Consider the following 72,089-nt stretch of genomic DNA (forward strand, 5'->3'; position numbering starts at 1 on the left):
ACAGTGAGGTCTACAGAGGAATTTATTCTTTCTCTAACATTTTTGAAAAGTGAGGCTACTTCTAGGGATTGACAATCTTCCAGAAGTGGTTTGTTCCCTGCCTCACTCCTTCAAGGATTTCCCTTTGCATTGTAGATATTCTTGGAAAGCGTGGCACCTTTAGCCTATCAGTTATGCCTAATCAATTGTAGCCATCTCTGAGCCAGAATAGGTCATGAGAAAGTGGCCGGAAAAGGGAAAAGGGCCAGAAGAGAGGAAAAGGTTCTTATGGAAGAGATGGAAAGCCAAAGAAAATTTTGTGCACGGTCAGTTTTAGCTACTTAAAATCACCCTATCCCTTCACCCAGCATCTTTGTCACATGTATCAACCCATAGATTAGAAGAATGGGGAATCACTCTTTTGCTTTCTAGAAGGAAAGTGCTATTATTTAAGGTCTCTTCAGTCTGATCAGGGACAGCCCAGTTTGTCCAAACTTCAGGATATCAGAGAGGTGATGCCTATGGTTGCCACATTAGGAAACTGTGTTAGAGAGCAAGGTTTTGCCTTGTTGGAGAGACTCCATCAGTGTTAAAGATGCTCAGTCTTTGCCAGCCTGAATGTCTTGGAAGCTCCAGTCTGGCTCTATGGAGATAATGAGGGTTTCTGTGTTAGAGGTGATGAGCCCATTGGGTCCAGCTGCAGCAGTGCACCATGCTGGAAAGAAGTTATTCAATACATTTCCCCATTCCCATAGGAACCTGGAACTGGAGTCTGAACTATGATGTTTTGGAAAATCTGAAGTGACTGAGGAATCTCAAGCAGCACACGGAAATCAGGGAAAACGTAGCTTTATTATCTATCGCTGGCAGGCTCAGTGGGATCCTTTCCCAAAGGCTGAGCACCCAACTGGGTTAGGGGTGAGTGTTTATGGTTACGGTGATAGGGGATGGTAACGGGATGTTTTCGCGGTCTCTCAAGGCCGAATGGCCCCTTCATGTGGAAGTATAATCTATGAGGAGAAAAAAAAATAAAAAAATAAAAAAATTTAAAAAATCTATGCGGAGGCATAAAATCTCAGGAGAGTAGTAAATCATCCCGGGAGACTGTTTCTTTTTCTTTTCCTATCCAAACAGGACGGGCATCTGGTCTTTTTCTTCCACCTCAGCAGGAGCAATGGAGAGCAGTGGACGGGAAGGGGAGAAGGGGCTCAGGCCTAGGAGTCTCTATCCGCCTCAGTGAAGTCTGGGTTCTCTATGAATTTAACATTAGTTCAATTAGAGGAAACCTCTGAGTTTAGCATCCTGCTCCCTACAGGCCAAGAAAGAGTCATAAATACCATAGAGTTAGACGATAAGTTAGATATTTATTCCTACTCTCTCATTTTGTAGATGAGGAACTGAGTCCCAAAGGCAGAATGACTCACCTCAGGTCATACAGGTTAGTCTGTGGCAGAGTGAGGACCAGCTATTTTCCCAAGTCCGGAGGCCATTTTATGACTCCCTTGAATTCCATGACAACTGACCCTTTGCCTCTCACTGTCCTAACCTTTGTTCCTGAGTTCTTAAGAACATGTCCAAAACCAAGAGAAAGTTTGGCATTGGGAGATTTACACCAACTTTGAGAGAACTGAAAAGAAGTAGCATTTAACTGTGCTTCACTTTGTCATGACGTTAAGAGTACTCATCAGGCACACCCCACTATCTGCACCCCCCACATCACTAAGTACAGGGCACCCAAGGTGGAAAAAAGAGGCAAGGAAAGCAATCCTGCAGGGAAAGGGGACTTAGTGGTGGCAGAAAAACAGACAGGGGTTCTTTTCAAGAGGCTTCTCCTCTTCTGGAATTTCCATACATTATTGAACACTGAGATCATCCATCAGTGCTCATCGAGCCATTATTGCCTCTGGTCTTGAGCTGTTTTTATCACCAAGGCTCTAGAAGTTGAGACAGTGTGAACTTCAATGTTAACTCTACTTCAGAAAATGAAACCAACTGGGCTCTACTGATTCCACTGTCTGGACTGCCTGCTTCTGTCTCTGCCTCTGTGGAAGGATCTCTCTGCCCTGTGATTTCTCCAGTGAAAAACAATTCCTGGAAATTCATGGAAGTGAATTACGACAACCAGCAACTTTGGCCTCCTCAGAGTCTTCCAGATTTCTCTCACTCTCCTGGGTGTTTTCTTTCTACATACTGTAATTCCATAATAATTCTCAAAAACTATATTTTCTTTGTTGCTGTTGTTTGGAAGGAACATTAAAAAACAAACAACGAACAAAAATACCTAGATTACAAATGACCCGATCTGGACTCCCAGAAGACAGAGATTCAGGTGATCTCATTCTCTAATCCTCCCATTTAATTTTTCATTCTTTAATCCCCCCGTTTGTACTTTGTGTTTTTACAGATTACAGGATTTGAGGGCATTTACCAATAGCATTTTCCTCTGCATGTGTTTCAGTCTCTTTGCTGAGCTATGGCTTATCTACAGCACGACAAATGATGATTCATGGCTTCTTGGCCCTACTCACAGGAGGAAAGAGAGTTCAGACATATTGCTAATTATTATTGCAGTGCCAGTGAAAAGTCATCTTGGGTTATGAAAAAGTGTTGTCTTTCTTTGGTTGCAGAAGCTAGAACCTTATTCATATTATTCTATAAGTAAATTTTCTATTATATGTTTGGTTTCCTTGGAAGATCAAACTCCCTCATTATTATATTTCCTGAACTTGAGATTCTTTGGGCCTCTTACTTAGAAATTGTCCCTACATAATTTCAGAAGCAATGGTAATGAAATCCATTTTTTTTTTAATTGGTGATTTTAAGCTATCCTTCACCTTGGTAATCTAAGAGCAATTACAACATCCTGGTTCTCCCACCAGCACACTTTGAGCAGCTGGTATAGACTGTTCTAAAAAGTGAGATGGAGAAAGCTTCTCATGATGGAAGGGGGTGAGGATGGGAGCATAATAATAAGGGAATAAGCACAATAAGGGAACTGTGTTCTAAAATCACTTGAACTGTCTGGACCTCAGTTGCCTATGAAACAGGTAAGAATGAATGGTCTTCATGGAGAATGAAGGGCAAAATAAGGAATTTCTCAAGTTTATTGAGCTACAAATTCCACTTTTACAATATAATTATGTATAACAAAGTCCAGAGGATATAAAGACAAATTTGTGCAAATAGGCACAGATAAGTTAAGAAGAGCTATTGTTCACATGTGGCTTGAATGCAGTTATTAATATCTATGCTTGTTAGAGTTAATAACCAATACAAGATGATTTGGAGAATTAATTATTAATAAGAGGAGCAAAAAAATAAGCGGCCCCATTATTGATAGAGGCTGGCACCATTAGGATGCTAAAGGCCTGGGAATCAGACTGACTGCCCAGGGCAAGTTCACAGATGGTTGTTGGTAGTATTACTTGGTGTTTGTTTGTTTGTTTGTTGAAAAAAAGAAAAGTAGGAAAGAAGGAAAGGAAAAAGGGAGGGAGGAAGGGAGCATATTTAGTTTGAATTGCCATATCCTCTTTTTCAGGGATAAAGATTGTATTTTGCCCTCCAGCTACACTTCTGTCCATTGTAACTCAGTAACATTTACCTCTGAAAACAAAAAGAACCCTTGGATATAATCTCCTTCTTTGTAATTTTCTTCTATGAGATGCCAGTATAGTAATAGTTCTGTTAATGAGTAAGTAGAGAGGAGCTAGGTGTGAAGGGTCACGTTTTTCCGTGCCAGCAATTCCATGGCACTTGCCAAAATTCCGAAAGTATCACCTCCAGCTGCAGTGCCCGATTCTGGTGATGATGTAGGGACTCCTTTTCCTGGCTCTCTAATCTATCTCTGAAAAGACAATAAGATAAGAGAAACGGGGCAGGAAATGGCCATGATGGCAAAGCTGGGTTTGGTGCTTTTCCTGGCTTTGGTGGCCAATACCACTGGATTCCTATGGTATCAAGCTTTGTGAAAGAAACTCACAATATAAAGCAGAGCCATCTCAATCATTTCTAAACTGACATTTCCAAAAGTGTTAAGAAGCTGTTTCCTCTGTTATATGTGTTCAGATGTTTCCTGAAAACATCTGCGCTGTGATCTTTAATTTTCTTTATCAGTTTTACTTACCAATGAATACTTTTAAAGAAGTAAATGAGAGGTGTAAATACTTTTATACAGAATTTTGTATTCCAAATAGTGTCTATCATATAAGAAGAGGGAATTATCCATTCAACACCAGATCCCCTCCAGTTAGAGAACTGGAGCATTCTTTTAAACATCTTTATGATTTAAGGTTTTAATAACAACTCATGAGTAGGCAAAAGTTTGCTATTTATTTAATTTTGAAAGAACACAGAAAGAAAAAGGCAGGGAATGTAGGCAGTGTGGAAAAACTCCTTCACATAGCTGGCCACTTGTGGCTTTAACAACTGCAGGGGAAACTGGCTGGGGCTAAGGTTACGCATTTCTGTTCAGTAAGGGTATCCATGGTGGTAACTCTCATGATGACGGTAGTCATCCTGGTAACCATCCTGGTATCCTTGGTGGTAGCTATGGTAACCGTAGCCTGCGTACTCATCTTCTGGGCAGCGCATTCCCAGTGACTGCTGAATGGCCATTTCCTGTCTCCGGAGTTGCATGGAATCAATTAAATCATACACAATCACCATGGACCACATTGGGGAAGGATACCAGGATTTGACATTTCCATCTTTTCCAACAAGAAGCATGGAGAAGTACTCCGGGCTCACTTGAAAATAGTTCCGGATGTCTTTCACCAAATGGGCTGGTATGTCTTCTCGCTCCACAACAGAACTCCCTAGAACAGCGTTAGAAAAGTTGTTAGTGGATTGAACAGTCAGCCCTCAAGCAAAGATCAAAATGAGAAGAAATCACTATGAGAATAGAGAAAGGACCCATGAGTCCTTTGGTTCAAAATCCAATTAAAGAAGGTTGCTGAACTTTTTCCACCAGAAATTAAATGTCTCTAATGTTCTACAACATTATTAGTGTCAAACTTTGGGACATGTGATGTCTTTTTTATAGGAATGTTACAAAATATAAAACCAGTCCTTTAATTAATTCTGGCAAGATCAACTTCTTTCAAGTTTATCACAAACAAAGATTATATTGTTGATATTTCTAAGTTTACTTCCAATTAGCTTAGTTACTTCTTTGCAAATTTGGCTTTCCTTTTGATGCTTTTTTTAGAACGAAAATCTTATCACAAAAAAAATTTCTCAAAGGGGAAAATACCAATTACCTAAGATGTGGATACATGTATTTAAACTATTATGGTCAGTGAAAAGGGGGAGGGGGAGGAGAAGGGTGCTGAAGCTTTCCGTGCCAAGGGGTTTATGCCACTATCTCTGGTGAAGATCTTGATCTTGCAAGGAAGAACTGATTTGCTTTCTGAAAACTTGAGTCACTAGTCATCTACTTTCAGCTTCCCTGAGCCTTTCTGTACTGAGCCCATGTATTAAAAGGGGATTAGTAAAATACGATCCATGAGCTTCATAAAATTATTGTGGGAATTAAATGAGGTGGCATAGATAAAAATGCTTTGTAAGTCATAAAGTCCTATATAGACAAACAGCATTATTCTAGCTAAGAAAATGGATACTTTTACTGCCACTTATGATTTTCTATTAAAAACAATATTAATGATTGCACCCTATTTCCCATTTGTGTGCACATGCACTTGTGCGCAAACACGAGGTGGATGAATTGAGTGAACTGCGTTCACCTTAAAGGTTCCTCACTGCTTGCATACCGTTTAATATAATTTAATTTAATTTAACCGTAGTTAGTAATGTTTTAAAAGAACAACACTTTACCATTAATTGGGAACAGTTCTAAAACTCCCCCAACTTCCTCTCCAACCCCTAAAAGTTTCAGAATGGTTATGTGACGCAGACCTGGAAGGAAAAAGAAAACCATAAAGTTGGTAAATCATCTTTTACCTTCAAAGGCCAATAGCTGACAATTAGGAATCTCTACATTAAAAAGAACATAACTTGATTAGGCAAAGTACTCCATTTTTTTCTATAAAAAGAGTCATTAAATACTTTTAAAACCTTGAAAAAGACCTAATTTCAGATTTAGGATTAATAACAGAGTCAGATATGTTTTTTGTTTTGTTTTGCTCTGTTTGTAGATGGAAATAGAAGAATTTGCTCTTAAACTGTGGTTCTATTAAATACAAACAAAAATGAAGCCATCGGAACATTTAAATATCTGGGATGATCTGAGCTGATTCGAGTGCTGAAAAAAAGTCATGCCTGAGGTTATAACAGTTTAGGTGGATGATATTTACTGGGCTAATTCAACTGTCTCTTGGAGAAAAAAGCAGAACCTATCCAGTGTGATTGTTAAAGGAATATTTCCAGCTTTCTTGCACAGAAGTTTGTCAGTGTAAAGGGCAGGTTCTTACCACTTACTTAGAGGATTCAAAGGAGAAGCACTTAAGTAAGCACAGCGTGCTACCCACCCACAGCTAAAGTTTCAGGAAAGGAGAGAAGGTCATGCCTTGGTAGCTTGTTGGAATTCTTTTGAGGATGAAGTGCACACCAAGGGATTCAGGAGAAAAAAAAAACTGGAGGACAAGGGGGCTGTCAGTTTATCATATCAAGATTTTGTGGTATTAGACAAAATGCCAATCTATTCAGGGTCATAACTTGGGACTAATAATACGAATATCGATGGAGTTTATTGTTCAGAGGAGAAAACTGACAGTTGCCATGGCTTGAGGCTGTTTTAAGGAGGGGCTAAAATCCTAGCAAAAGGCTATCCAAAAAAAAAAAGTTTGTGGTCTTTGCTCTTCTCCCAGGGAAGTGAAGCATTCTGTTCTCCATGTCGTTGAGTCATGTTTTCAAAAGGGAAGATCATGAATTTAATTATTCCTGGAAAATAGGACTTGTTTACATTTCCTGTATATTCCAAAAGGGTTTGCTTGCACTAATGTGATTTAGGTTCTGTGTGCAGAGATTAAATGAAACATCACCCAATAACTGTTCCAAAACTGTCTTTAGACAGCTGAAGTAAGCCATGATTTTATTTACATTCTTATTGTGAAGGGCTATTAACTGCTCTAAACTTCTGCCTTACCTAGCAACATTGGTGGCTACAAACAGTTTAAAATATACTTAAAATACAAAAAAAAACACAAAACCCAACCTTATATATTGATATAAAGTCATTATTTATTAACTTTGATAGTAGGACTATACATAAAATACTCCTGAATTTTCTTTTTTTTTTAAATTTTCTAGTTGTTTTTACTGTTATGAGCTTGTTGTCTGCCTCTTTTGAGTTATTATTTCATACCTTAAAACTAAAATGTATTTAAATTTACAGATACTGAGTCATAGTAAAGACCCAGGCTCTGCTAATGCTTTACAAAACTTATACCCCCATTTTTTAAAATAAATTAAGCACAGTTTTATAACTAATAAATGATTCTTCTTCCTAGCAGAAGTATCAAAATAATGCTGATTCATCTGTAATCCAGTTAGGAATGGAATTTTTGAAGTCTGTGGCTTCTAGATACCCCTCCCCCGCCGTGACTGTCACAATTCTTCCTCTGTAGAAGTACATTTTAAATGAGATTTCAGTTGTAAATTCCAGTTTTGAAACTGCCCTTAGCTCCTTGCTTCACCACTGATCGTAGTAGTAAGTTCTATGTACTATGCATTTTCCTTTGTATGCATCCCTATTCAAAATGATACTTTAGATCACTAGGATAATAATTTTGGTAAAGAAAGCAAATGTTAGTTTTTAAAACACTGAGTAGTTCACTACAAAAAAATAAATAAATAATAAACTATGTTTCTTTTTGACCTACTTGTCCTAAAATAAGATTCTGTTTGACAGATCTTGCTGTATTTTCTGTCCAATTATAGATCAAAATCCTTTTTAAGGGAATAGCAATGTAGTACAGTATGCTTCCATTAATATATTAATTCTCAAAGCCATTCCTGTTTTACAAAAGACATTTAACCTATGGAGAAGGACCCAGTGTTTGTAGCTAAGTATTACCCAAGTAAATGATGATACCTGAGTTTTATGATGTTGAGACAAGTTTAAAAAAAAACAAAAACAAAAACAAATAAACCGGAAGGCACATAATACAGATCACTGAAAGTAAAACAGTAGGTTTTTTCAAACACTTCAGTAAAGAACCCCAGAGGGGAGAATATTGAGGAAAAACAAAACAAAACAAAACCCCCCCAAAACCCTGCATTTGATGAAGGCTCCAGTCTGAAAGCAACTTTATGCTCAATACAACTGAGTAAGTGTCTGGGAATCTCCAGTCTGGACTGAGAAATATTTGGATGATCTAAGCTTCTATGTTCCATTTTAGAATTGACCGGGAAGAGGGTGGTATGGGAAAACAGTGATGACGAGGCTTCCCACTCACCAAAATTGCAGGCCTGGCCACTAAGGGCTGAGAGCTGTTGTGAATAGGCCCAGTCTTCATCATTAGGGGCAGAGATCACCAGCAACCGCCTCCTCCATCGGAACCTGGAAAAAACAGGAGCCCGTGATTACTGCTTCGAACAATAGAGGCTAATGTAAGAAAGCAGTCACTTTGGCTGTTGGGTTTGCCTATGCCCAGAATAAAAAACACTGGCCCTTAGAAATATCTCATAGTTCCGCAAAGCCATTAAACTTCATTTCCACATTTTTTGCAGTTTTTCTGTTATAACTTCATGGTCTGCCTACTGTGGTATTTGCATGAAGCATCAGGCATGAGTCTGGCCACCACACCCAGTAGGGTCACTTGGGGAGACATGAGGTCCTCAGATGCCATGAAGACTGGCCAAAATGGTATGTTATATTGTAACCACAGAAAGAGGGAATCAGAAGAACTGAAGAAAACTCAAGTTCTAATAGAGTTCACTAGGGCTTGGAGGGGGTCAAGAATCAAATGTAGAGACAGAAATAGAGTAGAACAAGAGAACTAAATTTAAAGTAGATGACAGTGACAGGGTGACAGTGACAGCAAGAAGGAAAATGGGGAAGTGGTTCAAAGAGTCAGGGAGGATTCCTGGAAAAACAAAGCCCTAGGTATCTTTTTCGGTAGCCAGTGGTTCATCCATTGGCAAACGCAAGTTCTAAAAGGTAGCCTACCAGCTAGAGAACCAACATTATAGAGCCCTCCTGCAAAGTGGGATGGGCTACCCCTTGAGCCTAGGATTTCAGCATATAGTACAGTAAACCTGTTTCTGCTCTGACACTGTAGGGTAGTGGAAAACTTTTGTCTTATAACCTGAGTTCATGTTTTGTCACTGCTAACTTTTTGGGTTCCTTGAGCGTGTCACTGAGTTCATCCAAGTCTCAGTTTTTCCTTATCTCTGAACCAAAAATAGCATCTACTTCAAAGAGCTCATAACACCTAAGAATTAAATTAAAACCCATCAGGGTAAGTTGTCCACACGAGGGCACGGATATAGATAGTGGCTTGATTTGTGGGCTTCTAGATGGAGGATGTTGTCTATGAAGAGACCTCAGACATTTATCTACCAAATGCCATATGATAAGTGATTTAATCCTTTGTGTATAATTTCATAGCTCACATTCATCTACACGGAAATCATTAGAGGTCAGTGAAGGCACAGCCTATTGTCTTCATTTGATGGATGACAAAATGGGGCTTAGAGAAGAGAAGTAATTTGCCAAACTAGTAAATCAAACAGTTGGTACTAATGGTTTCTCTAGTTTATCACCCTCAGAGATCCTGGTGCTTGGCTGATGCAGTCAGGGTCCCTCAGGAGATAGGAAGGAGAGGGTATGCACCAAGGGCTAACAGTATGGAGTTGTCTCCAATTCCCCTTTCGCTGGAGGGGAGGGGTTTTGCGTTCTGCCTTCTGTGCAGACAACCGGGGGATGTTAGTACCCTCGCTGAGCTGGAAGCCAGTTGATTATATTCACGACTTCTCTCCCTGTGCCCATTCTAGCCTCACAGTGAACATGAGAGTTTTCAACCCCAAAGAAAATGGCCTCTTGGGGGAATAGTGGTTTGGGTGAATGAGAGAAAATGATAGTCTGATGAAATACAACCTCTCAATGGACGCCTGTAGCAAGGCTTGCCAAAAACTGCTTGCTGTGACATTACATTTGCTTCCTCTGCTTGTTTCTCTTCAAAGGGAAAGAAAAACTGAAATGTCCACTGAGAATAGGGAGATGAATGTATTTAGCATGGAGGAGGGGAGAGGAATGTCTGAGACTGTCCAAGACCTCCTGGGAAAGAGAACAGTGACTGCTGTCGGATCACAAACATGGGTCTCCTGTACCCTCTCTGCTTCCTTAGGAGGCATGCCAGCCCAGCACTGCCCCGCCCCCACCCGGCCCCCAGCCAGCATCCAAACCAGGCCAGCCTTCCTGGCCTCACACAGAGCCGTAGGGTATCCTCGAAGGAGCTATTTTGGGTGAGGTATATTTTGGCTTGTTTACCGGTGTGCACCACTGGATGCTGTCCTGATTAGACAGGGACAGGATCTGAGACTCCCTGTCGCAGACACAACCAGGCAAAGGTCATTTCCCCTAAGGAATGATTCTTTCTCCCACGGACCTTCACGTTAAGATACGAGGCTCCAGCTTAAAACACTGAAGGAAATAATTTCCACAGGGTGTAACAAGAGATGTCAATGTGGCCCAGATCCTTATTTCAGACAAATTGTTCTCCTGTCACTTTAACGTATCAGTAAATAAAAATTCTATGAGCTGTGTGTGCGTTTGCTTCTCTTAACTGGCACTCCCAAATTAGTGTGCATTTGCCCACTCTTTGGGGCTTCTGTCTCAGAGAAACGTAATTATAGCCTGAACCAGATGAGTGTCACTGAAGACCAGACCGGCTTCAGAGTCTGGTCAGCTGAAACCAGGCTGTGTAGACTCACCAACAACTCAGCAAATGTGAAGGAAAATTCCGATTGGATATTCATTTATTTATAGAACTTCTATTTAAAAAAAAAATTTTTTTTTTCCGTTCTCTCTGCCTGGTTTCAATCCTGAGGTGTTTACTAAATCTCCTCTGTCCTCTCTCTTCATGACAAAGTTTTCTAACTAGGAGCTGAATAACTGGTCCTAACACTACCGATAGCCAGCATTCGTTGATTACTCACTTTGCACTAACCTGTGGTCCATCATTACCTTTATTTTTTGTTTGTCTTATTTTTTTTAAAGATTTTATTTATTCATTTGACAGAGAGATAGAGAGATCCAGAGAGCAGAAATGGGGGGAATGGCAGAGAGAGACGTAGAAGCAGGCTCCCTGCCGAGCAGGGCATCAGATGCAGGGCTCCATCCCAGGACCCCAGGATTGTGACCTGAGCTAAAGCAGGCGCTTAATGGACTGAACCACCCAGATGCCCCATCCCCCATCATTACCTCTAGTATTGAATTTACCTTTCACAGCAATCTTAAGAATAGGTACACTTATTATTCACATTTTGCAAATGAAAAACTAAAACCTGGAGGAGTTAAGTCATCAACCCAAGGTCACACAGCTAATACATGGAGATACCAGGAATCTAACTCAGGAATCTACTCATGCCTCTAGGTAATAATACACGATTCCGCTTTGACTTTTAAGATCAATGATAATTATCAGCACAGTGATTGAATGAGTTGCAATCACAAATCATGCACGGTTATAGGACATCCAAATTATAATTACATCCATTCTGAGTATCTGCAGCAGATGCCTTTTCCTGACATAGTACTGAATACATATAAGGCTCTGATATTCGAAGGAAAATACATTTACATGTCATAGTGTCCTGCCCAATACAAAAGGTTTTAGATGAAAAATGTGCATACAAGTCTTAAAAATCAAAGATAGGCCAGATTTGGATGCATGATCAACCAGAATGAATGCTGCAAGATTTGTGTGTGATCGAAATTGAGATAATGTCAAGCTTTCCTGTCAAGGTTTGAAACCCGTGACACAGTAATTATAAAAAGACAGCCTGCCTGGAGATGGTAGGAAAAATCTCTCAGAATGTCTGTAGCTGCAGGTCTCCCGGCTGGCCCAAATCCTTGGCTGTAAATAACAATAACGAACTGGGTGGTAACTGCCTGCTGTTTAGGGCAGGCAACCTGAGTTTACAGGGTTGGTTCAGCAGGTAAGCATCTTTTAGTTCTGGAAAATTTAGAACTAAGAAGAGAAGGTTTTCAAAGAATCATAGTGATAATCTATATTTCTAAGAAGGATCCTGGTCTTTATATACATAATTTATGTTATTGTGAAATTTAAGAGAATTTAGTTTAATAAAATGACAACCCTAAGACTATGATTAAAATGTGTAATTGAGTGATTGGCTTAGATGTGTGGTTTTAAGTCACATTCAGTTACTGGAATATCTGAGAAAACGTTGGAGTCACTGTATTTACAAGATTACTGGATCATTTAAGTACTCAGCAAGGTTTTGTTTGTTTATGTCAAACAATTCAAAAATACATATTAAATGTAAAAATGGCTGTTTGAAATAATAAAATTGTTTAATTATGGCCTTTGTAAGCAAGATCAAACATTATTCAAAGCCCCTTAAAACTGATAGCTAAAGTTTGCTAGGTTATAAATAGAATAATAGGATTTAAAAGCCTAACTTAAAAGTTTAAGAGAGAACTGTGGTCTTAAATTTATTACTTGGATATATTTGACACTAATTGTGAAAATCAAAAGTGAACTTCTAAGAATCTTGTCTGCCAAAAGAAAGGTGGAAGGAAGGAAGGAAGGAAAGAAGCAAGGAAGGAAGGGAGGGAGGGAGGGAGGGAACAGAGAGGGGGAAGGAAGGAAGAAAGGTGGGAGGGGTGGGAGGAAAGGAAGGGGAGTGCAGGGGAAGGAAGGAAAAGGAAGAAAAACACCTCAAGGGCAACAGAAAGCTTTTCTCATCAATCCTGTAAGTCAGTGCCATAGAGAGGGATGACCTTGGACCAGAAGCTGATATTTCAGTGCCCCCAAGACTAGACAAAGGGCCAACTGCCCAGTGGAGTGTTAGAGTCCTTAGAGACTGTGTTAGAGTCAAGAGACTGGCCTGAAGACTAATTTGAACCTTAAGTCCTTATAAAAGCACACCCCTTCTCTCTTCAGTCCAGATGCTTGCACTGCCCTGAAAATTTGAATGAAGGAAGAACCTCAAGTTCCTTTCAGCTCTGAAATCCTGTGGTTTTAGGGATGTCTCCCTTTGCTTCAAACTCTGGGCTTCTGGCTCCAAGACTAAAAATAATTCACATTATATTTTCAAAAGGAGTATCAGATAAGAATGTGAACTTTAGGAGCCAGATTCTACTAGGGCCATTCAGTCCTAGAGCTGGCACTAGCTCAACGTTGACAGAAAGTTAGTTACTTAATCTCCATTAGCCTCAGTTGTCCCATCTGCACGACAGCAATAGTTACAGTCTTCAGATCCTACGGTTGTTTATAAAGATTAAAGTTGGAAAGGAAGATGAAGTGCTTGGCACAGAGGTGAGCATGCAAAAAGTGGTCACCTGGGGCACCTGGATGGCTCAGTTAGGTGTCTGACTGTTGATTTTGGCTCAGGTCATAATCTCAGGGTCATGAGATGGAGCCCCCTATTGGACTTTCTGCTGGGTGTGGAGCTGCTTAAGATTTTCTCTCTCCCTTTCCCTCTGCCCCTCCCCCAGCTACAGTACATGCACTCTCTCAAAGAAAAAAAAAAAAAAAAGTGATCCCAGCAATCCTGGGATGTAGTCTGTAGGCAGGTCTACTTGCTAATAGTCTCCTTTATGGGTGAGATTTTTAAGGAAGGTTAATTGAGAAGCATAGAGAAATCAACATAGCTAATAAATTGCAGACCCCAAACTTGGATGAACAAGAAGTCCTATGCTCTTTACACATCATGAGGTTCTCTTTTAAGAGACCCAAGCCTCCTGAATCTAGAGGAATTCAGATGATCTATCCACTTACTAGTCATAGCATTCTTGATTTTCCAACTCACGAATGGAGAATACGCAGTTTCCAAGTTAATGAGTCTCCAAGTAAGTTCTTGCTCCATTTCTGGAGTGTCTTGGTCACACAGTACAACTAGGTGTGGGAGGTGAGGAGAGGAGATGTTACACTGAGATTTCTGTGCCTTTATTTGTTGTGGGAGGAATTTCTGCAGTTTTCACCTTCTAGAACCCCAAAAGCCCTGTAGAATTTTTATCCAACATGAGGGAAGTGATGGAGAAGGAAGAAAGTAGAGCAATTTTCTAAAACAATCTTCTCCATGTCTTTATTGAAATTTTCATACAATGGTTTTCAATAAACCCTACTCCTCAGGGAATCAGGGAGCTGGGTCAAGAGGATTTTTCCTTTTGAGGTCCTAGAGGGGGTTTTTATTGTTTTCTAAAGAGTTAGAAAGAAGCAGAAAATCAAGGACAGTGTTCCAAATCCTGTTTGGAACCAGAGTGACCTAATAAATAAACATGCAAAATAAAAACGCTGTGTACGAAGCCCTCTAAATTCACTGGTGGAATAAATGAAACCTCCCAGGTCAGAATTCTCTATTCTGTGCCCCAAGAGGAGCAGAGAGAGAGAAAAGACCTATCCAAAGCCACCAAATCAACAATCAAGCTCAGAGCTGACCCCAGTCAACATTATGACCAGAGCCCTTAGAAAAGACTAAGCCCCGTGGCCAGGGGCTATGAAGCAGACAGACATTTCACCAGGGAGGGTCTGCACACAGGTCTACTTCATGTTTCCTTGACCTTTTTATTAGCTCACCCAGAACACCTTCCCACCTGCCTCCTCAGGGTCTCCAAAGGTGGGGTACCTGGATAGGAAGTTCTCCAATGACTGCTTCTTGTCTTCCTTGCAAGCAATGCCCTCCTTCTTCTGCTTTTCCATGTCTTTGATACGGGACTGGAACGTATCGATCAAATCGAACACGGACTTCATTGATATGGGCACTTCATAGTATTGCTGTTTCAGAAAGAATAGAAAGCATATAGTGTATAAGGGTGATTCTCCCCTCTGTTTGAAGGATAGAGAGCCTGGGAGGACTCAAGAGAGCACTGGAGAAATCAGAGCCTAGAGGGTACATTGATTCATAAACTAAACTGTCTTCTTCAAAAGTACCTCTGCTGATGCTTTGAGGTTCAGAATCCATGAAACAACTGTCCCTTACCTTTTACGAGAATTTCTTAATTGCATACATTTGTTGGAAAGGGTCCATGCCTTCCTCATTACATGTATCTTAGGTTTGCTTCCCTATCTCTGGGACTAAACTGATTCCTATTCACTGCACAACTGGAGGGAAGGTAAGAAATACTGTAACCAACACGGGAATGGAATAACCTTTTAGAGCATCTGACATGAACTATAATGGTAATTTTGCACTATGAGGAGGACTGTTCTTTGACCATCAGGAATCTACATACACTCTTTGTGATTCCCAGAGACTGTTTTATTGAGCAAGTGTCACTTAAAATTAGGTCATGTTCGTATATGTATTCCTAGAAAAAAGTTGGAATCCAACTTCAAGATAATGCCATTCAGTTTCTTGGATCCTAGCTGTCTGGACTTACAACAGCAACCTAAGATGGATTTGAGGGCTGGCTGAGCATAGGCAACATAAACTAGAGAGAAGTCTGGACCTGGCTTGGATCTATGCCTCCAGTGGGAATTGAGTAAACTACAATGCGAAAGCCGGCAGAAACCTTTGGACCCATCTAGCCCAGCCTTAGAGGTGGGGCAACACAAGTGAGGAATGGATTAATAAATGGACCGCTCTCCAGATCCAGAAGAATACTGCAAGACAGATCAGCTATTCTGGTAGTCCTGGTGACCTTTTCCCTGATGATTTTCACGTAAGCATGGTACGCTACTGGTGTACAAGAATAGTTCAGAGATGCGATCTGGAGCTCACCCGTATGGGTAGGGAGTGCAATGCTAACTGGGTGAACTTGGGCAAGTTACTCAACCACTCTGGGCCTCTCTTTTTCTTCTGGGAAATAAAAGTAATACTTGTTATTTATCTCAGAAATTATAATAATTATAATTATTATTAGTGTTACTACATGGCACAGTTTTTCATGGCTCAGAACTTCTGTCCCTAAGCATAGGAAGAAAGTAGGTATAAAACCCTGCTGTCTTGTCCATGTTGAATCAGAAGGTAAACTTCCAGGCCCTTCCAGAGTAGGTCATGTTCAATCTGGCTTTCCTGAAGGAAGAAGCCAAATACTCTTCACCTTTTATCCCTTGCGCCTGGCAAATCATAGCTATTCAACCAGTGTTCATGAATGCTTGACACTGAATTTGGTCTGAGTCAAACCGCTGGGCCACAGGAGACCATCCAACCAAGCTCTTTCCATAGACTGCATTTCTAGGCACAAATTCTATAAGGTAATGTGGAATATCTGAACCATTCCCAAACCTTCCCACCTATAAAATTATTTGTGCTTATTCATATGTCTAATAGATTCACTGGCAAAAAAATTCCGAGTTGTATTCAAAGGAATATAACTGTATCACCTAAAACAGAAACCCATACCTTGACTCTCAGGTCCACATCTGTGAGCACCATGAAGAAGTCATTATAGGTCATTCCGTACTCTTTCCTCAGCTCACCAATGAGATGCTGGTCTACCAAGTCCTCATCATCCACCACTCGCATGGGTTTTTCATTATCTTAAGGCAAATGAAATGTGAATAAATATAGGTGTGACATGACAGAAATAAGTGGGAAGCGAATGGGTGATGGCTCCGGGTCTCCATCCTGAGTTCATTAGAACAGCTTTCATTAGTTGCACACATTCAACTAACATTCTGTTTGAACAAAAGTTTCCCAAGTGTATAAGTAAATATAGAAATAAATGACTAAACTTAATTTTGAAAGTCAGTCTTCTAAGATGATCAAGCCCCACCTCCGCCTACCTTGGTCATAGTGAATCAGAAGACACAAAGTGAGAGTGAAGGCAGCTGAGTCATCCCTGGAAGATGACTGCCAATTCTATCCTGGGAATGAGTCATCACCCCACCTCACCAAGGAGTTTTAAAATTTATTTTAGTTTTATTTATTTAGTTGAGTCTAAAATCTGTGTCTTTTCTTCACTTTTATTAGAGAATCACTTTGGGACTCAGTGAACTATGTTGTTGCTATAGAGAAAAATAACCCTATGTTCAAGCCTGGCCACAGGTTCATTTTAACTCCAGAAATGTAGGGCTTTTCATAATACAAATGTTGTAAGTGAATACCATTTTTAGCCAAGTGTTACTAGATGTATGATAGTTTTTAACCATTATGTATTTTTTTAACATTAAATCCTAAAAATAAATTATTATAATTTGAAATGGTTCTCGAAGATGTCACTAGGTTGATGAGAAGTATGAACATGGCAACTCCTATGTCTCTGGAAATGATTTTCACATTTCTGAGATGAAAATGCTACTTCCTTCCCTTACACGTCCCAGTGTTTCCCTCAACCCTATAAAAAATTTTCCTCTCCAAAATAATCCCCTGTCCTTAAAAAATGTGAAAAAATTAAAGTTAGCAAATATGTGATAATAGATCTATTAGTGAAAAGACTCTACCAGTTACTATCCACATTACTACCCAATGAGTAATATCATAGTAGAAACAAACACAGCTTTGCAGATACAGAGCTTATAGAGCTTGAGTACCATAGACCATTACTCTTTTATGGATAAAAAGGAGATGATTACAAGTTAACTGTTACTTTGATTTATTTGATGAGGATCACTAAGAGTATACCAACAAGGAACTTGATTTCCCCCAAAGAAGATCAAAACACAAAGAGAAAGAATCAATTTTCCTCCCCGAGATTGGGACAGTTCTTCATGGAGGGGGTTCAAGGGCATGGGAGCTGATAGCTTATATGAGGACAAAGCACTGTCTGCAAAATAAAAAATGACATGCTTCATGCATATAAACTGTTTTTAAATGCACATTTTTGCTGCCATTAATTAATTACAAAGTGATGAAAAAGAATTGCCAGATTCATGTTGGTTTTTGTTTAATATGTCTCATTGGGCAAAAAAAAAAAACAAGTTGCTGAAGAAAATGCATAGTGGATGTTATTCTTGGTTAAAAGGAAATAAAACAAAAGAAAACACATCTGCACAGGAATAGACACCAGAGAATGTCCAGAAGGACAACTGGCTGGTAACAACGGCTGCCTCTAGGAAATGGAAAAGGTGAGGTGGAAACGTTCACTGTTTATTCCACACATGGCTATAGTGGTTAAAATTTAACAAGGAACATAGTTTATACTTAATAATAATAATAATAATAAGGTAAATCATTAAAAACTGATTTCAAAAATGTTTTTAACAACTGATAATTCTAAAACCTGACAAACCAAGTTTTATCTAGAAACTAGGGATCACCATTTTTAATTCCCAATATATAGTCATTTTTGCTTTTGTTCATTCAACAAAATATTTGTTGTCAGTACCCTGAGCTAAATCTATGCTGGGCCCTGGATTCAGAGATAAGTGACTTGGTTGGAGTTCAAGTTCCTAACTAAAATTAAAATTAGACCATTATATCTACCTAACAGAGGAAGTTACAAAAACCACTGAATGGATAATGAGATGGAAGGAAGTTGGAGCTTGTAGCAGATTTCAAAGACGGCCCCTATTCACCACCCCTCTCCATATTAGACTCTTGGCTCAGTAACTGAAGATCCTCATTAAGGTGAATGAGTTAAACTGTCCTGCCTCGTGATTCTCAGGTCATCTATACAACTTGCTTTGGCCGATGCTAGCTGATGTCAGCACGCATGACCCAGAGAATAGAACTGGGCCTGTACATTTGGGATTGCTCTTGCCTCTACCATGGCCATGAGAACAACACCCACACTAGCCTTCTGAAGGATAAGGTACACAACTTACCCTGGCCTCAGCCCAGACAGGGCCACTCCAGATCAGCCAACACCAGTTGGCCCGTAAAGTGATCAAGTCCAACTAAAATCAGCAGGACTGCAAGTACATGGACCAGTCTCACTGAGGCCCACCAAGCCATGAGCAGAACCTTACAGATGTGTGACTCAATGTTTAATAATTACACGCCACTGAAGTATGCGGGTCTTCATTACAAAACCTTATTGTGGCAATAGAGAAGTGGTGCAAATGTTATCTGGCACAATCCAGTCACATTATTAAGAAAAAATAATATCGGAAACATATGAAACAGGAACTCAAGCAGACCCTGTGGTTTGCGGTCCAGATCCCACCTTCAGAAGCAAGGCCACTGTGGAGCTGAGCAGATGATTCCCTCTCTGGAAATCACTCTCCTTAGAAAAGAGCTGCCTTTGCCCCAAGTCACACTCTTAACTAGGGGGCAGCCCACATTCAGATCTAGAAGATGTCCCCCTTGCCTCGAAGGGGACCACTCTAAGGAGTCGACCGTAGTACAATTGAAATTCCCTCTCTGTTCTCTTGTATCCCTCGCCTCTCATAAGCATCATTCCTGAAAATACTCCCCATTCTTCCTGTGCATGCAAATCTCAGAGTCTCAAAGTCTTTTTCCCAGAGGATAAACCTATCACAGAGCCCACGAGGGGATCAACTTGCTCAAATACACATCACTAGTTAATAACAGAGTGAAGGTTAAGCCTTAGGTAATATGACCTCGCTCTTCTCCAGCATTCTCTCTAGTTGACCAAAATATGTCTCACTCAAGGATAGATTGGACCTATGACCAAAATTTAAGCCAAACTTCGCTCTAACTGGGATATAGCAAGAAACCAATTTACACGGTCTGGTTTTTCCTTTCAACTGAAATATTTTCTGAAACCGTTTTGACTCGACATCAAACATAAAACACTTTACATTTCCAGACTACAGAATATCTAAGATCCCAAATGAATGTTTGTGTCAAGGAAGAGCATCTGCCCCCCCAAAACCAATGAAAGCACCGATCAACGGTGGCTGCAAGGATGGGTGCAACTCTCCGCCAGAGCTCCCCTCTGGCCCAATTCTGAGCAAGGTACGGGCGAGGCCAACTCCCAGCTCCAGCTGCCTCCCCTGCTCCAGGTCTCTGTTATGCTCTGCATTCATTCTCAGTCAGGGCTGAGATGGAACTGGGTGAGCATGAGGCTCTCTTCAGGCTGGAAATGCAGCATAAATCTGCCATCTTCTTGTTATATTTATCCAAGTTTTGCCAAAGCCCTCCAGTCCTCATTCACAGGGCTTAGAAGCAAGCATTCTTTAGGACACATCCTATAAACAGTCCACATGGTCTTGATCCCATTAAATGGATTCCCAGACCCAGATCCATTTGGTGGGATTTGTCTATCCCAAACAGATTGTTCCTGATGCAAGGTGACTGAGGAGGGACAGAAGGGAGCGTGAACTCTGTTACATGCTGGTGGGGACCTGTCCTGCAAGGGGGGCATTAGCCTGGCTTTCCATCCTTGAAGGACCTCAATTCCAAAAGTCAGTGGCCAATTTCAGGTAGTGGAAGATTCCTTCACGTCTTTGTTCTTCCATGTCTGACTACAGACAGTAATGACCCCACAGAAAAATTCAGCTCCAGCCACAACTTATTAATCACCAAATGTGTACCAGGCATTATGTTCGAAGCTCCCATCCATGATGGCTTCTCCTCTGTTGGTATTCATGGTATATCTCCTCCTCCCACCTGTCCTACCTGAGTTTAGGCATTCCACCAATGTCCCTGGATAGCATCAGCCTCTCTGCTGCTTCAGGAGTTTATCTCCTCCAGCAGTTTTTCAAAGCATGATCCACTGTCTACTTTCATCACAATCACCTGGGGCACCTGTTAACATTACAATCCTTGGATCCAGACCAATTGGATCCGAGTGGCTGGTGGTGAGGCCCAGGAATATGCATTTCTTTTAAAGATTTATTTATTAATTTATTTGAGAGAGAGCATGAGCAGGAGGGGCAGTGGGAAAGGGAAAGAGAATCTCAAGCAGACTCTACGCTGAGCCTAGAGCCTGACCCAGGGCTCGATCTCACGAAACTGAGATCACGATCCCAGGAGACAAGGAGAGTCAGACACCCAGGCATCCCAGGAATCTGCATTTTAACACATTTTCTGGGTGATTATTATGCAGTCTAAGGACAGAGAACAAGGACAGGATAAAATCCAAATCCTAGACTTAGCAACCAAGGCCATTTCTGTCTGGACTCAGCCGATCGTAGCTAGCTGATCTCTTAACTCTTCCAAATATTATGCTCCAGCCTCTATTTTCGGTTTCTAGAAATATGCCTTCTCTTTCTGGAATGCTATTCCTATCCTCGTGCACATGGGAACTAATTACCTGTCGACTTGTCTCTACCTCATCTGTGCACTCACAACACTTTTTTACACGTTTCTACAATCATGCCTATCACCTTGCATCACAACCAGTGTTTATGCATCTGTCTTCCCACTAGATATGAGCAATTCATCAATAGGGACTGACTTTGACCACCTTCTAAATCCTGTAGCCCGGCACACGTAAACTCTAGGTACAGATTTGATAATCATGAAATCTCTCCCCAAAGAAGGATGTCACATTAAAAAAAAAAAAAAAAAAGTAGTGAAGGGTAGAGTATAGAAGGTGAGCAATTCTGAGTCTATATAGAGAACCCACCATCAAACCCTTGCACTTCCTTTATCTTGTGAGCCTGTAACACAGCCAGTCTAAGTGTAATATGAGAAAACTCACCACATAGATTTATTTTCTAAATTTGGGTTTTTGTGTATGAGGTCTCATAATGGCATTAATCATATTTTTTATTTTCTATATATTATGATCTTTTGACATCTTAAAAACCCTTTCTGACTGGGGAGAGACTGACTCTCCCAAGGCTAGCCAATTCTTAGAGACAGCAAAAAAATAAATAAATAAACAAAAATAAAAAATTTCTTCTGCCATTGGAAGAGCTTAACCCTCCATCACATTCTTCAAGCACTTGTTATGTATGGTTGACTTATCAAGTGCTTTTCGCCCCTTGATCATCAGGGCTTGAGGACACTGATACACTTGAGAGGCAGGAGGGCAGTGAAATGGGATGACTGAACAAGGTGGGGGCAGGCTCGCCAGCTTCCAAGGCACACAGTGATTGATAATCAGAGACTGAATAAACAGAGGGACACCCAGCCAGGATCTGGAAATCTGATCACTCATGCAGCCTAGCCTCCCAGCACAAGGTGGCAGAGTCTAGAGAAGGCAACTTCCAGACATTGTCACCATGATGAAAGGAAGAGTTGGGGCAAAGGGTCAAATTTTCAGGTGCTCCCCAGGGAAAGTGACATTTCTGCATTGTTACGGAGTCAGTGAGGCTTGTCCATAAGAAACAATTCCCTTCAACAGGATCAGAGACAGAAAGAGAATATTTGGCTGAGATGGAGTCTGTTGTTCTCACCTATAAAAGGTATTTTAGAAATTCACCCATGACTTCCTTACTCGTATGACTATGGAATCACTTTCTGTCCTGTTGTCACATTCCAGCCACATCCCTGTCAACTTTCCACCCCCTTTTTCATCAAATACGCTCAAACTCTTCTTCTTTCAAAGGAAGTTTTCAAAGAACTTCCTTTGTCCATAAAAATATCCTATATGTTCTAGCCCTTAAAAGCTGGTGATTGGATATCAGTGTCAAATATATTTTTATCCTTGTATCTTTCTAAGAAAGGAACATACTTCCTGTGTTTTCCCCCATATTTCTCTTTCCATTCTGCAGTAAAGTGCCTTTATTATTCTTTTTAAAAATTTATTTGAGAGAGAGGGAGCATGAGAGAGAGAGAGCATCAGCAAAGCTGAGAAGCAGAAGGGGAGGGAGAAGGAGAAGCAGACTCCCTACTGATGCCAGGCTCAATTCCAGGACCCTGGGATCATGACCTGAGCTGAAAGCAGATGCTTAACCGACAACCATACAGGCACCCCAGCAAAGTGCCTTTAGCCAGCTACTTCTTTCTCTCTGCCACTCTTTGTCTATAATCCATCCTCTTTATATGTACACCAATTTTTCTGTCCAATTGATATTGTAAGTATCACTAATAACTGAGAATGCTTTTGTGTGTTGTATCTTTCTAAACTCTCCGGTATAATATTATCTTGGATGGCAAAACCACAGGGGCTTAATCTGCATTTCAATTTGCTCAGGCATGAGTGACTTTCATTAGGCTAATGACTGAAATCTTAAGGTAAATTTCCAGGTATTTGTAGGTCCATCACCTATAGTCCAAATACATTTAGCAAAATGGACCAGCTGGTGAGTACAGCCCACAGTGTAGTTGGATGTGGGTCTCTCTTTTTAGGGCCCAGTAAAAGCCTAGAAGAGTAGAGAGTGCTTGATTTATTTTTAAAGAAAGTAAGGCCATCTGATAGAGTTCCAGCTGAAAATTGGTCAAGGCTAGAGTTTGGTTCACTGAGTCCATGGTCCATGCCAATTCCTGTTTTCCCATGGCTGGCTCCCAGTCTTGGCTGAAAATTCTACAGCCTTTCCCATAAGGAGGGTAAGCTGGGACATAACACAAGGAAAGAAAGGCCTTCCAGGAATTAAATGAGGATCAAAAATGAAGGCCCTCCCCCCCCCCCCCGATGATGTCCAAGCTAACATTCAGTGAGAGGCAAACACCCAACGCACAATACCTGACTTCCAATAGGGCAGGAAAAAACCCCTCAGTGCCTCTATAGCCCATATTCAATCCAGATGTCTAAAAAACAGCAGGATTAATGCTAAAAATTTGCCAAGGCAGCACCAGATGCTTTTAACAGCTGGGACCACATAGAGGCTGAAGTAGAACATATAATGATTTTTCCAAACTTCTCTGAAATGAGGAATGAGGATTCTTTGTGTAAGGATTGGTGGGCAACACAGTTGACACTGGGAACACCTGGCAGGGGAGGCCTTTCATCACCAGCCAGCACCAGTTTCTGCAATGGACTGAATACCTATTTCCTCTCTAGACATCTGGACTATAATTAAGCTCACTGGCTCTTGCTACTATTTGAAAAATCCAGAAGTAAATGGCTGAATCTCAGTTAAACACTAAATAGGTGGCTTTGCAGTCTTAATCTTCTGGGCTTTGGTTTTGTTACCAGGAATCATAATGCACCTTGTGACCTGGAAGGTCAGTTGTGAGGGTTCCCTGTCAACATTCTGTCATTAGCAGAAAGCAGTTCCAAGTGCTTTTTAATTATAGGCGCTCTAGTCCCTGTGACAGCTCACTGATCTCCAGATCATATTAGTATTTATTATATGACAGATATTTATAGGCATTATCTTACTAAATCCTCACCATAGCCTGTGAAATAGATTTCATTATTTTCTAGGGTGAGGTTTAGGAACCAACTTGCCCAAAGTCACACAACAGATAAATTAGGACTATGGATTTGAACTGGTCTGATTCTAGAACTTCTTTTGTGTCTTCTGTTTTTATGATTATTGTTGTGGTGGTTAAGGGCTTTGTTGTTGTACTCCCTCCCAAACACAGACGCAGCATAGGGATTGATGTCCACAAACCAATCACCTATCCACAGTGTTTTATGGTGGGACATTGGAAAGGATGGTATTTATTTTCCTTTGGAGCTAACTCAGGGAAAGGTGAGCTAATAAAAACAGAGAATGTATAACTGAAACTTCATATTTGAATAAGTTCTAGAGATCTGCTATACAATACTGTGCCTATAGTTACCAATACTGTATTGTAAACTTGAAAAATTAGTTAAGAAGATAGGGCTCAGGGCACGTGGGTGGCTCAGTTGGTTAGGCATCCTACTCTTGATTTTAGCTCAGGTCATGATCTCAGAGTTGTGAGATCAAACCCAGTGTCAGGTTTTGTGCTGGGCATGGAGCCTGCTTGGGTTCTCTCTGTCCCTCTCCCTCTGCCTCTCCACATTTTCGTCTCTCTCTCTCTCTCTCTCTGTAAAAAAAAAAAAAAAAAAAAATCACATGTTTTAACTGCAACCTTTTCTTTTCTTTTCTTTTCTTTTCTTTTCTTTTCTTTTCTTTTCTTTTCTTTCTTTTCTTCTCTCTCTCTCTCTTTTTTAATAGGCTCCACACCCAGTGTGGAGCCCAACACGAGGCCTGAACTCATGACCCTGAAAACAAGACCTGATCTGGGACCAAGAGTCAGACACTTAACCATCTGAGCCATCCAAGTGCCTCTTTACCACAATCTTTTAAAATATGAATTAGAAGCTAGACAATATCCAAACCAAACTGGCATTATATGACATAATTATGACTACTATGTGTTCCATTACATCAAGATCACATGACAGAAATATCTGTAAGATTGCATGGAGCACTGGGTGTGGTGAAAAAACAATGAATACTGTTACGCTGAAAATAAATAAAAATTTAATTAAAAAAAATAAAATAAAATAAATGTCAAAACTTTAAAAAAAAAAGAAATATCTGTAAGATAATGTGTTATATGTATTGAAGTTAAATGTTAACTAATGGGGAAAATATGTTTTATATTCTTTCTGAGTAAATGTATTTTATGAAAAATATGCAGGATCTGCAAATGTGAAATATGAAGGACTTCTGTTGTCATTAAAATAAAAAAAATTAAAAAGTAGAGAATGCATGAAGGGAAAAAGGGTTTTTCGTTTGTTTTTTTTTTTTTTTAAACATAAAGCCCCAGAGATGTAATACTTATAGAAGAAACTGGGTGGATCAGATCTGGGGCTTCTGACTCTGCAACCAAACCACTCACAGTAAGTCTTGCAACATTCCCATGAGACCTGCGAGGAGTTAGGCAGCTGCCCAGCGCTGAGCTGTATGCCTCATGAGCCTCACACGCACCATTAATATGAAAAATTGTGAAAACTCTACAGTCAGCCAAATTCTTCGGCTCTCCAAAAGCACTTGGGTGCAGTTCAGTCCATATTTTCAGTGACTTTTCATTTAGCTGAACAGCCTTTCTCTGCCCTCCCCAGGCTTGCTAGACTAGAGTCAAGTGCTTCCAAAGGTCTGGCAGGTCCCTATCTGTGAGTGAGTCACCTGCAGCGTGAAAGAAGCAGGAAGATCAGATGGTATCAGTCACAGGCTAGATGACTCCGAATCCAGAGGAAACTGTCTACATACCTTCCTGGCTCTCCCACCACTGTATTTCTTCTCTCATTTTTCTCTGCCTTATTGACTTTCAACCCATAGAATGCTTGCATATTTTTTTCATTGTAACGTGCCAAAAACTTACACCAGAACCATCCGGAATAGTTACGTAAATAGGCTGGTAAACTGACCTTTGTCACCACAGGAAAGAGCCCTCTGAATAACTGAATGACCCTCTTAATTCCCCACTGACCTCTCCCATAAAGTTTGCCCTACCTTAGGTATGAGAAAAACAATAACGCAATTAAAATGTTGAAGAGAACCTAGCTGGAAGTGGTCGATTTTCATGGTGCTGTTGTTGACAGGGCCAAAGATGGTGATCACGGAGATTTTCCTGGTGGCCATCTTGCAGAAACTTTCCAGATACTCATCTCGCTGCTGCACGTACATGTTGTTCTCAGCCTTTGGAGCCGTGATCAGCTAGAGATGGGAGGAGGCAAGCAAATATTAATTCACAGTGATAGTTGTACACAGAGGCAAAGTCCAAAGGGATAATTTGAAATAAAGAGCCGGTAGTGACTGACACTAAAGTCAACTAAAGTGTTCTATTGGACAGTTACTGTAATTAGGGCCAAAAAAAGCCATTTGGAAAGCCCCTCCCCCCCTTTTTAAAATGGCTCCAGATACCTTAGAGTTTTCTATTTTCACTAGTTATCTTTAGTACTCGTCTTCATGTGTCCTAGCTTTCTCAATTGTGAATGCTGCACAGGAATACTTATTTTGCAAGGCTGTTACATGAATACTGGACATGCAATCATTGTTAGCAAGTGCTATCCCCCTTCCCTCCTTTTGAGCTTTATTATCCTAACGGACTGCTCTCGTGAATTCAGTGGTTACCACTCTTTTGTTTCATGTCCCATAGGGTTGAGAGAGCTTCATAGCCTTTGTAACTTCAAATCGATACATAGATTCTGTTTCATTCTTAATCATACTTTATTTAATAGGCAATCTTGCAGAAAGTTTTTAGGATGGCCTTTTGGCCTATGATTTGTCACAAAGAATATATTCATTGTCACACTGGGCCTGTACAGGGTTTGTGGTAGACCTCTCTGACACCGGAGATCCCCCCCAACAGGGTGGATTTTGCTCTTTTGGTTCAGCCTTCTATAATTCAGGCTTGGCATTTTTCAACAAGCTCCTGTGTGTCTTTGAAGCTCACTGCCAACCCCTGGCTTCTGGGGAAAAAAGAGGAAAAGACAGAGCAAAAGAAAGAGATGTGATAGTCACCAGAGCCATCTGGGAAGGCAGATTTTATAATTTTGGATAAAAGGAGGATACCCTTCATTTTTGGGGTTCCTGTTGAATGCTCTAAGAATGTCTCAATGTTTCCATCTAACTGGATATCAAAGTGTTCTACTTCCTTGATTATTTTTGTAGGCTTTTCCTGAGGCTTCTCCAATTTTACCAGGTTTTTCTTTTTTTTTTTTTTTAAGATTTTTATTTATTTATTTGAGAGAGAGAGACAGAGAGAGCGAGAGCTTGAGAGGGAGAAGCAGACTCCCTATGGAGCCGGGAGCCCGATGTGGGACTCGATCCCTGGATGCTTTTACCAGGTTTTTCATGAGCAGAGACCAGAACTATGTACCACACCCCACGAGTGGGTGGGCATGGTGCTGTTCACCCTGGAGGTGGAAGGATGTGGAATTTCATTCTGATGATGAGGAGGTCTTTGTTGAGCTCTCTGACCCTAAAGAGCTCCCTAGACTGTTGTCTGCATGACCCTTTTTTAACTCATCATTTGACTTAGAGCCCAGCCTCTATACCCTTTCTCAAACCTGACAATATTCAAATTTGTCAGCCACTTTTCTATTTACCCAGCTAACCTTATAAAAGATTTCTGAAGTTTGGGGCTATTAGCTTGGCATTTTTCAGAGGGCAAGTTGCCATGTTGTTAATCCCTTCCAAACACTTAATCAAAACGGTTAATAAATCCGCTCCCAGCTTGAAACTGCTATTTATACTTCTTTGTCAGAGATGTGTTTATTGGTGCCTGCAGGCTTTCCCTTTTAAAAATTCCCTGCGCTAGACAAAATACTATCCCTCGTGGAAATCAAAATGTGTTCGATAACTTTTGAGCGGGACATTAACACAGATTTTTCTGGGATGTAGCTTTTCTCCCCCCTCAGGTTGTTATTTATATTTATGTAAGTGGTCATGATTTTGTGTATTTCTGATTTTGTGTTTATATGCCTGTTCAGGTGGACAGGGTGGGTAGACCATGCTTATTTTAGAAATGTAATTTCCCAAGAGGAAAAATAATATTTTCCCAAATTTATTCATTGATTCATACTTAGCCTTAAAAAAGATTTAGGGTGGCTATAAAAGGATACGGTGATGGTATTTTTGCTTTGTTTGTTAGTTTTCAATTGGTTTTATGACATTTGAATGTATTTCTTCAGGTTTTAATGGTGGCCCATACCTTGGAGCTTTATTTTCAATTGGTATATTTAATATACTTTGAAATAAATGAATGTTCAAGTGAAAACACAAAATAGCCAGGAACAATGGTAAGCTTTACTGGTAATGACTTTGGATTCCCTCTTCTAAATGAAGGATGTGCCCGTATTTAGAATGTACTTAGAGGAGTCTCTAGGACACAGCTGTCCACATGCTAGATGACTGATAATTACCTGCTTTTGTAACTTCAAATCCGTACATAGATTCCATTTCATTCTTATCATACTTGGCCATGGACCTTTACAACCCATGGACACCATGAAAGGACAGGATTTCAAGAGTCCTCACAGCTCCCTCTGGTCTGTTTCTCCCTCCTGTGAATAACTGGGACTTCAGACAACATAGAATCATTCAGAAGCTCATCCTCCCCGGCCTGGCAGCTTCTCTCAGTACCTCTGAACACAGTAGCCCTAGGCCATTGGATATCCAGTGGGAATCAACATAAATAAATAAAGAACCCTGATGTTTATTTTCACCTCAGGACTTGTGCCCAGGGATGCCTTAACCTACCCCTGAGATGACATTTATTTTGCATGACTCACTTCCTCCCTCCTGCAACCTGGCCCCAGGCTCTCTCTTGCTAACCTTTCCTCCTATTCCTCCCTTATATGACCTCTTGACCCTGCAGCCAGACTGGTCTCTGTTATGAAATGAAAGGAATCTGGGCAGAGTGGCACAGAGAAAGCGTGAGTGTAGTTAAAGTGGGAGGGACTGCATTTGTTCTTAGTTCAACACTGGCTATCTCAACAAGGTCACTTAACTTTCTGAACCTTGGCTTTTGCATCTTTATAATGGAACAACTTCCCTGACAATAGGAGTGAGAATCAAGGGGAAAAAAAATTTATATATATATATGTGTGTGTGTGTGTGTGTGTGTGTAGGCTGTGTGCACATAAGCACCATATGGGTATGTTGCCTCTGAAGAGTTGACTCTCATTCCTTCCTCTGCCTTGGCCCCTATTACCCTTTCCACCCAAAAAGCTCTCCCCTCCCCTCCACCTTAACTACAGGTAAGAAGTCCTCAAATGCAGCGTCTTCCTTAACATCTTTCCTAGCCCTCAATGGTCACATTCTCCTTTCAAATGTTGTTCAAATGTTGGCCCATGTTCCTTAGTTTCCATAGATCACTCCAGCCAGAGGTGAGGAGGAGTGTCCCCCTGCTTAAGAATGTCTAGATGAACCCTGAGAACCACTGCTAAAGACCCCTTTCCCCTTGCATTTAATCTGCTCATCAGGGACAGTAGAAGAGGCTGATCACATGAACATATTTCAGCCACTCTTTCTCTGTGTGCTGACATCTCCTTCCCATCGCTGTTAAGTTTGTTTCAAACAGTGTTTAAAATGGTAACCATGTCCAATCCTCTCTTCCTAAAAAGAGCATCCTAGAACTTCTCAATAAACATTATTGTCTGACACTTGGCCTCTTTCCAGTGTGGTGGTGATAAATCAGGGCATGTATCGTGGGTTCTGAATTGTGCTGCGGTTCTATTTTATGTTTCTATTCCAACTGGTGTGTTGGCACAAGGAGCCTCAGAATATAATGAAGCCAGTTTGCATAAGTGAAGGGAACAAAACAAGAATGAGAAGATGCTAAAGGGAAGATATTTTAAGTCTCAGCTTATTTTAAGCACTGTGTTAGGCTCAAAACACTAGATTTTTACAAGTTCCTGAAAAATAACATTCAAGCTAGTAGTATGCCTTAGTAAAGCAGAGCTTTATATACTTCTCTAAAATTAAACCAAATAAGTAGATTGCTGTTTCAATATCCAAATTTCTGAGGTAGTGTTAAAAGTAAGAACCTACTTGAATTACAGGAGATTGTTTCCAGAGTGCTTAACTTGATCTTGAGTCTATGTAATTCCACAGTGTGAGGCCTCTTGCTAGGTGACAAGTAGGTACATCTCAGGGCACAAAATGATGGCTTTTCAGCTCTACACCACATAGTCCAACGTTTTAATGATAAACAGTGTTTCTATATTCTTACTGTTGTCAACTCTAAACTGACACCAACCAGTCTGAAGGGTTAGGTTAGCTGGGAGTCAATCTATTATTCTCGACTGACCCCCAAGAAAGTCAGAGGGCTCAGGTGCAGAGAACCAGCTGGGCATTAAGGTCAGAAACTCTACACGGTTGCTTAGCGCAAAATATTGACAGTTGATAGACCTTACCATTTACCTGAGTAATTTAAGGTTAAAAGTGAATTTTAAAACATCTGAATTGATTAACTAACAGGATGATTTTTCAGTTTCTCCTTCACTTTATGGCATACGTCCACTGAAGGCTCACACTCATAGGGCGCAGAATGGCAGGAGTGGCTGGAGTATGAATTTTAAAATCAAAGGGACTTCTAATTCTGACTTGACCATGTATTAGCTACGCACCTTAGGAAATTTCTCAAACTCTCTAAGCTTCTTTCCTTGACTATACAGTGGAGTTAATGAGTCCTTCCTCATGGGGTTGTTATGACAGTTAAACCACACAGCTTTGGCAAAGCACATTGCAAGATGTGCTCTTGAAGGACTGACCTCTGGCCTCAGAATAGGACACCTGGTTTTACCTGCAGCTCCTTGGAAGGTCCCTCAGATGCTGTTCACCATAGTGACCATTGTTTCTCTAAACAAAAAATGAGTTAAGGAGGAGCTACATGATGTTTTCACATCCAAAGAATGATATAAATAAATGTAAAGCCCTAGGGGTTTATGATACATTGTGGCTGTTTACTGAGAAATGGAATGAGGAGTTAAAAGTCCGGTGTGACTTCTTAGAATGTAACCTCACTTCAGTTTGCACACACTGGGTTCGGTTGAGGCCAGTTGGAGGTGTATCTCGTCAGACCTCCTTTTGTAGCTCGGAGACTGAGAAGCCTTAATGAATATTTATTGAATCCCTGCACTTCCTGAATAACATCAGCATGTGTAATAGGAAAAATAAGCGGAAAAAAGATAAATGGCACCAACTAGCTCTTTTACCCAGAAACCCGAGTCTCCCCTTTGCCTGGTGAAACAGATTCCTTTTCTCTCTATCTTTTCATATTATATCATGTTTATTTCATCTTGTCTTTTCTAATCAGTGCCTATTTTAGATATTAGCTCTTCTAAAAACACATTTCTGATATGATCATCAGCTGGGCACACGTGGGATGGTGAGACAGAGCTGCCTCCTGTTGGTACTTTCCTCCTAATAACAAACCTGGTTCTCTTACCAGCCCCAAAGAGCAACGCTGCCATGAGCCACCCCAGTTGGTTTCTGGTTTGCCTCACATGACATCAGCAGAGGCTGTCGTTTGAATTTCATTTGCTAGAAATTTATGATCAGGGATACTGTTTAAAGCAGAAAATACCCAGCTGGGCTTTCAAATCCCTGACTAAGGGAGTAGAACGAAAGGGGAGAAATGAAAGGCATGACTAATATCAGGGATAGAGTATGAAAACCTCTTTCTTTGGACTCACAAACCAGGGGCAATGGAAGTATTTGCCAGACGGGTGCACAATTACAATCCCGACATTTTACCCATGATTATTTTCCCCCTGCAAAAAACCTGCTCATGAGGAGAACTTTGCCTGCCCTACTGGCTAAACAACCAGGGTTGGGTGATGTGCTTTAGCAGGCTGGACAAAGTCCTGGGTCCTCGGGAGGAGTACACTGTGCAGACGTGCCCACACCTCAAAGAGAGCAGTTGGCTCCCTTATGTTCTGTAACAGACATTTAAGTCCCAGGTAGAATTCTCCTCTGAAATGAATGACTCTTTTGGCTCTGCTAAAATATTCTCCTTTAGATTTATGTACTCTGAAAATAACCAAGTAGCTGTTAAACTACTCTAGCAGACAGCCTCTCCTCTGCTAATTTATATACTTTAAGGCTCTGGTTAAAAATGAGTGAAATATACAAAAAATGCATAACAACACACACACACACACACACACACACACACACACACACACAAACCTGTAGAATCAATGAAAACTTACATTTTGTTCTAATGCATAGATGCACCATTGTGAAACAGCTGAGAGAATTTTGGGACATGCCCTACCCATGATAAACACCACTAGGAACTCTGCTCTGAGAAACATTTCAAATGCATATTTAAACTTTTTGAAACCACTAAAGATAAATGGACACCAGAGCCTCTCTGCTCAGATCATTAATCCAAATTTAGACCAGATTGGAAAAATTGAAAGCCCCAAGATGCCTTGAGAAAAAAGTGCCTATCTCTTGCGGGGAGGGGGGTGGGGATGATAATGCAGGGTGCGGTCACCCTGTGCCTTTAGTAGGACAAATGCTGTCCTCAGTGGCATGAAGTGTCTCCTTCCCACCCACATATCGGAAAAAAATCTTTCTTGACCCACACTGCCTGACATTAATTTACTGATCCTTTTCTCTGAAGTGATTGTGCTGTACCTTCTCCTCCTTGACAGCCTAGACTAAAATGACAACGTTAAGAAGGGGTAGAAGTCTTGGAAGGGCCCTAAAATAGGGCACAAGGAGACATGGAGAGGGGAAGAAGCCATTCTTACAAGGCTGATGAAAACTGCCCTTACATTTTGGATGGGACTTATTTCTGCCCAAAGGCTTCCTTTGGCTTGACTAGATTCTTTAGTTATACTTTGGATGGAGGCTAGTAATGGCCAAAAGAGAGAGCTCCTGAGATGGATCTATGACTTGTTCTGTATCAGTGGCTTCAGAAACACAGGCAAAGTGGGAGCAAGGTTTGTTTGTCTCCTTTCACACATACACACACACACACTCACAGAGGGACACTTTTGACAGACGCTCAGGAGAAACTGACATCTGTCTCTAGCATATTGGAAATCGGAACAATTAACCCAGTTCCCCATGCTGTCTTTTTGGCCTCTTACTAGAAGCTGGGCAGTGATAGGGGAGGCAGTCTTTAAAGAAAGAAGATTTCAACCACCTGGTTTTAAAGCATTGGTGAGGGTCACGCCAACAAGGACACTTCCCCACGCCCAGTCATACCCACTCCCCACCCAGGCTGCCTTCCTTTCCTCTTTCAGGCTTCCACTCTGATATAGACCTAATTGGGAGAAAAAGGAGAAATTTTACCATTTCCCCATACACAATAGTTCTAGTTCCCAAGCTCATGAAGAGATACGTCCTTTTCCTAAGTCATGACAAGAGTCAATGCATGCCATTTTAGGAACTCCTTTGCTCTTCTTTTATTCTTTGAACTTGGTAAAAGGGAGCTCTACCCAGAGCTATCTGTTGGAAGAGAGCTAAGGATGGGGGATGGATACTGACAGGTTTGGAAGAAGCTGAGCCTATGTACTTCCCTGGGTTTATGTCTAAGAGCTCCCGGCCATTGAGTCTGGACCTTAGAATCACAAACCTGTGTGGACTGAGGTTCACAGAGCACTAAACCAAAAGAAGCACCTGTCCTGGCTACCCCTAACGGACAAACTCCTGATCTCCCTTACATGGCATGGAATCAGCCATGGTCTGCCATCCAGCAACGTGATTTTAAGAAAAATAACAAAGCAAGCTTTAGCATGCCCTGCCTCAGCCCACAGAACGACGCTGGGGAGAAGATTACTTACAAGCAGCCTTCGTTTGCCTTCAAAGGACCCCAGCAGATCGGCCACAGACTTCCTGGGGCTCTGAGCGGCGAGTTTGGTGGTGGGTTTCAGGTGGCCCTCCGGCTCGGTCGGACCCATTTTTTCCTTCTTGCTCTTCTCTTTCTCCCGCCTGCTCTTTTTCTCAGCCTTCTCCTTCTTCACCTGCTTTTCACTCTTGAGTAACTTGTCTGCTTTCTCATTTTTCACCTTTTTTTTCTTCTCCTTCTCGGGTTTCTCAAGCTTTTCATGCTTTTTCGATTCCTTTGCTTTTGTGGGGGAAACATTCCCCACCTGCAACTCCTCCTCCAGCTGAGAGGCAGTAGGCCTGCTGAGGTCATACTTACTCTCATACTCATTGCTAAGAATTTTGTCCTGGGCTTTCTTTTTGGGAGGTTTCCCCTTGGCTGGCTTGTGAGGACCTGGCACCACATTTGGGTCCCGGTGGCCATGCTCCCGTCTGTCTGTGCGGTTGTCCCGGAAACGTCCGGCGCCTGCCCTTGTGCTGTGCTCTGAGACGGTGGTGGGAGGGGCAGCCGTGAAGCTCTCGAAGCTGGTGGCCTTGCTGGGCCTCCTGGTGGCCTGCAGCCTCTCCCTGTGCAGGTCCTTCCTGGGCTGAGGGTAGAGATTCTCTGAGGCCACCGGCTCCCTGGCAGGGGCCACCTCCACCGTCGCCGGGGGCCTGTGGGCATCTGAGGAGGGATGCACCCTGGGAGTCCAGGGCCTCTGGGTGGTAGGAAAGGCCGTGGTGGTGGTCAGTCTTGCAGCTGCAGTTACCACCCGAGAGGTGGCCCGGGTCACTGTTGGGACTGCAGCAGGAGGCAGGGTGGTGGCCCTTGGGGTTGGAGGAGGCGGGGGAGGGGCGGCCGTGGTAGTGGCCGGCTTTCTCTGCACCTTCACGCGAGTGTCTCTGGTTGGTGGGACTTGGGCTCTCCTCTGGTCCTCCTTTCTCTTCTCACTGCTCACCACCGGCTTTCCTGCCCCTCCGCCATTGTTCCCCTCCTCCACCACCTGGCCCTCGACCCCAGAGGCCTTGCATTTTTGGACAAAACCCTTCTGCCTGATTTTCTCAATCCTGCGGATGGGGCCTTGGTCGATGATCTCATACAGGGCCTCCAGCCTGACGGGATAAGGGTAGCGCTCCTCAACCTGCAGCGTCTTCTTCAATAGCACCATGCCGAACTTCCCCTTCTCCAGCTTCAGGAAGCTCATCAGCTTCGGGATGAGGTTGGGGTCCAGGGGCTGCTCCAGGACCCGGCCCTCACTGGTGATCCTCCGCACTTTGCCTCCTTCCTCCCCTGCCTGGTGGAATAGCACGATCTGCTGGATGTGCCTTTCCGCCAGCTCACAGTACACGTCGTCCTTCAGGAGGCTCATCATGAGGCGGTAGTAGCCCTCCGAGGAGTGAGGGGCCGAGATGACCCACACCCTATTCTTCCCCGCAAAGCTGGCGAGGATGTTAGGAGAACTGGACCCAGAGGGGAAACGCAACATTCTTGAGCGAGCGGAGGACCCCTCATCTCGGATCATGTCACGGGGAGAGCTCGGGGCTACTGGTCTCTGCTTAGGTCTCACTGGGGCCCCAGGGATGCGCTGGGGGGCCAGCGGCGCTGTTGTCGCGGGAGCTACTCTCAACACCGGCACACTCCTCCTTCTTTGGAGAGGTGGAAGGTTTGGTTCTTCCAGAGTGGTTCTCTCAATTCCCTGAGACCTCCCTGTGTGCTTCAGAAGCCGAGCTGGCCTTCTGTGGGCTGGGGAAACCAGAGGTGCTTTCCGCCCTCCGGGGCTCCCCCTATTCATGGCATGGAGGTGGGGTTCTGATCCACACACCAGCCACATTGCCAACAGCATGGTAAAACTGAGTCCCATTCTCCATGTCATTGTGCAATCCACTTTGAAAGGCAGCAGGGTCAAAAGACAGAAAGGGACAGGGAGAGTGGGGAAAAAAAAAAAAAAGAAGAAGAAGAAGAAGAAAATCATTTAATTGCAAACAGAACTGGGCATTTTCTCTTTCTTTATCTTGGCCAAGGGGTGGGGGAAGGGGTGGTGAGAGAAGCGGCAAGGAGGTCAGGGAATGGAAAAAAGGATGAGATCCTGTTGCTTTTAAACCCCTGTAATTTGTTAGTGCTTAGCAGAGACAGTTACATTAAGTAGGAAACCCAGCTGCACTCCCCATTCATCCTGCTCGCCCTGCTTCCACCGGGCTCTCTGATGCTCCAGAGAAAAGGCACACTGAGCATATTAATTGTGACAACATTCCTATTTCATTTCTTCAAAGGAGCAACAAAGAAACAAACACACCAAAGACAGAAAGGATTACACACTTACATTGTGGCTCATGGAGATGGAATGCAGAGGGTTTAAAAGGCAATCTGAAGTGTGGTCCCAGGACAGTTTCCTAGATGAAATACTTTTCCTCCCAAGCCTCTTTCTCCTTCGCCCGGCTGAGCAGTACAAAGGGGGGTGTGCTGCAGCTCCAGCTCCCAAAGGCGCCACGGACCCACAGCCTGTCCTGACCTGAGGGCCGAGCTGCTTTCTTCTTTCCTCTGGCTGTCTTTTCACCTTCTTGACAAGTAGGATGAGGGGAAAGGAGCTGTCCTTGCGAGTCTTTGCCTCTCCATTTGTCTGTAGTTTCTGCTCGCGTGCGTGTGTCTGTGTGTGGCAGTCCCCTGTGCCGACAACACAGGGCGCCCCTGAAAGTGAAGTCCCAGCTATTTCTGAATCTTGCTCTTTCTCTCTTTAGAGTTCCAGGATCCTTCTTATCACCCTTTCCCCCACAGTCTGGCTGAGTCCCTTTGTTTCCGAGCGTGAAAGCCCTGGGATTAATATGTTTTCCAGACTGAGGCAAAACACAGGAATGTGATGTTGAAAAAGGACTTTCTTCTTTTCCTGTGCTTCTCCCCTCCTTTATTTCTCCCCACTTTTTTTTTTTTCCTCCTCTTTTCCTTCTCCTTCTTTTTCTTCTTCCTCTTGCCTGGACCCAGTCCCAGAAATGCCAGGACAACCTCAGTTCTGGTCCAAACCAAACTCAAACAACAGCAGCCGCTGGAAATCAAGGAAACTTCACTAAGAATTTAACAGATCAGCAAAACACCACCTCCTTCCCACTTCGGCACATTGAGAGTGGCCTCGGTGGGGAAGGGGAGGGCTGTTCTTTGGGGTGGGGGAAAGTTTTGAAACACTACACATCATCATAAATCACTTTAGAATAGGATGGCTGAGGACTTAACCCCTTCCATACCAAGGAACCAGGATACTTTCCCTTCCTGTCTGGACTCACGTTGCTCACTGAGAAGGGAAAATTCTCAGATTTCTGTATCTGGCTGCTTGGTTTTCCTAGTGACAGATAACTCATTTGGGTCAGGGTGCTTGGCTGTACGTCCACGGACGGTATATATATTTATAGTTCCATACGTATATTTTTATCTTTTTCCCCCTGTTTTATGTGTTTAGTTTGAGGTTGGAAAAGCCCATGGAAAACATGACTGGGTTGTTTTTATTTTATGCTAATTGGGGATCATATTACTGAGTTCTTGTTCGTAGTTTTCTCCTTGGCATGGAAGAAAGCTGGGAAAAGGTCAGAGATGGCAGGCGATGGCTGCTGTTCCCCTGAGACTGTAGTTGGTCATTACATCTGGGGAAGAGCATTATGATCTCCAGCTCTGGTGAACCAGGATTTTCGGAAGGCTCCTTTGAGCTGGGCCATGACAGTGGCTACCCTCACCTGGTTTCTAATTGCTACCCATTGACCAGCCCCATCTCTGACTGGTCACATTTACCTTTCCTTCACATAAGATCCCAGCACGGAATTAAACACCTGTAGGGGGTTGAGTGTAGGCTTTTCAACCCACAGCTTGAAGACCAGAGGGTGCCAAGAGGAAGGGTGCTCCTGTGGAGCTCTTTCTGACACTTGTGAGTACAGTAACAAAGGTGGACTTCAGACAGAGAACTTCTGTCCGCTAGAGTTGGAGAAGACATCCCCTCTCATGGGATTCTCCTGCTCAGTTGATCAAATAAATGCCTTTGGCTAAGTTGGACAGTCCTAGATGTTATTTCCCTTCTCACATCATAGTGCGTTCCGTGCTATCCTTTACTGAGCCTACTTCTTTCCTCTCCTTTTCCTTTTGTCTTTTCCCCACTAATAACACTACCACTTGTTGAGCAGTTTCCCATGCATCTCTGGGCTTGGTGCTTACATATATTTCTTTCTCTAGCCTTCACAGCATCTTTACAAGATAGGTGGGATGATACCCATTTTACAGATGAACATATTGAAGCTTAGTAAGTTTAAATAAATTGCCTACCATCACACAAATCATAAACTCTGAAATTTGAGCCCAGGTTTAAAACTACCTAGAAAGCATTATGCTATCCTGTCCCCTTCTTTCATTTTCTCCCCATGCTTTCTCTTTTTTCTCTTCTTTCAACTCCTTTTTTGTGTTTCTAGTATTCATAGAGAAGTATTATTTGTATGTTCAACAGGAGCACTTATAATCTTAGAGCTTTCTGGAATAACTGTATAATAGTACTTTTTTCCTTTCTTAAGAGGTCCTTAAAGTCTTTTATCCTTTTCCTTAAATATCCCATGACTTCCACCAACTTGCTGACCATGTGCACAACATTCGTCACCTGTGCACTGGTAGAGTTGAATACAGTCAGTTTTGCCATGGGAATTTGACCCAGAGGGGAAGCCAGCCCAACCTTGAGCTGTTTGTGTCTTCTGGAGCCCTCAGACTTTCTTCCCTTCTGCGAGCCTCACTAGATGGCGCGCTAAACACATAGGCGGGAGAGAGCGGACTATACACCACCTCCAGGTCTCCTCAGCATTCCCCATTCCCCGCTCAGACAGACTGGCCAAGTGGGGTTTCTCTGCCTGTTCAGAATTTTTCCAACCTCAATACCTAAAGCCTTCCCTGAAACCTCAGAACTCCATAAAGCACTTACTTAGTAAGAGCAATTAAGAAGCATGGGTTTGTCAGAGGATCCTATAAATCATTATCACGGTTTGTAAAGATTCTCAATTTCTAGTCCAAGATTTAAGAGTTCTGTATTAAAAAATCTCCCTCTTAGATCTTTCCATTTTTTTTCCCTTGTAACTTAAAAAAGAGACATTAACCCATTAGCGGAGAAGAAAGATTTGGAAGAGAAGGATGTCGAGTCAGAGAAAGGTAAAAGGAATAACATTTGAAAGTAGAATTTAGAAATGCTAGCTTGGGAATTCACTGTGTTGAAGCTGCCTGACACTGGCTGCACAGTGATTTGGAGGAAGGAAAGGAAATGAATGCACAACACAGAATGACACAGGGATTAGAGACACAGGGGTGGGAGTAGCCATTTGATGGAAGTTGGAGTAAATGCAAGGAGGCGTCCAGAAGGAGGTGTGCTAACTGGTCAGACCCACATGACCCAAGGCTTCAGCAACTTGGGGCTAAACCTCCGGGACATAGCAGAGCCATTTTATCACACCTTTGTGGCAGAGATACAGGATTATACATTGAAGATTGCTATGTGCTTTTCCTTTTCATTTGCAGACCTTAATCGGAGATTCAGTCTTAAGGATGAAGACCACATTACGTCCTTCAGAATGAAAAAGAATTCTACTCTTTCTCACTACTCACGGGGCAGAACAATGACAGAAATAAACAACAGGGACCAGGGGAAAGCCAGCGGTGTGTTAATTTAGGAGGCTGCCAGCCCAGAGAGGCTCTGAGAAAGAGTAATCTCCAAAAAGAAACACTCTGAAATTGTCCCTGGAATGTTAACAGGGTCACATGTGTAATCCAAAGTTGACAAATGTGTGTATTTAAAAATAAATAAAAATAAGAAATATTTGACAGGATAATGGCCCAAACTATTGGGGAACAGTTATAAATATTCTTTTTTTATTTGTTTATTTTTAATTACTTTAGAATTTGCTGGGGAGGAGGGCATTTTTCCCCCAAGTGGAAGGTTACTTAGTTAAGAGAATGTTGAACTCCTAATTAAAACAAATTGAAAGATGTTGTCCTAGCAGAGATTAAGGAACAATGTGAATAACCTAATGGCTCATTTTAAATCTTTAATGTTAATGATTTGAAATTTAGATCTGTATTGATTGCCATTCCATCTGTGCAAGAGGTTAAATTTGTGGCTTATCAGTTTGCTGCGTGGGGGTTAGTTCTAGGTTGGCAAGGGATAGACAGTACCGTGTTCAAAGTCTTAGCCATTGGCCATTCAATGCATGCAAAAGATTCCTATCAATCAGGTTTTAAGAGGCAAATTCTAATTATGCTGCTCTGCACACCTGTGGGTATAGCCAAAAAGAGACCAATAGTCCATTTTTTTCTCCCTTCTTTCAGCCATTCTCTCAAATGTTTGCCAAGAGTACAGACTTTGTATCAGGAATGATACAGAACCAGGAAGTCTCTTCCCCTTAGAAGTTCACAGCCCACTGGAGAAGCTAAATAATTATCAATTATATTTCCACAGCCAACTTTCTCACAAAATTCAGTGCTGACGATGGCTGCAGCCAATATGCATGGAGTCCATCCCTGTTGGAGACTCTGCTTCTTTGATCCCTGGAGCAGGCTTTTCCCCCAGAAAGAGGCTTCCCATGGCAGCTCCTGAATGGCACTGGAAAATCCTGTTTGGTATGTTTCATTGGCTCTAGAGTCCACTAAAGTCTACAAGAGTCCAAGATGGGCGGCAGGAGGTGTTTGATTACGTGACAGTCTTTCATCCTCGTTTTCCCAGTCCCCATCTTGGTTCTGTCTGCTGCACTTGCTCTGCTGGAATTGCCCCATCTTTCCCTTGTCGTTTCTCTGTATTGAGCCTGCCCTCTGGGTTTTGATCATATTGCTAGAATACTATTTTACATAGAGAAGGGTTAACCAACAAGATGGCAATTCATTCACTCAACAGATATTTATTCAGTGCCAGACATCGCTCTAGTCACAAGGGATATAGCAATGAACAAACACTCCCTGACCTCATGGAAACTATATTCCAGTGGTAAGAAACAGAAATAAGAATATAAAAAAATAAATACACCTGTACCCAGATAAGTGCTTGGAAGAGATTGTTTTTAAAGAGAAGGGTGTAAAAAGTGATGGAGGGAGGATGGCCATCTCGGACAGATGTCAAGGATAATGGTCTTAAGTGAAGCTGGGAGAGCTAGACACCCAAGTACTGGGGGAGGGGAAGAACATTCTACGTGGAGGGAGTAGCAGGTACAAGGCACTGAAGCAGACTCTGTTATACAAGCGTGTCATGGAAGAGCGATGCTTGAGGGATTGTAAACAAGGAGGTGGCCAGAACTGATACATAATTTGAAGCAATCATTATGGGTACTACATGGTGAATGGACAATGGCAGCAGGAAGACCAGTTAGGAAGACATTGCACTAGAGCAAGCGAACCGTATGGTAGCTTACATTAGGCTGCTAGCAGGGGTATGGATGCAGAAATGCCATCCTCTTTGGCATATACTTTAAAGAGAGAGATGATATGAATAGTTTGGGAAACAGACAAATGTTTTGCTTGAAAATTATGTTAGACACTCTGGTACAGAGGTCAAGCTGGCAGTTGGTACATGAGTCTGGATGTCAGGGAGGACTGAGGCCAGACTTATAAATCTGGGAGGCTGTTTCATGCATGAGGCTGCAAGAAATCACTTAAGGAGTACACATGGAGAGGAAGAGGCCTGTGGCCTGAAACACAATATTTAAAAGATGAGAAGAGGAGTCCAGGTTGTGGAGGAGGAGAAGCGACATGGTAGGAGGAAGGCGTGCTGTTTTCCATTGCTCCACAGCTTGAATCACATATTGCCTCTGACCCTTTCTCTACAGGTCCTAACCACATGTGCCCACATTCAGCTCATTTCTCAATGTCCACGCTCTGTACCATCTCTTCCACAGTGTTTTCTGAGAAGTCCCCACACAAACCATTCTCCTTTCTCTGAGAAGGTATTCTGCAGAACATCACTCTTCTAATTGTTTTGTTCTTCAAATACTGGCTCTCATCCTCCCAAGCACATCTTTAAGCTTCTGAAAACATGCAGTAACCCTACACTTATTTTGCATTCTTCTTAGCACCCTGCATGCAGTTACGGTACAAAAATGGGACGTTTGTACTGATCCAATACAGTTAAAAGGAGAGACAGCAAAGTTTCAGAAAACAACCCAACTATGACTTATCACCTTAAACTAGGAAAGAGCAGAAGAAAAGAATCTACACTGCTAATGAACCAATCACTTTATCTCCATTTATTGAATAATAATAGTAGTAACAGAGCACATGGCACTGTAAGTCATCGAAATGAAACCTGATGCTTGCATTGAATTATGGAATTGTGAAATTGAAGCAAAACATTTGTGTAAAGTAATGTAAATCCTCGTTTTATTCATTCCTTCAATCCCACGGTAGATGGAGCACCTTTTGGGTGTTGAGCCTTATTCCAGTGTCAGCAATATGGCAACGACAAAAGTCTCTGCCCTTGTAAGACTCACATTCTCTCAGTGAGAGATAAGCACTATAGAGAAAAACAACGTAGGGAAAAGTAATAGCAAATGAAGGAAGAAAGGTACTATTTAAGATGGAGTGATCAGATATTACCAAGTGCAAGCCTTACCAGAGTAGTTGTAGCTACACGTAAAGGAATCTTAGCATATCCTCCACTTTGTCACTTCTTCAACCTCTGAAGCTGGGGTTGGGTTTTAGTCATAGCCTGAAGTCTCCAGGAGACAAGTCAACTGAATAAAGTAGATGACAAAATTGTATATTTCTGGCTGTGGTCAAAATAATAGATGACTGGGGCGCCTGGGTGGTTCAGTGTGTTAAAGCCTCTGCTTTCGGCTCAGGTCATGATCCCAGGGTCTTGGGATCAAACCCCACATCGGGCTCTCTGCTCCGTGGGGAGCCTGCTTCCTCCTCTCTCTCTGCCTGACACTCTGCCTACTTATGATCTCTGTCTGTCAAATAAAAAATAAGATCTTAAAAAAAATAATAGATGACTATAAAGACATAAGTTTTCTGGGGACCTGGGTGAAATCATCTGCTTTCAGCTCAAGTCATGATCTCTAGGTCCTGGGACTGAGTCCCACAGCAGGCTCCCTGCTCAGTGGAGAGTCTGCTTCTCCCACTCCCTCTGTGTTCTCCCTCTTGTTCTCTCTCAAGTAAACACATAAATAAGCTTTCCTATCATTCATTAACTGGCTTTGGAAGATATAAAAAAGGAATTTCAAAAATTCTTGAGCACCTGACATAGAATAAGTACTTCTTATGTGTTTCAGTGAATGGATAATTGAAATATCGCTATATACAGTTTCCCAAGATGTTTGCTTTGATGTCAATGATATGAATTTGGATTCCACTGTTTTCTAAAAAGTCACATTAGTTTGTAATCACACCCCAGAAATCTCTGTTTAAAAAATATATTGTTATAACTTAAATATTTTTAACCAAAATCTGTTGCAAGAATTCCGGAATAAAGATCAAATACAATGTGGTCTTCAAAGTGAGTTTAAAAATTCAAAGCAAAATTCATTCTGAATATGTTAACAGGTAACATTCCAAAGCTTTAAATGTTATTTTTATTTAAAAGTTAAGCATGGAAAATAAAAGCATGTGGTCCCTTTACAAATAATTTGAGATGATGGATTTTGGCAGGAGTCTTGGCGTTAACTCTCAGGAAATTCAGTCAGTACAAATAAATGTTGGTAAGTTACTGCATCGAAAACAAGAGAAAGGGCTTAGATTAAAAAAAAAAAATTCCTGTTTCTGGTTGGGGAGCAGTTCCCAGCCCCCATATTTGGAGGTTCCATATATTCATCAGCACAAAATTTTCAGCTGGACAAGCCTTAGATTGGAATCTGAGGTTCGTGCTCGCTAATGGTGTGACTTGGGCAAGCTGTCAACCTCCCCGAACCTCTCAGTTCCTTCATCTCCAAAAATGAGAATGGTTATTTTTTGTATAAAAGGTCAATTTTTCTCTAACAATGATTTTATTAGAGTGCTTCATGGTTCAACTTACAGGAAATCCACAGCTAACTGCTGTAAACAACAGGGAATTTGTTAGCTCACACAAATAAAGTATCTTGAAGTAGGGCAAGATTCTGGATTGATTTGCCCCAGAAGTTCTCATTCTTTTGTTTCTTTGTTCATTGTGGTAAAATACAGACAGCATAACATTTACATTTTAATGACTTTTTTTTCATTTTAACGATATTTAAGCGTCCAGTTGAGCAGCATGAGTGCATTCCCATTGTTGTGCAGCCATCACCACCATCCATGTCCAGAACTTTTTCATCTTCCCAAACTGCAACTCTACCTATTAAACGATTTCTCTCTGTTGCCTTCCTTTCCTCAGTCCCTGGAAACCACTATTTGACCCTGTCTCTATGGATTGGACTGTAAATGGCTACTTTTTATGTATGCTTACCACAGTGCTAACTCTCAGCTAATCAGGACAGAGGGGAACAGTGACTGCACAAGAACATCCAGCCTAAGATGACAGCCTACTGGAACGATGTGGGAAGGAACGAAAAGATCAGACAGAAGTGCTACGCGCCAAACACAAAGAGAAATGGTTAAACACTAGAAGAGGATTCACCTATTAAGTATTTTGGGCCAATCTGTCGTGAAATCAGAAGCCAGAGTAGTGTTTACACGTTGTGTCTTCTGTTGGCTTTCACCTCTACAGCGGCTAAAGTCTCGAGTTGGTCTTCTGGCTACCAGACTCTTCCTTCTAATCTATCCCCTAAATGGTTGTCACTATAATTTTCCTCAAACATCAATGTTTTATTCCTGCTGCAAATTCCTCAACTGTGAGCAAAGAACTTTAGAGAGAAAACTCAAGGCTCCCTTGGCCTAGAAGTGGGCTGAAAAATAGGTACTGATTCTAGCAGTAACCTTGGAAACCTGCTGATAGGCACTGATTTTAGTAGTAATGGTGGAAATCTGCTGATGGTGTGAAGTCAGATCAAGCTGCAAGCGGTCATGAGATGGTAGGCCCTCAGTATAATACCTGAGTGGAGCTTGGGACCCTGGGATTTCCTCCTGCAAAGAAGGTTTTGAACTTTAACCAACAGATGAGTGTGAAGGTACCCTAGAGGAGCAAGAGAAATGCTTGACCTTCAGGTCCACAGTCTTTAGAAGAAGATGGTTTGAATGTGAGCTGCACAAAATGCAGGGAACTATGAAACTCCCCAGACACATCTTATGGGGTCCACTGAATGGTGAACATCCCCATGTAGGAAGGGAAAGCAGAGCCCCAGAGCTTCTGTCTTCAATTAAAGAGCAGTGCAGTTGCATTGGAAATTGAGCAGTGATTCCATTAATTAAGGGTTTTAACAACGTAACTGTAAAAGTTTTCCTGAGTGTAAACTTGGGTTAAGATGGAAATCATTTGTTTTTGCCATGTTGGACCTAAATTAACCTGGCTATAACTTAAAACTTAAGAAAAGAAAAAAGTCAGGAAAGAAAATTATGCCTTTAACTTTATTTTTAGAAATAAAATAATTTCGGTAGTGTCATTTGCAAATATCTTCTCCCATTCCGTGGTTGCTTCTTTGTTTTGTTGACTGTTTCCTTTGCTGTGCAGAAACTTTTGATCTTGATAAAGTCCCAAAAGTTCATTTTCGCTTTTACTTCCTTTGCGTTTGGAGACATGTCTTGAAAGAATTTGTTGTGGCCAATGTCGAAGAGGTTACTGCCTATGTTCTCCTCTAGGATTTTGATAGATTCCTGCCTCATGTTGAGGTCTTTTATCCATTTCGAGTTTATCTTTGTGTATTGTGTAAGAAAATAGTTGAGTTTCATTCTTCTATACATAGCTGTCCAATTTTCCCTGCACCATTTATTGAAGAGAATTTTTTCCACTGCATATTTTTTCCTGCTTTGTCAAAGATTATTTGACCATAGAGTTGAGGGTCCATATCTGGGCTCTCTACTCTGTTCCACTGGTCTATATGTCTGTTTTTGTGCCAGTACCATGCATCTTGGTGATCACAACTTTGTAGTAAAGCTTGAAATCAGACAATATGATGACCCCAGTCTTGTTTTTCTTTTTCAACATTTCCTTAGCAAAAAAAAATAGAATAAAGTTTAAAAAAAAGAAATAAAATAATGCCTTTGATTTTTAAAATATGGTAGTTTTAAATAATTTTAATTTAATTGTTGTCTCAAAATAGGCAATAAAACATGACACATGTACACTTGTTTGTGGTGAGCTAGTATGTCTAAATTATCAACATTTCTGACTCAGTAAGTAATATAGATGGACATAGAGAAAAAAAGGATTTTAAATCCACAGGTTATTTTTAAGAGTTTTTTCTTTTGAAAAACAAATATTTTATTATGTTTAAATGTTTAATATTTACGCAGTTTATTGAAAAGATACAAGTACTTAAAGACAGATTTCAAACTATTTTTTCTAAAGATATTCAGAGCACGAAAGTCTGACAGATGCTTAAAAGAACAATTTCTTTTCTATGTTTTCAAATGCAGTAAAGCCAGTTAAATGTTCACCCAACTATTCAAACTCAATTTGCCTCTATGGCAAAAATAACCCTATTGATCTTTTTCCTCCCGTTTCCCCACTGTGTTTTTTCCAGCATCCTGACAGCTGTACTCTCATATGCCCAAATATTAGATAAGATTTCAGCTTACTATAAGGAAAATGTTGTAAGCACCAGAGCTGTTCAAAGGCGAAGCGAGATACCTGGGGAGGCAGTAAGCATCCTGTTAGAGAAAGTGTTAAAATAGAGGTTCCCTCACAGAAAATCCAAACATTTGGAGAGTGGCTACCCCAGGTGAATAGTTTGTCTTGAGTCTGAAGTCTATGGCTACTATAATTACTGTGTATGACTGGAAGTAATTTCCCTGGCTCACTTTTTTTTTTAAGATTTTATTTATTTATTTGACAGACGAGATCACAAGTAGGCAGAGAGGCAGGCAGAGAGAGAGGAGGAAGCAGGCTCCCCACTGAGCAGAGAGCCTGACGAGGGGCTGGATCCCAGGATCCTGAGATCATGACCTGAGCCGAAGGCAGAGGCTTTATTTAACACACTGAGCCACCCAGACGCCCCCCTGGCTTGCTTTTGAGGAAAAAAAATTTTTTTGAATGAAATACCTGTCATCAGAATTGTTATCTAAGGAAAAAAAGGTAGAAAAGAAGCAAGTATCTTAATAACATAAAAATAGTGGACTGTCTACTTACAAAGTTAGCTCCCAAAAGTTCTTCTTCGTGTAATAACTGTGCCTGCCCATCAATTAGCATCTTTATCTAACAAGAAATAGTGAAGAACTGCTAAAGTTACATGCAATGGATCTGGCAGAAGACAAAATCAACAAGGGTAAAAAAAATGATTGGTACTGTGCATGAAAATTATTTGGAAATAGATCTTTCAGAAAATCAGTTAAGCCATTTGAAAGCCATTGAATAAACTTAAAAATGCAATCCTCATTGGGACTGTGCTATATAAGTCCACTGTGAAGTGACAGATACTGGGTCACGTTATAGTTTTGGTTGGGAAAATTGTGCTCTGTCCCAAAGCAAGGGCTGAGTCATTTTTTCATCATCCTAAGAACGTCGTAGCCCACATTTGCAATTGCAACTCAATATATTACACCTAAAATAAAGTAAACCTTATATTTTTCTCTCAGATTTCAAAATAAGGTTGCAAAGAAACTTTGATCTATTTGCTATGGCATTTAGTACTTGTTGAGATGGATTAATTTTGGTGATCTTCTCTCAGAATGACATTTTTGTTGAGCAGAAAGGACTTCGTGTATTTTCCAAGGGACCTCCTTAAAGCAACCTGAAAACAAACATATACCATGAGAGGCATTGTTTTAATAATTTTTAACAGTTATTTCCCACCCTACACAAGTCCACAGTAGAAATAGCAGATGTTATGTCACCTTTATTAAAAGGAAAAATTCTATGCCCATTATGTCAGAGCTTCTTTAGAAATCTGAGATAATTCCACTAATCAATTATACCCAAAACAATTTACACAAGGCAGGAAGCATGCCCTGGGATCTCAGTCGCTGAATGCAGTTATGGGTGAAAATGGGTGATATTTTTTAGGTGATTCAGCGTAACGAGATTCAGGTGTTTACTGAATCTATAAACTGTCTATCCCAACTCTGCCTGTGATCTCTAATCCATGAACCCTATCTTGGTCTCCTGACCTACCTCTAGTACTTTGGGATCCAGCACATCAGTTTGAGCACCTATTGGAATCCACTTCTACTCTCACAATCCTCACAGGTATCATTTGGTTCCTTAAAGTAAATTCAACTCTACTGCAAGTGAAGTACTAGGAAATATTGTCCTGGATACCCAAAACCTCTAGTTTACCCGAAGCCAATATTCTCCTTCCCTCATTACAGAGTAATGCCCTCCAGGAGAGATCAGGAAATCCTGATACGAAAGTGGAGGTTCAGGCCTTCTCATAATTGAACTAGAAAGACTTTGGAGGTAGTTTCAGACAAGATAGAGCCACAAATATAAACTAGAGCCCAAAGACCAGCCAAAACAACCTTTTAAGACCTTTCTGGCATCTTCCTTGACCTTTACAGAACTCATAACTTCACACGTTGGCCATAAACACATTGATCTTTGGGCCAAGGCAGCAAGGTAAAACTTCTGAAGAACAGACCTTCAGGTGATCTTCTCCAGGCTTGGAGATTTCCACTTTCTTGCTCATCATCGAGAGAAAGGGCTTAACCTCTGGATGCCTCTCTTTATTACATAATCTGTTCATCACGAGGCACAACCCTAGTTGCTAGTTGCTTATCTGGATAAAGAGAATTTTAAATCTTGGACTTTGAATTCTTTAAAAGCTTATGTAGATGGCTTAGTGTCATTTTTTTTCTATGTTGGTCAATTCATGCTAAATGGGTCTATTTAATGTGTAAACTTATATATAAAGTAAGACTACAAAGCCTATAGCTACCTATCCCGCTCCTGCTTAATCAATTCTCCTTGCCTTGGGAATAAGAAGCCCAGTCCCATGTTTGCCCCAGCTCTAAACAAACCCAGTGCAAGCCCTGCAAGCTCTGTAGGACATACCAAGACAGTGTCTCACATTCTCTGGAGTTCATCATGGAAATGTGATAAAGATTAGAAATATGTAGACCTTTCTCTGTGTCTGTCTTCCAAGCGCCCTGTGAGGGCTGGCAAAAAAATGTTCTTATTCTCCAAATATTCACTGGCATGTATTTGTGCAGTAAAATTATGTTTGGGGTTTGTAGTTGGACTTTTTAAATGAACATCTGTTATTCTCTTTCAGTGAAGAGGTTCTGAACCCAGCTGGGCGGGGCAACTTGGCTTCCCCCACCACCTCTGTAGAGTCACAGATGGAGCCTGTAATCCACCAGCTGTTTGTTGATTGGCTGACCAGCTGCCACTCATCTCCCACAGCTGTTTTGGCTCTGAGAGGCTCTTGGGTGTGGAGGGAGAGGGTCAGGGTCAGCTTGTTCTGTGCCGCAGCCCATGGGAATTCCAGAAGCAGGGATATTTCATTAAATTGCTCTGATCAGCCATTACGAATGCTAAAGTCACAGCCCTGAGTGGGTGTGAAACAGGGACTGGTGTATACCTTTTAGAATGGTGAGTCATCGCATCTTGGTTTTCAGAGCAATTGTTTTTACCTCCTGGTGTCTCTCTAGTCTTTTTCTATGAGATGAGATTATAGATAATGTGACGCATGCTAAGGCAAATGAGAGATGTGGTTGCAAAGAGGGCTTTATTTTCACCAAACAAAAATGCTCTTTGGATCTATATTATGAGTTCCATACTCTTTGGAAAAGGAAGCCTATTTTCTTTCTTTTTTTTATGATTTTTATTTATTTATTGGACAGAGATCACAAGTAGGTAGAGAGGCAGGCAGAGAGAGAGGGAGAAGCAGGGTCACCGCTGAGCAGAGAGCCCGATGTGGGGCTTGATCCCAGGACCCTGGGATCATGACCTGAGCCGAAGGCAGAGGCTTTAACCCACTGAGCCACCCAGGCGCCCCAGGAAGCCTATTTTCTACCTGTGTCAGTGCCAACAACTATAAGAATACTTCAAGTTCCCTAGACCACTCTGACTCTGATGGCTTCAAGACCCTGGATTTCAAGAAAACAAAATATAAGACTTCAAAATCTTCCTCTCCAGGCCCTTCAGCAAAATTATATCAATAGTCTTAACACTCCTTTTGACATGCTATTATAGGATGATTACTCTTCTTGACTCACAGCTCCAGTCATGTTATTGTCTTACTCAAATTCCTTCCATGACTTGCAACTGTCAAAAATACAGGTCATACTCCATAGCTTGGCATTCAAGGTCCTTTATGCTGTGATCTCAATCTATTTGTTAAAACTCTTAATTGCCAAATACTTCCAACAACACTTCCTTCAGTCTAGCCATAAAGCACTATGTACTGTTTCTTCGTTGCCCCTTGTTCTCCGGCTTCTGTGCTTTTGCTTATTCTGTTTTCCTGATCTCCTCAAATCCAAATGCTTCCTGTCAAGGCCAGTTCAAATATACCTGCTCCATAAAGTCTCCCTAAGCCTTCTCAATCAAGCCCATCTCTGCTGCCTCCAAATATCTAATTACTTTCCTCAAGTTCTCTCAAAGCATTTTTTAGGACGTACTGCCCAGAATTATAGCTCACAGTGCCCAGTAATCCTACCTTCCCCCAGAAGGGGCAGGCAGAACCTGTGTCCAGTTAATCTTTGTACTTGCCCTAGGGCCTTGCAGATAGTGGGTACATGATCAAGTTTTGTTGCAAATATAGTAATGGACATTTGTAGAAAGCTGTAGAATTTCCAAATAGGATTCACATTCATCAGTTCAGTTAATTCTTACAAGTGAAAGTACAAAGAACAAGTGTTCTCTTTATTATAAATGAGGAGAAGGGAAATAGAACTAATTCTTAGTCAGAATTAACTTCCACTTATTTATCAAATTATGATTTGTGTCATTCTTAATGGCTGTCTCTTCCACCATATTGTAAGCTCCATAAGAGCAGGAACCATGTCTATATTTCCAGTACCTTGCACATTGACAGACATAATATAAGAATTTATTAAACATTGCTGAGTGAAGGAAGGAGTGAATACCATGAGATAAACAGTAGGCTGAATGTTCTATGTACACTATTTTATTCTCACAGCAGGTATCATCTCCCTTTCACAGGCAAGGAAATCTAGTCTCTGAGGCACAGAGTGCTTACACACGCAGCTGAAATGGAAACCTAGTTTTCATGATTATAAATATGATGTATTTTCCTTCATACCATCAGCCTTCTATGAAGTGCCTTTAAGTAGTCTTTCTTTAGTTTTTTTTTTTTTCGTTTTAATTGCTCTGTAATTCTAGAAGAAGAAAGACATTTTCAAGGGTTACCTTAACTCTTAAATATTTATCTCTGTTAATGATAGACATCACAGTTATAAAATAGTGGGTAAGTTTATTAGTCACAATTGCAGAGTCCAGTGGTATCATTTTGTGAAGGTAGATGGGGTGTACTCTAGGAAGGGAGGAAATGATTTTCTAAGGATTTCTCTACCTCTACTGTAGTTCTCTGCTTTTTTTTGAAATAAAAAAATTGTTTTGATCTAAAAGTAAAAAATAAGTTCCCATCACAATTTACTTTGTCCTAAGTGATCCAGATGAATATTCACAGTTACATTTTAATCACTGTTTTTGAAAAGAGAAAATGAATCTATATTGAGCAATCTCCTCATACCAGGACTTCTCGGATGAATAGCCTGAAGGCATTATTATTACCTCTATTTTACAAAGGAAAATGTTAGTGCATTGTATGTGTTATGGTGAGTGCTGTGAATTGTATAAGACTGATGATTCACAGACTTGTACCCCTGAAACAAATAACACATTATATGTTAATTAAAAAAAGAATGGTTTATTTTTATATCTTTTGAATTTCAAAAGAAAAATCTATGATTGAATTGTCTAAATCTCCTTTTTCTTTATGTGAAATTTGGGTAAAGATTTTCTTCTAATTTAACAACATTCCTCAGGCCTAAAGTCAAAAGGGAGTCTTTCAACTTTGTAATTTTCTGAGTCTTCTTTATAGCATTTTCGTACTGTGGTTAGTGGTCAAGTCATTGAGCTTGAAATGGTGTATTTGGTTAACGTGTGTATGCAAAAATGAGAATTAAATAATGCCTGTTGTTATTATTATTATTTTAAATGTTTGTTTTCTTTTTATAGCAAGATCAATATATATCTTTGACTTCTCTTTCTCAACATACATTTAGAAAGCCAAGTCTGAAACTCCTTTATTTGAAAGGTAGCATGTTTCAACATGATTTCTAAGAAGGAGTCCAGTTTATTAATATTTTATAAATCTGTGTTAATCTATCTTTACTAATCATCTAATTTGCATTTTTATATTTACTGTGCCTTTAGTGACAATGTGTTTTTCTTTATATCTGTGTAGACCTCAACTACCAAACTACTGGTATGTAGTTAGTCATTCACAAAGTGTATTGGATCAAAACAAAAGACCTTAAGGCCAAAGTTTTGTGCTCTAATACCATTCCCATGAGCCCTGCTTGTTACCCACAGCATGTTCCTATCACTGTGATATGGATCTTTTAAAAACACAGCAGATTAGCAACATCTAAAAATCCCTGGATGGAACCATTACTCTCACAGTGATCCAAAACTGACATCACACAAAATCTTTTGTAAAAATTTCTGTTCTCATGGCTACTTAAGGTGCAAAATATTTATGTGAACCCAAACTTTGCAAAAGAAAACAACTATTGGAAAGATATCTCATGTCTTCTTCCTACTGTTTTCATGGTCTCACTTCAGATTTGTTGCCAGGCAGCTTTACAGCCAAAGCCCCCTTGAAAGAGACATCTGTGAAGGGAGTTAGGAACATTGAAATGCAAACTGTAAAATAAATTAATCGATAAAAACACACCTTCTAAATAGAGTTTTCTAAGTAATTGCACCAAATGATTAATTAATTATTAATTATTTTAAATTTACTTAGTTAACATACAGTGCAATATTGGTTTCTGGAGTAGAGTTCAGTGATTCATCACATATACAACACCCAGTGCTCATCACAACAAGTGCCCTCTTTAATACCCATCATCCATCTAGCTCATCTCCATTGCCTCCCTCCACTAACTGTCAGTTTGTTCCCTATCATTAAGAGTCTCTTAGTGTAGGGGTGCCTAGCTGGCACAGTTGGTTAAGCTTCTGACTCTTGGTATCGGCTAAAAATAATTTCCTTTTGTTCAAGTCCAAATTTTTGAAAAATCATCTTGATGTCTCAGGTTCTTCTGTAAAGATTTTGTGAGCTATTTAAAATATCTGCCATCTCTGGGGCGCCTGGGTAGCTCAGTGGGTTAAAGCCTCTGCCTTTGGCTCAGGTCATGATCTCAGGGTCTTGGGATCGAGCCCCACATCGGGCTCTCTGTTCAGCGGGGAGGCTGCTTCCTCCTCCTCTCTCTCTCTCTCTCTCTCTCTGCCTGCCTTTCTGTCTACTTGTGATCGCTGTCAAATATATAAATAAAAAACCTTTTAAAAAAATCTGCCATCTCTCATTTGATACTTATTAAATCCACTTCTTCATCATTGCTAACTTCCTAACTTATCTTCTTAGTATTTTTAATATTTTCCTAAAATCTTAGACCTTCTTCTCAAAACTTCTAGAAGAATTCCTGATTATAGAGGCCACATATCCATGAATAAATATATATCTTCTGTTTCAGAACAAATGGCAAGATTTCGTTTTTGATGGGGGGGGTAATATTTCATTATATATACACACACATATATATAAAATTTAAATAGAAATATAAATAAAATCTTTAAAAACAAATAAATAAATAAAAAGATGGATAGTGGGATCAATAAACAAAATGGTTTGGGGAATCATTGACCTTTGGATGGAAGCAAAGATTTGAGTCACATTTAGAGATCACTGCCGTATGGAAGTTTACTCTTCTGGAGTTTGGCTTCTGGGTCAATAACTTAAAATTCTATGGGAAATGGAATAAAAGGAATTATATATTCCATAGTATAAAAAGGTCCCATTTACATAATTGAGATGGACTTTGTCATTTTTATAAAACATGAAATAATTAAAGAAAGGAATAGGGGTATGACAAAGACTGATGCTTGTCTTTTAATATTTATTCCTCTCTTTTTTAGTAATAAGAGATACATATTTTAGCCTAGATTATAGTAAAAAAATGTGCATGTTCACTCTCCCTTTCAGCTAGGACTGACCACATCATTAATTTGGGGCCATATGACATAAATGGAAGCATTGTGTGACACTTCAGATGTTCTCCTTAATTAAAAAGCCCTCCTTTGCCTTTCCTCCATCCTGCTGCTACGATGGTTGGAGCTCTACCAGCCATGTCGAACCCCAAGAACAAGGACCACCTCTTAATCATGTTGAAGCAGAACCTTGGAGAAAGATTGGTTCCTTGATGATTGTGAGTTTGTCATCATTCCTGGACTTACTCTTTCTGAAATTATTTCACATGAAGGAATGACACTTTTATCTTTTTTAAGAAACTTTTTTTGTGTGGGGGGAGGAAGGGGGAAAAGTTGTCTATTTTATTCACAGATGAGCCTAATCCTAACTGATATGTTTTACTCTCCCATCCCCAGTACTCTGTTGGAATGTGTGTTGGATCTGGGAGACAGCTGGAGGTGAGTGGGGCAGTAATCAGGACAGCCCATAGTCAGAAGGATTGGCATTCATTTGAGCTACAATCTGTAGTCATAATGCTCCAGAGAAAAGGTGGACAAGATGTAGTTTACCTAGAAACTGAAGGAATTTCTGGATTACCTGCTGTGTTGGCCCCCATTACCCTACTAAATAAAAGGCATAGTCAAGTGTATCTGTGTAATTTTTCCTTTTTTTTTTTAAATTCCAACGGTGTGTGTGTTGTAATTTTTAGTACATTAAAATTCTGATGTTCTCATGAAGATGAAATAAAATGTCAGTTTTAATAATTTTCATTTAAGTGATTTACCCACAGGAAATCCTAGAATCTGAGTCCCTGGGTTCACTTTTAACTGAATGCTGACCAGCTCTTTATTTCTGAAGGCAAATTCACTAGAAATGTGGAGTCCCAGAAAGAAAAATACTCACACATTTGTACCTCAAATTTCTTATTTGGGAGAAAAAGTATAACCAGTATGGTCATACTTCCTATGTGGCTTCATAGCTGTTGGGAAAAAATTATTTGATGTAGACACAAAATTATCTTCCAACTGAGAGATGCACTCCATTTGCTTCATTGAAAGCTATCTAATAATGTAAGGATAGTGAGGGGAGGGACACTTTTGTTCACTTTTCCTTCTTTCTAGAATTTGAGTAGATAGTCAAATCATTAAGATTATGCTAAAATGAAATTAACTAGCAAATTAATATTTGTTCTGATATCAATTATTCTTGCAAGCAAACTGCAGGGTGTTGTACTTTTATACATTTTAAGCAAATGAGTCAAACAACACCAAATATTTTTGGACAACTTTAAAAAATAGTTCAGAAAGCAGTATATTCTAATTTTGCAGGTGTATAGAGAAAGAATAGGATCTGATAAGATGAAATCATTTTCAGCAACAAAATCACTTTTTAATGGAAGCATGATTTTCATAAAGCATTTCTCAGAGTATGGGGTTCTTTTGAAAAGCGATTATTGTCTCACCCATTGTTAAAATACTTTCTTTACCTTGAAAGAAGACGTTGAGTTTACATTTATAAATATCTATACTATAGCATACTGTCATATCTGCTTAAATCATTGTTTTAATATAATTTCATGGTTGACAAGTTTATACTATGTTGAAAACAAGAAGACAGACCCCAACAGGAGTTGCCTATCCTTATCCCCACATTAGTACACTGAGACTTAATTCCAGTTTCAGCTCTCCCAGAATGGAATCTAAACCAGTGGATCAGGAATCTCTTGATTAGCCGCAGTTAGGTCATCTGCCTGATGGGCCCCCACCATTTCCTGAGGGGAAATAACTGGAATAACCAACCCTCTCTTTGCCAGTACAACGTCCTAGTTCCTGTTCTGTTCTCCCTAAAAAAGTCTTCCATTTTGTACTGCTCTTCAGAGCTCTTTTCTGTCTGCTAGATTAGATGCTGCCAGATTCAAATCAAGTTTTCCTCAAATAAACTAAAGACTTTTACCGTGCCTTCATTTTATCTTCTAACAACTAAAAATAAGAAGAGTGTTGGTTTTGACTTGTTTGTTTTTATACTGTTAGTATTATCTTTAAGATATGGAGTATTGTGGAGATTTGGGGATTTGGGGTTTTTTTGCAGAAATCTTTTTTATGCTACTTATTCATTTTGTGAGGCTTGTCTAAGTTAAACTGAACACTATATATTTTTATAATGTATTAAAAATTACAAACAGAAGTTCTAATATTTTCTTCCCACACTTCAGTGGACTGTCCTGCATAGCCTCTGGTATATCCATCAATTTTGGGTACTCTCAGGGAACTGAAAATCAACCCCACCTTATTGAGTCCATTCATTTAACAACTAATGGCAACATCATACTGGGAGTGTCCCCAACCCCTTCCTAAGTGTCCTTACACAACTAATATGATCCAGTTTCAATCCAGAGACCTGATAAAGAAGCCCATCCTTCTACCTACCAGTATTCGGAGTCAATTCAAGACCCTGGACTCTATTTTGTTCAGTAAAATATTATCTTGGCCTGAGGGGCACCTGGATGGCTCAGCTGGTTAAGTGCCCAACTCTTGATTTTGACTCAGGTCATGATCTCAGGGTGGTGAGATCAAGCCTATGTAGGGCTGTGCACTGGGCATGAGCCTTCTTAAGAGTCTCTCCCTCTCCCTTTGCCCCTCCCCTGGCTTGCACTCTCTCTCATTCAAGAGAAAAAAAAAAAAAGAGTATTTGGGGCTGTGACATACATTTCAGCCTAGCGCTCCCACTTGGCTGCACTAGCTCTGGGTAGTGAGACACTGAGAGCTGAGGAGAAGCTGGCTGTGACACCTGCGCCCAGGATTCTGTTGTAGGGCTAGTTCTCAATTCCAGCATTTTTACATTAGTGATTCTCCCTTGTACAGACTTACCCCACTCTAACTGCATGTCAGACCTGGAGCACGGAGCTAGGTTTGGCTGAGCCGTCTGCCAGTACCCAGAACCCTATCCTCCTTTTCCTTCTTCTAAGCCCAGGGTGTGGGCTTCGGTACAGTCTTAGTCTGTCCTTTTCTCCATCCCTTTAGCCTTCTAAGGGCAGGCATTCACGGTAATTCTAAAAAACATCCCTCACCCCAACCTCCTTCTAAATAAGGTTGGCTTCCCTGAGTTCAAAGTGCTTTTCTAGCTTCTTTTTTGCTGAAGCAGAGAAAACAAAAATTTTATCTTCATCTGTGTCTGCACTACAATATTGAGCATACACTGTGTTCAAGGCATTGTGATAAGACATTGACAGTCAAAATTTATTTTTAATACTCACAGGAGGCTGATTATTATCTCTGCTTCATAGATGGAGACATTGAGGCTAAAAGAGTTTACAAAACCAGCGCAATTCAGAAAATGGGGGCTGTCTATAATGGAAACTCAGGCAATACTAACTTCAATATCCATAATATCATCATTATACTATATTATAATCACATAATTATACTTAGGGACAACAATAGCTTTCTACCAGAATTATGTTCATGTGTACGATGAAATATTTTTCCTTGAGTAGGTCACAGCATGGAAAGAGATAAAATGTGTTCAAATAGAAATTGGTAAAAGTTGTGGGAGAATATGGAGAGTCCCTAAATACTTAGAAGGGGATCAGAGAAAGATTCATTCAAGAGGGAACTCTTGAAACTCTTGAGTTAATCCTTGAAGAATGAGTAGATGGTGGCCAGGGAGAAAAGGCTGGTGGACATGCCTGGCAGAGAAACAAATTATGAAAAGGTGAGGAGGCCTGAGAGTGTCTTACACATTGGATAGCAAATAGCTTTCCGTAGTCAAAGGACAAGACACGGAGCTTTAAATATTGAATTGAAGAGCAATAGACAAAATGACAAAAAAAGTCAGAGGGGAAAACATGGAGCACTTTGCATGATAGGCCAAGGGCTTTGGACATTTTCAGAGTGTGGCAAAAAGCCACTGAAAGTGTGAGTATCACATGATCATGTTTGCACCTTAGATAACTCTAGAAATGGATTAGAGGATGGTATAAGGCTTAGAGACCCAGGTGGAAGGATTGTATAATTTTTTATGCCATTTTATTCTAGAACTCAGGGGATATCGAAGTATGGCCTGGGCCACTAGGTTGGCTGCACAGACCAACGTATTCTTTTTCACATTTTCAGTTTGAGGGCTTATACCAAGATTGGTTTTCTTAGGTCCACTCCCTCACTCACTGACTCATTTCTTCATTCAGCAGAGATTAATTTGGCAAGAGTTTCTAAGAGCTGAGTTCAGAACTAGAGCAAACTTTTCCCATCAAGTTCACCCCAGGACAAACCCACATCCTTTAAGCTAAGCCAGCCTAGATAGGCTCTTCCACCTGAGCCTGAGAAAGTATGAGACTGCCTTCAAGCGTCTCTCTCTCTCTGCCCTCCCTCTGCACTACCTGCATGCATCCACCTGGCTACCAGAATCTCAGCAGGAAGCCAGCCTCAGGAACACTGGCCCAGGATGAGTGCCTCCCTGCTACATAATCATGGGGGGGGGGGGGTGACAGGGGCTGGGCAACACTCCTGCCAAAGCCTGGCAGAACTTTCTGCAGAGGGATGTATAGACTATTTTGAGAGAAAAATGAAACTGGAATGGCATTGGCTAATGCACGTCAGCATCTTTTTCTTATTGGATAAATTTGAAGACAAACGAAAATTCCTATGTGGTTTCAGAGATAATATTTCAAAGAAAACCCACATGGTATCAACAAAGAGAACTATGATCATCCCACTTCTCCAACTCAGAAAGGATGAAAATTCTGCATTCTTCAGTATCAGAATAGGAGCTGGCACATCCAAAATAGAGTTTCTTTATTTTTTATGCCATATTCTCTTCAAATCTTTGTTACTGTTTTCACTAGTCCCAGTGAACAAGTAACAAAAATTACTTGAGGATCAATGTGGGCAAAAGACTGTATAAGACACAAGAGATAAAAAACTCATATAAGAGCATTATTGTCCTTAAGTACTTTAGTCTAATTGAGGCATATAAAAGGTACATAAGGAAAAGTTCATTATACAATAAAGACGGATACGCTATGGATTAAGTACATGGTACTAACAATGGTTTCATAGGAAAGAGGAAATTTATCTGAGATTAAAAGGAACAGGAAAGGTTCAGATTATCACAGAGAGGAAAGACCCAGGAGGAGCTCACAGAGAGACAATATGAACTCTAGTACTGAAGAGTAATTATGGCTAACATCCACATAACATTGTCAGGCATTGTTCTAGTTACTTTACATATATAAATTGATTTTATTCTTTACAATAACCTTACGACATAAGGACTAAATTACACCCTATATTAAAGATGAGGCAATGGGCACAGAGAAACTAAGTGTCTTGCCCAAGTCACACAGCCAAGAAGTAGCAAAGCCATGCCATGATCTTAGTCAGTCAGCCTTCAGAATGTGGTCTTACCACTACCACATCCTAGATTGTATAAACAGCGGTCAGGCTTCATCCGGGGGCAGCAGGTGAGAACAGAGGTGGGAAAGTATATCCATGTGACAGGGGGTGAAATCTGATGAGAGTGCGGGCATATTCAGAAGTGCTCCCAGAAACCTTGATATGCTCAGTGTGGGTGTCAGACTGAAAGGCATTCACTTCTGGATTTTATTTTATTTTACTTTAATATTTTTTGTAGGGGGAAGAAGGGGCAAAGGGAGAGGGAGAGAATCCTAGGCAGATCCCCCGCTGAACGCAGAGCCTGATGGGGGCTCTATCTCATGACCCTGACATCATGACCTAAGCTGAAATCAAGCCACTCAACTGACTGAGCCACACAGGCACCCCTCACTTCAGGATTTTAAAAGGCAGTTTATTTCACATTTGCAAACATATCTAATTTCAAAAGTCAAAACTCAAATGGTAAAATTTTAAATAATCTCAGACTGCAGTAATATTAGGGTTGAATGGAAAACTAGGCAAAGTGGCATATTACGTGACTACAGAAATGAATATTAACATGGTCTTCAGATGGGAAAATGTGCAAATGTAGAATTTTTTCCCTAAAATTTGTATTTATAGGATTGATACCTGTATACCCAAATTTTAATTACAAAACATTCATGAGTGCTCTTTATGTTCTTTATGTTTGGCCTCTTAATTTATCCTCCTCCCCAGCGCCATGTTTCTTTGACCTTCTTCCCCCTGCCACAGGTAAGAGACAGTGGGTGATGCCACCAAGCATCCTGAACAGAGTCATTTCATGCTCGCTCACTAGTGTTCTGCTGAAGTGGGAACCCTGGACCAGCTCACTTCCTCCCCAGTGTGGTTACAGAAACTTGCTTCTGGTAAAAAGGAGAGGAGAAAAGAGGGGTATGGCAGAATGGGGAACTTGGTTTTGTCTCAGGTTGAGGGAAAACACTAACATGACAATATTCTGAAACAAATCTGCAAGACTTTTTTCCACCCCAAAACTTGTTAGCAAAGCAACGATCTCATTTGAAGGGGTAGAGAGCCCTTAGATGAAGACACCAGCAGACAAGCTTCCTGGAAAGAAAAAAAAAATTAGTGGACATCTGAGATGCCTAAGCCTCCTCCCTCCCCTAAAACAAATCTGTGGTGTTGGGGTGAGGGGCAAGAGGTGGAAGGGGTGGGGAAAGGCCAGCGACTCTTGTCTCTACTCTAACTCCGGTTCTCATTCAAAGAACATCAAACAGAATCTTTACATGTTTGGAGATTCATTTTTTCCCCTCCATTTTTGTTTCCCTTCCCCACCCTGAGCCGTCTATGATTTTGGAAAGTTTTCAATCATATGAAGTTCACTGGCACCCTTCTGACAGCTCCTATATGTCTGGATGCGCTCTAGTGTGCCTGGTTCTCCCAGACTCCCAGCCTCACTCCTTCCGGATAATGTGCAAAGGGGGCTTGTGCCAGGAGCACAAGAAAACATCTCTTTTTCTCTTGTAGTTTGGACCAGGCTTCCCTAGGAAGCCCCCACGCTGCCAAGGAGCCCAGAAGAGGCATCATCAAGCACAGGGTGGGTCCGGAGATACGAGTAATCTTCCAAACTGCCTAAAAGAGACCATTCTCTGTAGCCTCCTCTCCGTGGCCTGGGACCAAAGCAGGAATGTGGAGAGTGCCCCCTTCCATCCTCTACTGTCTCTGAGTAGGTGATGTTAATTTAAGACACTCAGACTGTACTTTCCATTTATAATTGTTCAGAGTTCTTTGGAAATAAGAAAAACAAAATTGTTCAACTTTCTCTAGAAATAAAGACAATACTAGATACTTTTTGCTTAAAATAAATATTGTTGATGAATGAATGAAAGTAATTGTTGCTGGCATGCCAAATAGAAATGGAGAAACAGTGATACTCCAGAGAAGCAAAGGTTGCCCTGGGTCTAACCTTAACCCTGACCCTGACCCTAGAGATCGGAGGGAGGGAGAAAAATGGAGAGGGGGTGAAAGAGCTGGGCCCAGCCTAATCTGCCACTTGGAAACTCTGGGGAGCCTTGTGATGGTGCATCTCAGCCAGGGCTAGACACAGGGAGTGAGGGCCCTCTGTTTCCTGGGAGGCCACAGGGTTCAGCCTGCACTGGGGAAAGAAGCAGAATGGAAGTCATGGCAAAAAGTTTTCAATAGCCAGGGACAGTGACAAGCTGGTCTTGGATGCTCAGACAGAACATCTGGAACAACAGTTTAGTAAATCCTAAATGAGACAACACTGATCCATATATAGTTTATACCTTTAGGTGTCCCTATGATTTTCTAGAAAAAAATTACCGCATATTTGAATTGTCTTTGTTATTTTTCAGTGTTTTTTTCAATGCTTCTTGTTAAATTCTTATCTGAATTTCTTCTCCTTTAGCCACCTTGTAACCGAATCTTCACTTTGCGATAACTGTCTTTTTCTTCCATTTCATTTCTAATTCAGTCAATACCCATTTCATTTCCTCTGCACTGGCTTTTTTCCCCCTTCTTTTTGGTCCATTTTTGCTTTGAATTGTTAAAATTTTGATTCATCCCAAATACTGGTAAGCAAGCTTGAAGGTGGTAGGGAAGGTGGGGAGTGGCACATCTTGTGGGTATCTCTGGAAGCCAGAGCCATGCAGAGAAAGCAGCATTTGCAAAGGTACTGAGGCAGGTACAAATGGGGCTTATCTGAAGAAAAGCAAGGAAGCCCAATGGCTGGAGCCGAGGAGCAACAGGATTCTTCTTACCCCACGTGAGGCTGTTTTGAGGGCTTTTAAAATATTAACTTCTTTTGTCCTCATAAGAATCGAGCAAGCAAGATAAGGTGACCAGCTTCATTTTGCAGATGAGGAAGTGAGACACAGACCAGTTAAGTTATTCACCCAAAGACACACAGAGAACAGAGTCAGGACTTGAATTTGTGTAGTCTGTGGGGAGAAAGAGGAAGAGAGGAGAAAGAGGAAGAGGAGGGAGCTAAGGAAATCCATGCCCTGCTATGCAGAGTCTTGCAGAGCATTTCTAGGGCTGGGGGTTTTGCTCTGAAAGAGATGGGACCTAATGGGCAGATTCAATCAATGGAGTGGCATGATGGGATTTACACTGTAGAAGGAGCCCTCTGGCTGCCGGGTTTAAAACAGACTGTACATGGGGAAACCTGTTAGGAAGCTGTTAAAGTGATATGGTGAGATTTCCAGATGTGCTGATATTCATGAATTCTGATGTATTATGTAAAAATAACCCCCAATTCCCTTTCTCACACGTTGGCAACCAGTTCAGGCCTGTGTGAAACACTGTGATTGCTAATCAGAAGACAGGTCTACAGATCTTTCTGTCCTGCATGCACATCTCTCTGCTCTCACAGGAGAGGACATTGAGCCCTGCCTCTCTCCTTCTCTCCAGCCCTAACTGTTGCTCTCCATTTGAAAATGGATGTGCCCTGAATGAATCAGCTTAGTCATCCCTAGAGTGAGGGGGCGACACAGCAAAGAAGAGGCATAGCATGACTGTCCCATCGGGGATTTCACTTCCTTTCACAGAGTTTATTCTGCTCCCACACCTCAGTCTGTGCACACTGTTGGAGAGAGGCTCCATCTGCTTTCTCCCCCTCCCTCTCACCCCTTACTCTCCCACATGCAATCACAGAGAGGGGGTGGCAGGGTAATCCAGATCAGTGGGGAGGCCGAGATCATGCTCCTTCTGTTTTTCCCACCCTCGGAGACCCGAGATCCTGAGTTATAAAAGCCGCCTCAGTCAATGTTGCCTTCACACTGCCAACTGTTTTGCAAGCCTAAGTAGGACAGCTATACGAAGCTCCTGGAGAGGGGAGAACTACCCAGGCCTGCTTATTTCCTCCCTAATAGAACCAAGCCTTTTTATCTCCTTCCCAACAAGTCCACTAGCCAACAGGAGATATCTGGTATCAGTCTCCGAAAATCTCAGTGAGATTCCTGAGGGTTGTTCTGAGTTTGGGCTTTCGATCCAGTACCCAAAGGCTGAGATTCTATCTGGGAGGAAGGTCGTTGCCTGTGCTTCAGGCATTTCTTTTAGATATGCTCACAACAGCAACACATAGGTCAGTGCCTTGGGAAGTCGGCCAAGATCAGGATATGGAGACAACTTTATCTTCTTAGCAACTGACAGAGAATGACTTTGATAGGCTTGTGCGGAGGGTAGAAGCTGGGGACTAGGTTTTAAGTGGAGAAGGGAAGTAAAAGGGAAGCTGGGACCAAGCACTGCAGGGCAGATAGAAGGGGGGTGGGGTGGGAGACTGGCCAGGGAAGGAAGAAAAGAGACTCAGAAGTTGGATAGTTGCATTATGTGAAGGAATTAAATAAACGCTGTGCTCTGGGAGGTGTCACTCTTTCCCATGAATTCCCAGATCTCCATGACAACTAGAAACATTCTGGCTTTTCTCAGTGTGGTTGCATTTCTTCTGAGAGCTCAAGGTTGGCCTAGGGCAGAAACCATCAATGGGCACAAATGAGGGAAGGAATCAAGGTGTAGGCTAAACCCTGTGACCTAGGTGGTCCTGTATCATGCACAGGGCCAGGTGGACCCTTGCAGGACAGGCATACAGCCAGATCTGGATGACTGGGGCCACTCTGTCTAGACCTCATGCAGCCCTCCTCCTTGGCTCCCCAGAAGTCTCCCTTCTTGTCCTAATATTTCTATTTCCAGCCAGTTAGCTCAATTCACAACCATTTGAGAGTTTTGTCTGAGAGGTTATACAGTGCAGTGGTCAAGAGTAAACATACTAGAGCCAGTCTGGATTTAAATCCTGGTTTTAGCAGTGACCCCTCGATTAAGGCTACCCGTGTCTAGGTTTCCCAAACTATAAAATGTTCTAGTGGGTTGTCTAGCTCACAGGGATGTTGCGAGTATTAAACAAGTGAATACATGTAAATTACTTAAAATTATGCATACTTCAGGACTGACGTTGGACAACAAAGATGGCTGCAGGAACCAGCAATTATTGGGAAGATCTCAGGAAACAGGCTCGACAGCTGGAAAATGAACTTGACCTGAAACTAGTTTCCTTCAGTAAACTATGTACAAGCTACAGTCACAGCAGTGCCCGAGATGGAAGACGCGACAGCTCTGACACAACACCCCTTTTAAATGGATCAAGCCAAGACAGAATGTTTGAAACAATGGCAATTGAGATTGAACAGCTTTTGGCAAGGCTTACGGGAGTAAATGATAAAATGGCAGAATATACCAACAGTGCAGGTGTCCCATCTTTGAATGCTGCACTGATGCATACATTACAGAGACATAGAGATATTTTGCAGGATTATACACATGAATTCCATAAAACCAAAGCAAACTTTATGGCAATACGGGAAAGGGAGAATCTCATGGGATCAGTACGAAAGGATATTGAGTCATATAAAAGTGGGTCTGGAGTAAACAACAGAAGAACTGAACTATTTTTGAAAGAACATGACCACCTTCGAAACTCAGATCGTCTGATAGAAGAGACAATAAGCATTGCTATGGCAACAAAAGAAAATATGACTTCCCAGAGAGGAATGTTGAAGTCGATTCAGAGCAAAATGAATACTTTGGCCAATCGTTTTCCTGCTGTGAACAGCCTGATCCAGCGGATCAATCTTAGGAAGCGGCGAGACTCCCTCATCCTGGGCGGAGTCATTGGCATCTGTACCATCCTGTTGCTGCTGTATGCTTTCCATTGATGGAACGCCTCGGGGGACTCTTGGCGGCCTCCACTTTCACACCGTGATCTGGAATAAGGAAACGTAGGAAGGAGAAGTTGATTGTCCTGATGATTAGCCTGACCAGCAGGAGTAATTCAGGACTGACAGCGGTGGACTCTGTGACGTGGTCAGGGTGAGCTGAAGCCACAGTTTCTCTGTGCTGTCTTTTCTAACACACATTTCCTTCTGTTATGAGTTTAAAAAAAAAAAGTGTCAGTTGCTTTTGTCTTCCCAGGAGGTAAGTAAACCAATCAGAAACAGAGTTTCTGTGCTTCAGTAATAGTATGGAAGGCTGATGACAAGCCAGGTCTTACAGCTGGACTCCAGAAAACCAGGTTTCTCTGTATCCAAAGACTGCTTTCCCCTTTTAGCCCCCAGACTGGGTTGTGAATAAAAATAGTTCTTGTGCTTTTATTTTACACTCATGATGAGAAACCACAAGTCATTTCCTGATAAGCTGTACTATAAATTTCTACTCTGTGTCCCTGTTTTGGTATTCAAGGAAAATTACATTTTTCACAGATTCTTTGAGATGCCAACAGGTCAACTTCAACACAGTTGCAGTTGTCTGAAACAGAAGACAAACACTGCAAAAAACCTTTTTTTTCCCTTCTTTTTGTAAATTGTATGCACACTGGGGTTGACTATATTACTGGAAAAGCATCAAGAATAACAGGCTTTTTTTGTCAGTCATTGTTTTTATTTTTTGTTAATTTCTTTCATTGAATTAATATTTGCTACTAAAAGTCAATGAAATTCCAGTTCTACCGTGATAAAAGTAACTAATAGCCAGTGTCTGTCATTGCCCTCACCAGTTCCTCAGAGTGAGCGCACTGCTCAGTTTTCAACTGATCTATTCAACAAGTCTCATGTAAAAAGACATTGACTGAGGGGTCACCATCTAGATGATTCCATTTGTAAATGCTCCGTGGTCTAGGAGCAAAAGTTTGAGACTGCTGCCTGATGTACTAGGAATTCTGGGTTTTATGAAAACCTGTTCATTCCAAATCTGTTAAGATTTCCCAAACATCCAGAGAACGGTTTTACTGTTAAAGGTGCACGTAAGAGAATCTGTCTCCGTCTGCACCTGTCTTCTACTACCATCCCTGGACGGTGACAAAATTTTTAAACTACCCACCAGAATTCTTTTCAGGTTTAACCATTTCTCCATTTCTGTAAATGTATGACTTGTCTAACTGAACTACCACAGATAGCTTGAAGACTTCAGCATCTGCACTCCTCACCAAGAAAGTTGCTCCTCACCATTGGAATTGACTCTGGTATTTATAGTATTGGCTTCAGACTGTGCCACAGGGAATAAAAGGATATTAGTGTGTAGTTCTTAACTGCACCACAGTGCGAGGGTGAGGACATTCAGGTGAACTGAATCACAAGCTGATGGTTATGCTAACCCCTGGTCTGGTACAGAAACAAAGGTTTTTCCTTCTGGTGTCAAAGTTTTATTATGTCCTGGGTATGAAAGACATTTGATACTTTTTTTTTTTTTTTAAACTACGGGGTTTATTTTTCTAAATATGGGTTGATCGATCAGTTACTTGATTGGGGATGCCCTTTAAAGAAAGTCTGAGTTTTCCCAACATGAACCTTAAAGGATCGGAGAAGTTCATTTATTAAATTCTCTGTTGGGAGAACAGAACTTCTCTCCCCTGACACTTTATTATTATCTTTGATTTTTCAAAGGGCCTTGATTGGTGGTTGTGCCTCAGCTAGAATTTATTGGGACTTTCATTGCTATATGGTTGGCATTTATAAAATCTGAAGTATCATAAATAAAGTTATTTATTTAATTATAAAAAAAATTATGCATACTTCATAGGAAGCTTTCACCAAGTGTACCTCGGATTAAGGATATTTAGCCGCAATACAAAAACTTTCATATTTTTGATCACTGAATTTCTTTTTTAAATTTCGGTTTATAGTCAGAATTCTGTTATTTAAAAAAACCTCTGTTTTTCGAGGTATAATTGACATACAATAAACTACAAATATTTAAAGTAAACAATTTGATACATTTCGAGAATATATGTGGTATACACCCATAAGACTACCATCAAAATCGAGGAAATGAATATATACATCATCCCCAAAAGTTTCCTTGTGGTCCTTGGTAGTCTCTCCTTCCCAGTCCTCCACTGCCCCACCACTTCCAGTTACCAGCAAACTACTGATTTGGTATCAGTGCAGACTAGTTTGCATTTTCTAGAGTATTATATAAATAGAATTATACAATATGTACTCTTTTTTGGTGTCTTCTTTCACTCAGAATGATTGTTTTGATGTCTATCCATGTGGCTGCATGTATCAATATTTAATTCCTTTGTATTGCTGAGTAAGCCGCACTCCATTGTATGGATGTACCATCCATGGTTTATCTATTCCCCATGGATAGATATTTGGATTGTGTCTATGTTTGGACTACTACTAATATACCTACTCTGAGTATGTGTGTATAATTTTTGTGTGGACATAGGTTTTTGTTCCTTTTATGTAAATACCTAAGAGACAAATGGCTAGATCATAGAGTATATTTTTAACTTTTTTTTTTTAAAGATTTCATTTATTTATTTGACAGACAGAGATCACAAGTAGGCAGAGAGGCAGGCAGAGAGAGAGGAGGAAGCAGGCTCCCTGTTGAGCAAAGAGCCCAATGTGAGGCTCGATCCCAGGACCCTGGGATCACGACCTGAGCCCAAGGCAGAGGCTTTAACCCACTTAGTCACCCAGGTGCCTCTATTTTTAACTTTTTTTTTTTTTTAATTTATTTACTTGACAGACAGAGATCACAAGTAGGCAGAGAGGCAGGCAGAGAGAGAGAGGGGAGCAGGCTCCCCGCTGCACAGAGAGCCCAATGTAGGGCTCGATCCCAGGACCCTGGGATCATGACCCGAGCTGAAGGCAAAGGCTTTCACCCACTGAGCCACCCAGGCGCCCCTATTTTTAACTTTTTAAGAAACTGCCAAACTCTTTTCTAAGGTAGTTATGTCATTTTTACATTCCCACCAGTGGTTCTTATACATCCTCATCAATACTTGATATAGTCAGCCTTTTTAATTTTAGCCATTCTAATAGGTACCTAGAGTTATTTCATTACTATTTTATTTGCATTTTTCTAATAACTAAAAACATTGAGTTAATCTTGCCATTTACTTACTTGTCATCTATATTCTTTGCTAAAGTGAAGAGTCTATTCAAGTATTTTGCCAATTTTTAAAAAAATGGGATAGTTGGCTTTCATATTATTGGCTTGAGAATTCTTTATATATTCCAGATGCAAGTTTGTTGTTGTTTTTCTTTTTTCAGATATGTGGTTTGCAAATATTTTATCCAAGCCTGTGGCTTGACCTGAAAACATTTTGCAAAGAACAGTGTTTTGCAAAGAACAAAAATTTTAAATTTTCATTAATTCCAATTATTTTTTTTCTTTTATGGTGTAAAATTTTTTTATGTAAATTTTTTTTCTTTTTTCTTTTATGGTGTTGGATAAAATAAATTTTTGCCTAATCCAAGTTAGCAAGGATTTTCTTCTATGTTTTATTTAGAAGTTCTATAGTCTTGGTTTTACATTTGGGTCTATGATCCATCTTCAGTTAATTTTTTTTTATGGTATATGATATGGTTCAAGCTTCATTTTCTGTTTGTTTTGTTTTGTTTTGCATAAAGGCATCCAATTGTTACAGCATGGTTTGTTTTTCTTTTTAATTTGTTACTATAGTTAGTTACATTAATTAAATTCCAAATATTAAGCCACTACTATACTCATGGGATAAACATAATTTGGTTATAATATATTATTTCTTTAACATATTATTGGAATCAGATTGGTAAAGTTTTGTTTAGAATTTTTGCATATATATATTCATTAGTGATATTGTTCTATGGTTTTCTTTTTTTTTTTGTAATGTTTTTGTCTGGTTTTTGAATTAGGGTAATGCTGGCCTCATAGAATGAGTTAAGAAGTATTCCTTCCTCTCTAGATTTTGCAAGAGTTTGAGGAGGTTTGGTATTAATTTTTCTTTAAATATTTGGTAGAATTCACCTGTGAAGGCATCTAAGTCCTGAACTTTTCTTTGTTGGGAAGTTTTTAATTACTGAGTCAATCTCTTTACTTGTTATAGATTTATTCAGATTTCGTGTTTCTTGAGTCAGTTCTGATAGTTTTTTGATCCTTTGGTTAATTATGAGTGTGTTGTTTAATTTTTACATATTTATGAATTTCCCAAATTTCTTAGTATTATTGATTTCTAATTTTATTCCATTATAGTCAGAGACTATATTGCATATGATTTCAATCATTTTAAATTTACTGATCTAGGTACACACACTAAGCCAGGTCTAAGTTAAGATTATTGCAATAACCTTCAGGACTTGATATCAAGTTTTTCTGTTGGCTGTTTGGAATTTCTTTTGAAGTGAAGTAGGCTTGTGCAGGCAGCATGTAGCCTATGAGGGCTGGGCTCAGCTTTCCTATCTGGGTTTCTTTCTGGCTCAGACCACAAATTATTTTGCTGGGATACAGTTAGGAATGTCCTTTTTTCTCTGGTTGGTGGAGTTGAAGGGCATCCCCAGTCCAGACATACTGAGCACTAGGTACATATGAATGTAATGTTTAAACTTACCAGGTTACTTTGTTAGACTTGTTTTACAAAATTCAAATGAGTGTTTGGATAGATGTGGTTCTATTTCTGATGGTGGGTTTTTTCATTACAGGTTTCATTTCCTTATCTGGAAGCCAGCCAACATCCCCTTCACTGACTGTGTTGAAATTAAAACAATAAAACATTCCCTTCCTTAAGAAATCTTGGTGAGATTTCCCCCCATACCAGGGCCATACTTCCTGGCTTCCGCCAACTCATGAAGCTGTTTGGGGGTGTTTTTTCCTTATTTGATGAACTTAGATACAGGAGTTCATAGAATAGTGCACTCAAATATGCTGAGGCAAGTACATTTAGGTTATTTATCTGTGGAAATAATCTAAGCCAGTGAAGTTGAGACCAAATTGAGTTTCACAAATAGAAGGGAAGTAAACTAGGTAAGGAGAACACATTGATATCTAGAATAGTCTGCGTGTTCCTCCTTTGGCAAGTCACATGATCATAGTCAGTTCAAAGAAACTCTTAGAGGTTCTGTTTTCACCGCTTGGAAACAGTAAAATTAAATCCAGCTTTTAAGGGTCTTATGGTATTTGCCACAAATTTTTAAAAATCCCATTTTTCTTTCAGGGTGTTTCCTTAGCAGCTGCCACCCAGCATAGTTATGATTATGTCTGATCCATAATACTTCCCTGAATTCGTGAAGCAAGAACATACAAGTAAATATTTCCTTAAAGTTTAACTTCATGTTAAATATAAAGTGAGGGAAATTAATATCTAGGTATACACTATACATCAGAAAGAGTGGTATAAAGTGGAACAGGAGTTTAAAGAAACACAAATTTTTACAACTACATATAGACTGTTGCTTATCACTAAATTCAACTGTTGCAAAAAACATTTAATTCAATCTAACTTTAGTTCAAACTCTGCGACCTAAAAATCAGGCTCAACCTATTTTCTTCCCAGATGCAGAAACTGCTATCCTAGATTCAGTTATATAAATACAAATAAACAAATATACACATGTGCTTGTGGCTGTTTCATACATGGAACAAGAAAATTACAGGATCTATGCAATTATAGATGTCATTTAGATCCCTTAATTATTTCTGAATAAAAAAATAATCTGTTCTTCACAAAAATGATAAGGAAAAGAGTAATCATCTGTTGTGCCCATGATCAAGACAGTGAAGGTTTTAAGCCCCTAAATCTTCTCTTGTCCCTGAGGAAGACATAGTGTAGGTATCCCAGCAGCTAAAAGCATTAGGTAAAAAAATGACCCGAAGGGAAGGTCTGAACACTGTAAGGATACAGATGGTATCAGGAAGTAGTGCTTCTGTAACAAACAGACCCATGTACCACCCTGTCTCACACTTGTACTTCTAAAGTCAACAGTATGGCTCCTGGTGTTCATAACTGGGTAACCTACCACAGGGACTCAACAAGGGATAAAGCCAGGGTCAGATTGCTGCTATTCTCCTCTGTCTTTGCCGCAGCACCAATTTTGGTTGGGGGAAGCTGAGATCTTACCACCATCAGCTGGTGGTGGCATCATCTCCAACCATCTCACTCACTACCCTTGAAAATCCCTTAACCTGATTTGGTCTCAGCCTTTCATTCACAAAAAAGATGATTGGCCCAAACTCTTAGACTCAAAGATCCTAGAACTAGAGACAATTACTGTGAATCTATGATATAAAATATTAAGTAATGAATATAAAACAGAAACTATTAAATTGTAGGAAAAAGAGTCATAAAATGGAAGAGAAAATAAACTAATGACAAAGACTTGTTTTGTAATCTGCTTGAGTCCAGCTAGCTAACATCTCTTCCCATTTTAGCCTATTCTCTTCACTCTGTGACACTATAATCTAGTTGAACTGGTCAACTCCTTTTTTTTTTTTTAAGATTTTATTTATTTATTAGAAAGAGAGAGAGAGAGAGAACACAAGCAGGGGGTTCAGCAGAGGGAGAGGGAGAAGCAGGTTACCAGCATAGCAGGGAGCCAGATGCTAGGTTTGATTCCAGGACCCTGGGATCATGACCTCAGCCAAAGGCAGATGCTTAACTGACTGAGCCACCCAGGCACCT

General features: G+C 40.8%; 2 protein-coding genes across 2 annotated transcripts; one reads left to right on the forward strand and one right to left on the reverse strand.

The window, feature by feature from the left end:
- Positions 1–3,072: 3,072 nt before the first annotated feature.
- Positions 3,073–37,173, reverse strand: CCDC80 (coiled-coil domain containing 80). The gene is made up of 8 exons (XM_080825457.1): positions 36,377–37,173; positions 34,034–35,940; positions 26,285–26,441; positions 16,471–16,607; positions 14,752–14,900; positions 8,394–8,497; positions 5,812–5,892; positions 3,073–4,793 (listed from the first exon to the last, which is right to left on the reverse strand). The coding sequence occupies exons 2-8, from the start codon at positions 35,927–35,929 to the stop codon at positions 4,447–4,449; spliced, it is 2,871 nt and encodes a 956-aa protein (XP_080681583.1). The 5' UTR covers positions 35,930–35,940; positions 36,377–37,173; the 3' UTR covers positions 3,073–4,446.
- Positions 37,174–64,602: 27,429 nt separating this feature from the next.
- Positions 64,603–67,197, forward strand: LOC308358378 (Golgi SNAP receptor complex member 1). Its single transcript, XM_080828562.1, has one exon. The coding sequence runs from the start codon at positions 64,618–64,620 to the stop codon at positions 65,362–65,364; it is 747 nt and encodes a 248-aa protein (XP_080684688.1). The 5' UTR covers positions 64,603–64,617; the 3' UTR covers positions 65,365–67,197.
- The last annotated feature ends 4,892 nt before the right edge of the window (positions 67,198–72,089 follow it).

This window comes from Martes martes, assembly GCF_963455335.1.
Source record: "Martes martes genome assembly, chromosome: 1".
In the NCBI taxonomy this organism is placed as follows: domain Eukaryota; kingdom Metazoa; phylum Chordata; class Mammalia; order Carnivora; family Mustelidae; genus Martes; species Martes martes.

Coding starts and splice junctions, on each gene's coding strand:
- CCDC80 (XM_080825457.1), bottom strand. CDS start 35,929: ATGACATGGAGAATGGGACTCAGTTTTACCATGCTGTTGGCAATGTGG. Junction 26,442..34,033: donor AAGGCAAACGAAGGCTGCTT/GTAAGTAATCTT, acceptor TCCCATCTCTAG/CTGATCACGGCTCCAAAGGC. Junction 8,498..14,751: donor TTGGAGAACTTCCTATCCAG/GTACCCCACCTT, acceptor TGTTTTTTCCAG/GTTCCGATGGAGGAGGCGGT.
- LOC308358378 (XM_080828562.1), top strand. CDS start 64,618: ATGGCTGCAGGAACCAGCAATTATTGGGAAGATCTCAGGAAACAGGCT.